At 36.0% G+C, this 72089-nt stretch overlaps 3 protein-coding genes and 1 long non-coding RNA gene across 5 annotated transcripts; all 4 read left to right on the forward strand.

Annotated features, from left to right (window-relative positions):
* The first annotated feature begins 3715 nt into the window (after nt 1-3715).
* LOC146164518 (serine protease 52-like) lies at nt 3716-11358 on the forward strand. Its single transcript, XM_083381022.1, has 5 exons — nt 3716-3831; nt 4113-4320; nt 5269-5404; nt 10679-10823; nt 11019-11358. Exons 2-5 carry the CDS (start codon nt 4221-4223, stop codon nt 11196-11198), a joined length of 561 nt encoding a protein of 186 aa, XP_083237148.1. The 5' UTR covers nt 3716-3831; nt 4113-4220; the 3' UTR covers nt 11199-11358.
* Nucleotides 11359-15929: 4571 nt separating this feature from the next.
* Nucleotides 15930-18165, forward strand: LOC146164519 (uncharacterized). The gene is made up of 4 exons (XR_014494495.1): nt 15930-16086; nt 16358-16420; nt 16981-17091; nt 17308-18165. It is a non-coding gene; the product is annotated as an uncharacterized LOC146164519 (long non-coding RNA).
* A 4022-nt stretch (nt 18166-22187) lies between these two features.
* On the forward strand, nt 22188-35945 carry LOC146164520 (sushi, von Willebrand factor type A, EGF and pentraxin domain-containing protein 1-like). The gene is made up of 19 exons (XM_083380746.1): nt 22188-22283; nt 22343-22489; nt 22664-22885; nt 23007-23147; nt 23344-23520; nt 24839-25036; nt 25422-25622; nt 26956-27170; nt 29100-29256; nt 31373-31497; nt 31576-31756; nt 32294-32423; nt 32905-33040; nt 33703-33880; nt 34257-34394; nt 34532-34702; nt 35060-35230; nt 35415-35588; nt 35761-35945. The coding sequence occupies exons 1-19, from the start codon at nt 22208-22210 to the stop codon at nt 35943-35945; spliced, it is 3123 nt and encodes a 1040-aa protein (XP_083236872.1). The 5' UTR covers nt 22188-22207.
* A 4285-nt stretch (nt 35946-40230) lies between these two features.
* Nucleotides 40231-47275, forward strand: LOC146164521 (serine protease 52-like). Of its 2 annotated transcripts, none has more exons than XM_083381023.1 (4): nt 40231-40427; nt 41376-41511; nt 46596-46740; nt 46936-47275. In XM_083381023.1, the coding sequence occupies exons 1-4, from the start codon at nt 40328-40330 to the stop codon at nt 47113-47115; spliced, it is 561 nt and encodes a 186-aa protein (XP_083237149.1). In that variant the 5' UTR covers nt 40231-40327; the 3' UTR covers nt 47116-47275. The 2 variants fall into 2 exon arrangements, with proteins under 2 accessions (XP_083237149.1, XP_083237151.1); XM_083381025.1 differs by having other exon boundaries at nt 40231-40375.
* Nucleotides 47276-72089: the final 24814 nt, after the last annotated feature.

Here is a 72089-nt window from a genome sequence, read left to right on the forward strand (position 1 = left end):
AAAATTATTCTTAGTAGCCTTAAAATATCGTTCTTGGGCTGTGCTCCGCAATCTTTGTTACTTGAGGCACCCCAACAAAACTGAAACAATCCGGCGCAAACCTACGAAATATATTTCGATTGGCTTTGGACACCACATCAGCAAATGGAGCGATTTATGACTAAATATGCCGCAGGCGCTAAAAAGTTTTCTTGTTACATTCCTTTTTCTTCTGATTTTGCGGTTTTACGGTTATTCTAAAGCCTTTTAAGTGCTGAAAATTCGACCCCTTGCAATAGCGGATCAAAGAACATTGAAGACTGGTATTAACATATTCAAACAATTAAACCTGACACATGTGCTTTTTACATTTTTGCCTAATTTATTTTTCTCGGAACTGCAGCCAAGATTAATTTATACAACCACAAAATTCCACTTCCTTTGAAAATGATATTTCATTGGTTTGATTTTTTTATCGGATAGATACTATTTTCCTTTCAATAAGGTATAAAGTTTGAAAACCATTGTTGAATATTTTTACTCCTGATATAGTTGAGTTAGTTCAAAAATTATTTTGAAATTCACATCCTGGCGATTAAACGTGACATGGGTTTCAAAAAAAGTTATAAATAAGATGGAAAAGTTTATATAACAGGAAAAGTTCATACACCTATACTGGATTATTTCACAAAAAAACATATTCTATAGTAGTTTGGTGTTTTTGTCAACTTTACGCGTTGTTTGGTGTCGGTTCAAATATGCAGTAATGCCTAATATTATATGACTAAGGATTTGTCTTCATAAACGAACTCCAAAATATAAATTAAAAGTAACGGTGCTTCAATATATGTTTTTAATCATGCATGTTTATAGCAATCACATGTGTGATTCCTTCGATTCGAAATGGAAAATTTACCGGGAAGCGAACCTATGGTCAAACTATTAAATATACTTGCAATGTTGGGTACACCCTTCAAGGTCGTAAAACAAGAACATGTAGATCAGATCGACGTTGGAGCGGGGTTTCTCCGATTTGCCAAGGCTAGTAAATGTATCTTTTGTATTTTTCATATAACTGAAATACTTCAACCGTTTAATCGATGTAAACTTGGATTTGTAGTTGTGACATGTCAGTTTCCTTCTCCCATATTAAACGGGCAAGTATATGGAGCGACAAACTACCGCGATACAGTACGCTATGTGTGCAATCCGGACTTTACTTTAAACGGAACAAGTAGTAGAACTTGCAGATCGGATGGAACCTGGAGTGGAGAGCAACCTTTTTGTCAAGGTACGGGTTTTTATTACAGATGGCCAATGTTACAATTAAATTATGCTGAGGTGTTCCACTTTGTCGACTCTTCAGAACCGTCAAGCAAAGCAAGCTTTGTTCTTTCCGGTTTTATGGAAAACACTATTTATGTATAAGTTGCTAGACGAAATATTCGCATATATAAGTGCAAAATATTATTTGACCAATAAAATTGTTACTAATTTTATTCAGGTTAGTACTTACCGACGTTGTACATAAGCTTTTGCACCGAACGTTTAGAAACTATAGGGGGTAAATTTACCATAAAACTTTTCATCTTTAGCCTATCATTGAAATAATTTAAAACGGAAAACTTTTCATATTTTAGAATCTATAACTTTCTAAACGAGTGGTTCCTAATAGTTGTATATTGCGGTACATTAGGAAATATAAATCGCGGCACATTTTCTAAAACAACTAAACCGTGATCCTAACCCTTACAAGACGGATAGGCGTTAGGTAAATACTTTAATATTATAATTTTTTAATAGATAGTGGGCATTCATGTCTCGCATACGTCGATATGTTTATTTCTGATACGAATAGTTTATTTTTCCGACTTACAAAACGTTTCTCTACATTACATTTGCCTGGCATAATAGAGAAAAATATTTAAAGAAAGCGATCACATACAGATACTGTTATAAAAATAAATAGAGATGATTCAACGCATAACTTAAATATTAGCCATCCTCCTAACGACGCACCTGAAGTAGGCCTACTCTGAAAACTAAAATAAAAGTTAAAAAAAAGGATAAAAATGTCGCTTATAAAGGGTTAATAAATTCTATGAATTTATTTGGCTATGCCTTAGGGTGGATTGACTTTGAGATATTAGTCCTGTAATTAGGAATGATTTCGGCTTTTTAGTGCTGACAACGATGGTTATAACTAGGGCCATTTTTATTTGAACCTAAAAAAACAATTTTTTAACTTTATTTTTATCAAATTTTAACTTTATTTTAACCTAACGGAATTGCTCGTTTGTAGAGGCCACAGTTCTTCCTTGAATTGATGCCAGTTACCCAAACATAATATTTTGTCGATTTCAGATCCAAACGTGATATTTTGTCGCAAAGTCAAGGTGTTTTATGGATTATAAAAAGTGCATCGGGTTTTTTTGGCGATAGTTTTAGCTTGCTTAGGAATTTTTGTATTACAGAAGTAGGCTATTTCTAAAATCCAAATTGTTGATCTTCGAAAAGACCACGTTTATGAAGATAAAGTATTTTATAAAAAAATTTTAAATACGTAACAATAAAGAAAAAAATGGACAATTTGCGATAAAAGTTACTGCTAATCCAAGTGGGCATTGTGCCATATTTCCTGCTTTTATGGGTTAATATGGTTTAATTGTGTCGCAGTTCCTGATTTACAATGCTTCCACGACGATTTTTACAAAAACTACTCTCAAGAAACACAAAAACTTAGTCAAAGGCTATAATTTGACAAATTTTGACTTTATTAATAAATTTTAACTTTATTGTAAATTTTAACTTTATTTTAACCTATAAATTCTTAAAAACGACTTTATTATTTGATTCCTGGACAGATGAGCTCCTTCAAAAATTTTAACTTTATTGACTTTTGCGGGACCTAGTTATAACTTAGAAATGCAAGATTTTTAATATAGCTTAATGTGCTTAGGCTTTAGGCTAAAATCTATAATACAGTTAATGCATTGTGCAAGGTTTGACATTGCACACATCAAAAATCTCAAAACATCTCGTGACCACTGATTTAGTGTCATATTTTAATTGAAAATGCACAACACAGAAACGGACTACAGTTTGTGCGGGCAATCCGTTTCCGATGAAAAGAAATATTTGGGTAGAATAATTAGCGGAAAACCATCAAAAGAACGCTCCTGGCCGTGGCATACTCTAATCTCTCTTGAGCGCGGCAACCAATATAGAGTGAGTAATGCCTTACAGCTCTAATTCAGTTTTGTTTATAAATATAACATATAGTAAACGAACGATTCTTCAGCAGATAAAATACAACGCTAAGAACAAAACTTGGAATATACAGTAGAAACAGTTTGTTGTTTCCTATATTTTGCAGACATATAACGGTTGGCTATTGGGTGCTGGATCTCTTATAAACAACAACTTTGTACTTACGACAGCTCATTTGTTTGGATTCAGCAAAAACGTAGTGGATCTACTTCTAACCTTTGGTAAGTAGTGTTATATTATACAATGCAAAATAGAAATATGTGCTGTGACAAACAGTCTATATTTGTAATGTGCCGATTTGTATTGTACGTCTATTTAGACCTAATTGTATGCGATAGGTTTAATTTAAACAACACGTGAATATGACTGTCAAACAATTTTTTAATCGACTATTACCAGCGATATTAACATATATTTTGTTACACCATTATTTCACCAAACTATTTGTGAACATTAGGAATGTTACGCCGCCCATTAAACAATTCGGACACTTTAGCCTCTTCGGTCAGGTTATTCGGAGGATCTAGAATATTTATTCACCCATCATATGTTAGAAACGAATATGACAACGATGTAGCTCTGGTAAGTTAATTTGTGTAGTTTGCTTAACTATAGCAATCTTGGTGTTGTCGATAGTTGAATCAGTGCGAAATCTTTGTTAATATGTCATACTAATCAAGTTATTGTACTTAAAAAATACAGTATTTTAGGCCTACATGTCTAAGTTATCTAATACCCTGTAGTCCATCGCTCAAATTTTGCTGGCTACATGCCCTCTTTTTTTCTGTTGAAAAGACGTAATAAAAATCACGACTATTTTTCTCATTTCTTTTTAAGGACAATGACTCAAGTGTGTTCTATAGGTAAGAATTGGTGAGGAATTTAGTTTCGTCAACGGAAGTTGGAAAGTTGTTTCTCCAGGGGGTCGGGTAGAGTATACAGCTTACATACGACCAGTATGTCTGCCTTGCATGGAAAACACTTGTGTTGGGAAACATCTGCGCAAGATATCAACTGGTGTAAGTTTGTTGAATGGTAGCGAATCAAATGAAGAAAAATGTAAGATTGAAGGTAAATATTAGTGTTATAAACAGTTACAATCTACTAAGACGAACAAATAAACAGCCCGTAACTACTTAATGCAGCATTTTATGTCAGGCTTCTAGGGACATTCTGGGCTTGGAAGCAAAATTTTATTAAAAACCTTTTAATAGACCCAGTTAGGCTTAGTTCAAGATATTCAGTTGCTCTGAAGAAATGCTATGTTTACCTATTAACATAGCATTTCGATGCTATGTTTACCTATTATAAAAACACACAATGAATTCATGCAAAGTGCCCCCAAAATGGAAAAAGATTCTCTCAAATCGCAAACATGCTATACCAAATGTATAAATGAGATTCGGATTTGCGTTTTGTATCCAGTTTGTAAAAGAGGTGGTTGACCGGATGATTTACATTGGAATGTCAGATCCGTGCCGCGGGCCGAAGGTTTTGATTTTCAGTTTAAAACAATCCACACTGTTACGTGAGAATACATTATTTTCATAACCTGGTCAACAAATTCAGTACGAAGTTTTTAGCCTAATAGTCAAAATGTACAAAATGTTTAAAAAACATTTTTAGATCACTAAAAAATGAACACGTTTCTCAGAAAGAAGCATATTAAAATATTCTAAGACATTACTCATGATAACCACAAATCTTAGGAATATGGACATTTCCAGGTTTTAAACATGAGTGAAGTCATGACCTACTGTAGTTTTAGCCCAAGACACTATAGTCTCCAATGACTTACATCCAAGTCAATGCATTTATCCGAAAGACAGAATTCCCTACAACACTGCAAATACAAGTATGGTTGTTCTGGAAAACCAACATAATAACAGGAAATGCAACGATAAAATAGTTCTTAGATTTTTGCTTCCATTTGTTTTATTTTGGAATAGTTGCATGACGTAGTCAATTAACTTGTTTAGAAGTTCATATTTTTTTAACGCCTAAATTGTAATGTTTCAGGGGATTGGTTATTAAAAGACGAACAATCTAACAGCAGTTCACCACTTTTTACAATCATTGGCTTTGGCTATACCAGCATTAAGAAAAGACCCAACCGGTTGCAAGAAGGATTGGTGGAGATTAGGAAAGAAAAATAGTAAATTGTTATAAGACAATAATTCTGTGTAGGCCTATTGGTTTCTAGACAAAAACAAGAATATAGAATATATAAGAAGAAATTCCCAAATGATAGGATGAAATATTTTTTTTACTTACTATTTTAAACATGTTTATGCCCACTTGAGCTTCCCTCTTAATATTGTAGATTCGTTAGGTCTTCACTGACAAAGTACACACAGGCCGCAAGAAGATAATAATTATCGTTTTGGGTATAACTAGTACCAGTTGAATATAATACGGTGTCTTATAGGCTACCTCAGTGGTCGGCAACCGCAGGGTATGCAGATTAAAATTTTGATTTAAACCCAAACCGTAGGCTTCGTATAAGCCGTAAAAAGTCAAAAACAATTAAATGTATATTTACCTTCAAAACACATTGTCTTTCGTTTAAATATAATCCATGGTTAATTGCTATAATAAAAAATCACTATTAACCAGGCACTCGTGAAGTTCAAAACAAACCAATGTGATGTGGCTATATTAGGCTACATAGCACGTTCACAACATCCTAAAATGCATTTTTTTGTAAAATCTAACTACACGTATTTACAATATATCAAAAACGCCCATAATAATGTTTTTTCTGGGAAAGTTTTCGACAACGTGTGCATTTTATTAGTTCATTGAAAAAGTTGCATTAAATTTCCTTTATTGAGCATTTGTTAAATTTCAGTTTTAAACCGGTCCGCAGTGCAAAAAAGGTTGCCGACCCCTGTTATACCCCACGGACCACGGCACATCTGGCATAGTCTCACGGTACACCAGTGTGCAGCGGCCCACTGGTTGTGCGGCATTGGTTTTAAGAGAGTCGAGTAAGAGATATTTCCGAGTTAGTAAAAACGAAATAATTACCTACCGATACATGATCAAGTCAGCGTTTTTATAAAACCAAGGTGATAACCGTTTGTTGTTGTACTGTGTAGCGTGTAGCCCTGTTGTATTGTAGTGGCAAGCTTGTATTCGGTCAGCGTGTTCTGATGAATGTAAGTAGTTGCCACGTGCGCGACACGCAAACACAAAACACACGAAAAAGGCAAATGCGAACACGTACATAAAAAGGCATAAGACACGCTTCGCTTAACATGCTGCAGGGGCTACATTACTCCCCCCCAGAAGCGGGTTAAAATTTTTACGTGGCCGACCTCGTCTTCTGGGAACGTGCAGTTGCACTGGTTGCGTTGGGTCTACATAAGCAGGTTTAAGGCGATCAACAGAGATAGTTTGTCGCTGTCCCGCAATGTCTACAACAAAATACTTAGCGTGGCGTTCGAAAACTTTATAAGGGCCCTCATAAGGAGGATTTAAAGGGGGGCGGTAACCATCTTTGCGAACAAAAACATATGCACAACTTAACAAGACACGCGGAACATCAATGATAACATTACGATGCTTTGACATTGGCGTGGGGAGAAAGTTACCAATTGAGTTTCGAAGCGTTTGAAGAAACTCTGTCGGCTCACCCAAGTTAGTTGCGTGAGGGATAAAATCCCCAGGCAGGGAAATAGTTGTTCCATAGACTAACTCCGCGCTTGATGCTTTTAAATCTTTTTTTGGCGTAGCCCGAATTCCTAATAGAACCCAGGGCAATTCGTCTATCCAGTTTGCTGCCTGCATTCGTGCCATTAAAACGCTTTTCAAATGCCGATGAAAGCGTTCCACGAGACCATTGGCTTGGGGATGGTAAGCTGTAGTGCATCTATGCTTAATTCCAATAAGCTGAGTGACTTTAGCCCACAGCTGCGACGTAAATTGTGGCCCTCTATCGGAGGACATTTCCGAAGGAACGCCAAAGCGGGCAATCCAATGAAATGCAAATGCACGTGCACACGTTTCTGTTGTAGCGTCAGGCATTGGGACTGCTTCCGGCCACCTGGAAAATCGATCTACAATTGTTAGCAAATACCTGTTGCCTTTCGATGTGGGTAGAGGTCCAACGATATCCACGTTGATATGTTGAAATCGAGCTGTTGGAATGGGATAGGTCTCCAATGGTGAATGAACATGGCGTTGCACTTTTGCTGTTTGACACTTGATGCATTGTCGGCTCCATTCCTGTATTTCTTTGTTTAAGCCATGCCAAACAAACTTAGATGCTATGAGCTTTTGAGTTGCACGAATAGACGGATGGGCTAGACCGTGAACTGCGTCAAAAACTTTTTTCCGCCAAGTTTTTGGTATAATAGGCCGTGGACTACCTGTTGAAATGTCACACAAAATAGTTACACTGGACGATCCAATACAAATATCTTCGAGTTTTAATTTTGAAATAGCGGTACGGTAGGCTTGCACTTCCGGATCCTGCTGTGCTGCTGCTAACTGAAAGTAATCAATGTCAATTAGGTCCTGCTGAACCGAATTAAGAAATACACGAGAAAGTGCATCTGCGACCACATTTTGCTTACCTTCTACATGTCTGACGTCTGTAGTATATTCGGAGATCGCAGTAAGGTGGCGTTGTTGTCTCGCAGACCAAGGATCAGCAACTTTTTTGAAAGCAAAGGTGAGAGGCTTATGATCGGTGTACGCTGTAAATGCTCTTCCTTCGAGAAAGTAGCGAAAATGTCTGACGGACAGGTGCAACGCAAGGAGTTCGCGATCGAACGCACTGAATCGAGTTTCGGCTGGTCGTAAATGCCTGCTAAAAAATGCAAGTGGCATCCACGTATTGTGAATGTATTGTTCGAGAACTGCCCCGACAGCTGTTTCGGATGCGTCGACTGTCAAGGCGGTTGGAGCCTGGTGCTGCGGATGAACCAGCGTAGTGGCATGCTCCAGTGCTGCTTTTGCTTTGTTGAAAGCACTCTGTAGTTCATCAGTCCAAACTAGTGTCTTGCTTTTTGTAGACAATGCTTTGTATATCGGGGACATTATTCGTGCGGCAGCTGGAATAAATCTGTGGTAAAAATTGACCATACCTGCAAATTCTTGTAGTGCTCTAAGTGTTGTTGGTTTTGGAAAGCGACGGATTGTTAAAACTTTGTCTGGAAGTGGTCTTGCTCCATTGCAGTCGACGCGATGACCAAGGAAATCAATTGTAGACTTTCCAAACGAGCACTTGTTTAGGTTAATAACAAGTCCGTTATCTGCAAGTCTTTGAAAAATTTGTTTGAGGTGTACGAGGTGCTGCTTTATTGACTTACTGGCAACTAGAATGTCGTCTAGATAAACGAATGCAAAATCAAGCGTTTGACAAACTGTATCCATAAGGCGTTGGAACGCTTGTGCGGCGTTTTTTAACCCAAACGGCATACGTAGAAATTCAAACAAACCAAAAGGTGTGATCACCGCAGTTTTTGCTATATCTGCTTTGGCAACCGGTACTTGATGATAACCTCTTACCAAATCAATTTTAGAAAATACTTTTGCTCCCGCTAAACGTGCGGAGAAATCCTGAATATGCGGTATAGCATACCTGTCAGGTTGAGTAGCTGCATTCAATCGCCTGTAATCGCCGCAAGGTCTCCAGTCGCCAGATGACTTTGGAACCATATGAAGTGGTGACGACCATGGACTAGATGATCTCCTGATTATTCCTAATTCCATCATTTTCCGAAATTCGTCCTTTGCTATTTGCAACTTTTCCGGAGATAACCGTCTTGCTCTTGCGTGCACTGGCGGGCCTGTTGTTGGAATGAAGTGTTCCACTTGGTGCTTTGGAGCCACGCTGAATAGTGTTGGCGTTGTGATGTTTGGAAACTTTTCCAAAAGCTTTCTGTACACGTTGTTGCCCGAAACCAGCGTGTTTAACTGCGGCGCGCTTTGCTTTGCGTTGCTGATTGGAATGCTGGAAAATGATTTAGCATTCAGCAGGCAATTGTGCCGGAGGTCTACTAAGAGAGAATGCGCTCTAAAGAAATCTGCGCCTAAAAGAGGCTTTGCTACAGCGGCTACAGTAAAGCGCCAGCAAAATTTACCAGATGCCAGATCTAAACATATGTTTCTCGTGCCATATGTATTTATGTTACTTCCGTTGGCTGCGATAAGTTTGGGGCCGCTGGATTGCTTCCGTTTTTGAAGAGATGAGGCAGGGTAAACGCTGATTTCCGCTCCTGTGTCGATCAAAAAGTTTCTTGCGGATATTTTGTCCCATACGTAAAACAAATTCCCTCTTTTGCCGACCGCTGAAGCATTTAGTAGCGGCCGGCTGTGTCGTTTCCCTGAAACGAACAAGGTTGCTGACATTTCCTCGCTTTGTCTTTAAACCTTTCGTGGAAGAAACACAAACCACCGGATTCGTTCCTTTGTATTTTTGTCGTTGAAAACGTTGGCTTCTTCTTGATTTTTGCGATAGTAAACTGCTGATCATCATTTCGCGCTTGCCACAACATGTCAGCACGTTGAGCCAGAAAGCGAGGATCTTCGAAACTTTCTTTTATCAAAACAACAGGAATGTCTTCTGGCATAGTTTGCAGAAAGAGGTATCCGAAAAGAAAGCATGGCACATGGCCAGCCATAAGCGAGAGCATTTCGTCCATAAGCTGCGACGGCTTGCGATCTCCAAGCTCAGTTATGTGCAAAAGCTTTGCTGCTCGTTCATACTCGGAGAGGCTGAATGTGCTCAGTAATCGCTCCTTTATTGCGTTGTACTTGTTCCTTTCTGGTGGATCTTCCAATAAATCGATCAGTCTACTTGCGGTATGCTGGTCCAAGGCAAATATGACGTGGAAGTACTTAGTTTCATCGCACGTAATTTTTCTTAAGTGAAATTGCGCTTCAGACTGTTGAAACCATACTCGAGGTTGCTCGACCCAAAACGTCGGAAGCTTCAGAGAAACGGCGCTTTGCATGCTTGAATCTTGAATTTTCAACCATTAAACTCGTCTATAGCCAAGAAATTTCGTTTCTTGGACCGGGGTCACCAAATGTAGTGGCAAGCTTGTATTCGGTCAGCGTGTTCTGATGAATGTAAGTAGTTGCCACGTGCGCGACACGCAAACACAAAACACACGAAAAAGGCAAATGCGAACACGTACATAAAAAGGCATAAGACACGCTTCGCTTAACATGCTGCAGGGGCTACAGTATAGATGATAAACTGAACCAGTTTAGTATCAATAACAAGATTATTACGAAAACATACAATCAGTTTTCTAAAATTCCAAAAAAACACAAATATTTACTTTGGTCCATTAGTCGGACTCTTGTGGGTTGCGAAAATAATGAGAATATTCGAACTCATCTTGATCGTGTCTACTAATATCATAACAGGAACCTGAACAGTACACACATACTATTTTTTTATTTAATCCAGTTGCCGTGATGCTGCCAAACATGCAAGCTGGGTACTGCGTACTACTCTCTATTATTCAAAATCGATGTTGTGTGCCATTGGTAGGAATGTCAAACATCGTGTGAATGCCTGTAAAGGCGATAGCGGAGGAATGATGGCACGACAGGTAGCATTACAGCAGTCTCCAATACACAGTTTGCCAACTTTAAGAACAAATATAACTTTTTTGTTTTAAATATAGTTCAACCATTTTATCATTATTGAATTTGCTTAATTTGTAGTGGCTATTGCCTACGTATATATTTTGAAAATTGGTTCAAATTCATCATCGTAATTTTACAATCAACTTAATTTCTTCCAGATCGTCGACACCGAAACAAAACAGTCTTGTTGGGTTCAAGTGGGCATTGTAAGCTGGGGCATGCAGTGTAACAGCACCATGGAAGTAAACGGTATAAAACTTCCCATGCCAGGATTCTACACAAAAGTGTCCGTCGTCATGAGTTGGATAAAAAGCACGTTGAAGTCGAATGTCCCTTAAATCAGGGCTCGGCAAACTTTTTTGCACTGCGGGTCGGTTTTAAAACGGAAATTTTGTCGCGGGCCGGTTTTAAAAATCAACAAATGTTCGGTAAAGGAAGTTATTACTACTTTTTTCAATCACTTATTAAAATGCATACGTTATTTTCGAAAACTTTCATGCCTGAACACCAAAATAATAAATCATTTTATACGCTTGAACATCAAAGAAACATGATATTTTAGCCCATTTTTCGATATATTGTACATACGAGGTGTTATATTTTACAATAAGAACTGCATTTTTGGATGTTGCAAACGTGCTATGTAACTTATGTGGTCACAGCACACTATTGTTTTGAACCTCACGATAGCTTTATACTAATTGTGATGTTTTATCATACAAAATCAACCATGAAATATATCTTTAAATCAGTGATTCCCAAACTGTGTGCCTCGAGAGATTGCCAAGCGTGCCGCAAAACTTTTTGTAATTTCAGAAAAAAAGTATTTGTATTAACAATAGGCGTACACGCAAGCATTTTAGACTTAAATACGCACTATTCATTACATATTATTAATTTTGAGACATTTGCATACCTATAGTTTGTCGTGTGTTAACGGAGATTGTAAAATGACTCTATTGTTATTCTGTTAAAAGTTGCCGCGAAATAGTTAAGATTTTTTTCGCGTGCAGTGAGCCAAAAAAGTTTGGGAACCACTTAACTGCTTTAAACCAAAGTCAATATGTTTCCAATAAAAAATACATTGAATTTTTTTCGACTTTTACCCCCTTTCACGTACCGTACAGTTTGGGTTTACATACAAAATACCTAATCTAGAAACCCTGCTACGGACCGGTAACGAACTCCTCGCACCGGTCCGCGGACCGGCGGTTGCCGACCACTGCCTTAGATCACGACACCGAACATTTCCTTGTTGAACAAAATATTTTAATTGATCTGTCTGTTGGGTTAGTTGAAGCAAAACCAATCAATACCAACCATTCAGGAACGTGTTTTATTTTTTTTATTTTTAGTTTGAGTTAATTTACTTATCTACAAATCTAGCTAACAAAATAAATCATTTTTTGTTGTTGTTTTAACGACAATCAGGTGGTAGTCTTACGACGGAAGAAAACCTTTTACAGTGACACCAATTATAACACGTTACAAACGGTTTTAAGGAAGAACACGTAACAAACGGTTTTAAGGAAGAACACGTAACAAACGGTTTTAAGGAAGAACACGTAATAACTCAATATTGGACACTGGGAAGAATTTACAGCAAAATATACGAGAAGCTAACATAAAGTCATGCACAGCGTTAAAGTGAGAGATTCAGCCAAAATTAAATCAGGATTTCCGAACAAAATGTAATTCAACAAAGCAGCACGAGACAAAGAAAACAGCTTCAATTGTGACATTACAGAATTTCGACAAACAGAGAAACAAATTGCGCTAATAAAAACGGACCTTTAGGTGGTTAAAAGTGGACACTCAAAAACAAATGTATTGGAGTTTCAGAAGTTCCGCAAAAACAAGTACGGCACAAAATGTATTAGTTATATTCAGTTGACTGTGACCTAATCTCAACATACAAAGAACAGCAGTTATTTTAGGATTTTTTCCGTATACGTATTGGCCAAATTATAGAAAAAATGACTTTAATATATATATATTTTTTAATATTGAAACCGGTGATGCAGCCCGTCATTTCACCGGGAGACTATTCCACAGTCGAATTGACTTGCAAACAAACGAGTCATTTGGATTTTCGAGCGGATAACGGGCATTGTTAATGGGTAGCGAAACTAGTGGCTATAGGAATGTCTTTAATAAATTTAGGTATGTATGATTGTAAGTAAGATGGTCCAATGTGATAAATTAACTTAAAGAATAGTGACAAAGCATGAACATTTCGTCTTAAATGAAGACGAGTTAGACCAAGGTCAAGTATAGGATCTTACTGTGTGATGTGGTTCTCTTACACCCTAGAATTAGCTTAGCTGAATCGTATTAAACACTTTCAAGTAAGTCACTGTCGGTATTACTACAATTGTTATCAATTATTTCGGCGTGTTCCAGTATTGGAAGAATATGGGCTTTGTAGAAAACAAGGAGTATGTGGCGCGAAACAGTTGTTAAAATTTTACGCAGAATTTTTAAGGCGGGTACGTGCTTTATGACAAGTATATAAGATATGTTTATGCCAGGATAACGAAGGAGTAAATATAATACCTCATAGGTATTTGTGACTGTCATCTTCAGGTTATATTGAACCTTTGAAAGTGATTTTTGGATGGCCAGGTCGGTTTTTAGATATTGTGAGCACAGATGTTTTTATTGAATTAAAATTTACTGCCCAGATGGATGCCAATTTTTTTTAAGAACTTTTAGAACGTTTGTTAAAGTTTTGTGTGGTACACGGACATTTAAAAGAATAGTATAAAGCTGTGTCATCTGCAAAAAGTGATACATCTGAAGTTAGATTAGCCGTAATATCATAAACTAGAAATAACAAAGGACCGAATCTGTAGTAATCCTAATCGGAATAAGGAAATCCGTAGCATATCTTTATACAAATAATATTTTCATCAGTCATTTAATGCAAGTGTTGCTGATGTTGAATTTGTTAAGTCAGTTGTGCGAACCGAGGCAGTAGTTTTGTTTCGAGTGCTCCTATCATAAGCAGATAAACATCCTTGATAAAAACTTTTTTGGTTTCAATTTCAACAAGAGCAAAAAATCTTTGCTCGCAAAGGTATGTCGTGGGCATGTGATAAGGATGGAACTCCCGGCATAGATAAATTGAAAAAAATGAAAGTGTTTACAAAAGATAAGAAAATATGAGATAGAATTAATAATACTTGACCTACCTTAACTTAAACGCTATAACATTTAATAATTATAATTATTAGAACGCTGGGGGAAAAGCCCAAACTCTGGGGCAGAAGATGTCACACATTAATGTATTGGGACCTAAAGCGTTTATGTAACTATTAAATCAACGCACAATATTTGAGTTAGGGGGCTGGTTATCGTTTGGGTTCGGGTGGGTCAAGTATTATTAAATTTCATCTTTTTATTCAGATTTTGTTAAGTTAAATTAGTGAATTTTTTTAAGACAAAGTCTAAAAGTCAGACTTTTTTGATCCTTTGGACAGACCTTTGGCTTAGCACTAATGTCACTGATCGAGTGAAAATTAAGTATAGTTTTTAAATGTTTTGAACTCTGCATTTCCAAATATGATGATAGTTTAATAAGTTTACTGGTTAAGTATCTCAAGATACTCTTCGAAATGTGGCTCGCGGAACCAAAATACACTGTTAAAAATATTGGGTACTTCATTGAAAAAGTTTTGGGTAGTGCAACAGTTTACCCCGAAACAGGGCCAAAATATTTGGGTACCCTTAAAACCTACCCAAGTAGAATTGGGTAGCGTGTTTTTCATAAGAAATTTCCCTTTTTTGTTGGGTAAAAAAACGTGCTACCCAATTGGAAGAAAATGTTTTTTTGGGTAGTAAGATTTCATACCCAATTATTCATGGAACGTTTCTACCCAAAACAGGAAAATTGGGTATTAATCACAAGTACCCAATTCCAATTTCTCGAATTGGGTAATCATAACACCCTAAAAGAATTAGGTATGAGCTTTTATACCCAAAACGCATGTACCCAAAATCGGTGAATTGGGTAAGGTTAACAAATACCTAATTAACAAAATGGGTACTCTTAACTTTCTAAAAACAGTGGTTTCAGCTTAGCATTAAACAAGACTCCAAAGCAAATTTTAAAACGTACAGTTTGGTTTATTTACAAAATCAAGTCAACTTAAATACACAAAAATCGGTGAATTGGGTAAAGTTAACAAATACCTAATTAACAAATTGGGTACTTATGACTTCCTAAAAATTAAATACACCCAAGCAGACTGTTTCAAGGATTCTAACCTAAATTTTGGACAAACAAATTCCTCAAATGAATCAAATGGGGATACTATACATAAAGGGCGAGGAAAAAAATAATGGTTACTTCATTCAGTTTGGGTAGTGCATGAGTTTACCCCGAAAAACGGCAAAATAATTTGGGTACCCTAAAAAACAACCCAAGTAGAATTACTCAATATAATTTTGATTTTTTCTTGTGTAAAAAAACATAATATATTATTGGGTAGTAGGATTTTATACCCAAATTCAGAGCCGAGATTTGTACCCAAAATAAATAGATTGGGTATAGTCAACATGTACCCAAATAATATCGGTAGAATGTTGGGTAAGGAATGTTCACATAATTGGGTTTGGGAACTTTGGGTATTCATAGATTTAACCCAAAACAAACTTGGGTAAAGTTTAGCACCGGGTATAAAAAACAAATTAATGGATCATACATTTTATTGTTCATCGTAATGATCAACACAAAACTTGTTCGATAGTGGTTATGTTAGAAATATAACTAGTTATGACAGTGATTAATGCGACTGTTTTAAGATGAAAAATCGGCGGACCATAACGTCCTATTTCACTTATTAATCTATTAGGCATACCGTTATGAGTTAGTTCAGTAGCTTAGAGCCTAACATACATTAAATCCTCCAGTTTGTTATAACGCTTATTAGGTGTACAAATATTTAAATAACGGCAAATTGGTGCGTCGATTTTAATTTTGAAATTCGGCGCGAGACGTCACACTCCGTTAAGCGAGAGGGATTCTTTCGCCAAGCGCGCGTCTAAAAACGCATTTGTCTCGCCAAGCGCGCGTCTAAAAGTTAGTTTGTGAACCACATAAGTTATGTGTATGTAAGAAGTGTGATAAACATCAGCCAGTTGCAGTTATCGTGTTCTCAACTTTAAAAAGATTGGGATAAAAAAGAAAAGGAAGGTGGATATGTCTAGGTCAAGCCTTTTATGGTAAGTTAAAACATTACTGTTTTTTATTTAATTTATATGTCAACACTTTTTTTGAAAAAGAAACAAGAAAATATACCCCACTGATATTTACTACTTTACCGTTTTTGGTGATCTTATTGTTGGACCCAGTCAAGTTCACACCAAAAACTTGTAGGTTAAGCAATGTTAATAAATAATTAATATAATACTATTTGACCCACCCTTATCCGAATAAAAAGACAATTTCTCTTTTGTTAAATCATTTATTTTAGTTTTTATTTTCATCTTTCAGCAATCCCAAACTGCAAAAAATGAAGTTGTCTCAGTGGATAAGAGTTACAAAAAGCCATTAGAGGTACAAAATTAATATTTGCAATATTTTGCTATTTTATATGGTAATAATTGTCAATGTTGTTTTTAGATATTACCTTTATTTGTACAAGTGTGCTTTATATAGTAAAATGCTTTACATGAGGCAATTTTGTTTACCTAAATAGTTTTGTAACATTAATTATTGCACTTATTGGAACTATAGGTTACTGATAAACCAAATTCCATTAGTTTCGGTACTTCTCATCATGTTAATTTATGCACTTTGCCATGTTTTTCGATCCACTGTAGTGTTTTCTAATTTGAAGTTAAATTTCTGAGAAAATTTTACATTAAAAATCACTAAAGAGTCTTTCCTGTAAATGCACTTATAAATTTGTTTTGCTCATTTTAATATAGTAATGACGTAATTTGGTATTGGATCAGATCCCGGTACATTTTGCCTAAATTTTCTTGTATTAGACATTCCTAATTTTAAGTATAAAAACACAAATATGCATGTAGTAAGTGATATTATTTTAAACTATAGGCACATACAGACTACGGCACTATAATTTCTTTTTAACTTCATGTGTTTTTTTACAGACAAGCAAGGATTATTATCAGCAGTGTCCACTATGCTTAACAATGGACCTTATCTGGTCAGGTGAAGCAAATTAACCAAACGCCATTGAAAAACAAAGAACTATTCTCCTGGTAAGAAATATGTTTATAGCTCCTGTTAAGTGATAATATACAATAAAATAACTCCAAACAATAAAGACTAATGTTGCCTAAAATTGATACTGTTAACATTACTTATTTTATAATTCATATATGTTTAGATTAGTAGAATATATTTGTCTAATGGCTTTTGAGAAGGATCACAAAACTTAATTTGCATTAAGTGAAGGACATATTTTGTTTTTGTAGAAAAAGACAACCACATATCATGTTACGAGGGCTGTCCAGGACTCCCAAATAACCATTTATAGCAGTGTTTGTCAGTGCAGAAAAAAACTACTGTTGTAAAAATCTAACCCCACTTATGCATATACCATTGTGTGTTTAATATGAGTGATGTCCCCACATGTACGTTTAGCCCTTCATTTTTTATAGTCTTTTTGGTGAAACGTTCTTAAATGTTATTAGTGATACGTTGATTATAATTATTGTTTGCAAAATTATGCTATTTTCATTGTAATTTTAAAGTATTTTTCCTTATGTTGTTTTTTCTTTTGTATTTTTATTTGTCAAGTTCCATTTGTTACAACAGTGTTCTTTCTAATACACTTTCTTATTTGCTTCTTAGAAATTGTGGTGAACGCAAAATTATTTGGGTGAATTCTTTTTCTACCCAACAATGTTGAATTTCTCGACAAATGTACCTTGAATATTTTGTATGGCACGAACTAAAATTACCCAATATAGCAATTGGGTGCAACAAAGCGATACCAAAAAATATTTATTGGGAATCCCCACGAGCGTACCCAGAAAAGTGAAGTGGGTACAACCTAATATTACCTAAGAATACCATTTGGGTGGAACAATGCGATACCCAAAAATATTTATTGGGAATCCCCACGAGCGTACCCAGGAAATTAAATTAGGTACAGGCTTATGTTACCCATGTAATTTAGGTAAAATAATGTGATACCCAATAATTTAGATTAGGTAGATATCAGTGGTACCCAAGGTATTTTGGGTATTAATTACCCAAAAATATTTATTGGGAATCCCCACGAGCGTACCCTGTTTGACAAAAAAGTACCCAATGATTTTGGGTATTGAATACCCAATTTTGCTAACAGTGTATGTGGCCCACGGTGTGCTTTGGTTTTTGACCCGCAGCACAAATATTCAGTTGCAGGCTTTTGAAATTGCATCAGGGCATCATGACAACCATATTTTGCTCTAATCCTGGGGTGGACAATTATTTGTAGCCGCGGGCCGCATGAGAAACTTGAAATGTTATGGCGGACTTGGTCAAAATTGGATCTAATATACACGCAATATGACGTCAGAAAGCTAACGAATTTGTTATATCACGTTTGGAGTAATGCGAAGATCTGCAATTTAAGTCGAATTTAAAGAAGGGAACATCGCATTAACTAAATTAGGTTAGAGTTTAGAAAACGTTTGGTATCTCGCTCATCTTTTAAAGACGGAATACTTTCAATGCGCTAAAAATATTTAGTTTAAGTTTGTTCAAATTTTGTTGGGAGAGTGTCACAGCAGAGGACGCAATTTGTCTGTAAGTTGCCAAAGATAGAAGAGATTCGCGCAAAACTGCTTGGCGGGACGGGATCAGGCCCGTGGGCCGTATGTTGCCCAAGTCTGCTCTGGTGTGTCACAAACTTTTAATTGAGATATCCTTAAGTTACTATTTTGTGCTGACAAACACTAATCGTGTACAGCGAAAACTGCAGATGCTTACTTTAACATCGTTTACGTCGTTTATATCGAATGCCACAAAGTCACGTCGAAAACAACAGGTTACTACAGGTCAACTGGTTGCACGATAATATAATATAATAGGAATATTACCTCACAATGGTCAAGGGAAGGCGGCAAAGTAACGCAACTGCTATCAGACAGCTAGTCATCGGCCTATTGTCACGCGTTTTCTGGTACACCCTGTAAACATTCTGGTGCACACTGGGGTGCACGAAACACCCGGTTGACAAGCACGGGTCTAGATGACGCAACACATTAAAACGTCGAAAGGGGTAATCTCTTGTCAGTGTTTTACTTGTATGACAAACAAAACTATAGGAGGTGAAAGTGATAACACATTTTTTGAGAGCGTAGAAATAGAGGAGAAATGCTTATTAAATAGATTTGCTCTCTCGTAATCATCGGCTATATGTTCGCCAATATAAAAAAGTTTGATGACAAATTATTGCTGCTGTAATTATCACAATAAATCAAACGTTGCGTGGCGGACCAAAAAGCTTCACTCGAGATTTGTTCATTACATACTTGGTTAGCAAGATGTGATTAATAATAGCAGTGCTGTTTGAAATTATCTTTATGTAAACTGTTTACAAAATTCCGCGCCAAGCTATTTTACGCACCCCTTAAGTGCGTTCAGCGCCCCCCTAATTATGAAAAGAAAATATACCCTTGAACCTCGCCAACTCCCACAAGGGGGCGGTATCGCCCACGTTGGAAACCTCTGGTCAAAAATGAATGTATTAGTGGTTCAATCTCCGAACTTGAAGAAAATACGTGGTTATTATGTAAAAACATTGTCAAGGGATTTCTTGGAAATACACGTGCAGAGAATTATATCGAAATTGTTCAGAAGCTATTGTAAAGCTACAAATAACTTGGCTGCAACATGAGAATCAAGGCGCGTTTTTGCATAGCCATCTTTCCAGGTCCTAGAAAACGCAATATCTGTTTTAAGGATCAGATAGAGCTGTACAAATGTTTATTTAAAAAACATTGAGTTACTTTCGGTTGCTCCCATTCTTAAAACTTTTTATACAATAAACGCATATGTCTTGAATGTTGAACTATTTTGTTGATTCTGAAACAATGTAGTAGGTGCCTACAGTTCAAACAACGTAACGTGATAGAGAAAACTAATGTCATTTTTAGATTCGGCTCCAAAAGTTAGTCAAACACAATTGCTAGATCAAAAACTGTGTCCCCCTGTGTAATTGTTTAATAAACTTGTTCTTTTACAATTTTCATAATTTCAACAATTTTTCAAATAACATAGGTAAAACTATACGACTAAGGTAGACTATACTTAAATTGTTACGATATGTCTTTATTGGTCTTTAGTTATTTACCTTGCTTTGTTATATATTTAATCACCCATAATATACTTAATAATCCATAATCATCATCAACACTAAAATACAGGACATTATGCACCTTTAAAAAAATATTTTTGCCAATTTAGGCCTAATCCGCATAACCTTTTGCTTCGTGCTAGTCTTGTTATAGTAGCATTGTTTTGGTTCCCTTTAATTTTTAAATTTGTTTTATCGTGTTTTTTATTTTAAATGTTGGATGAATTAAGAAGATAAAATGTTTGGTTAGTTAAACTAGCTTTTATTTTCTTTCTTTAGGCCAGTAGTTCTTAAACTGGGGGGCGTATGAGGTTCACAAGGGGCGCGAGAAATTGACAAACTCTGTACGAATTATGACTAAACATTAAAGCGAAATGATATTTCCCTCCTACTACTACTCAAATTAAACATTTGGTAAACCAAAAAACAGTTACATCCTTCGCATTTATGCAACTTACCTGGAAATAAATTGCTGTTTTGCTTTATGTATTTGATTTTATAACAAGGTGGGGCGCGAGTTTTGTTAAAACTGTAAAAGGGGTGCGTGTCTCAAAAAGTTTAAGAACCACTGGTTTTGGCCTTTCCGACATCAATAGAATTTATTTGAAGTCGATTTAAGTTACCTGTTTTATGGCGTGATTTTCAAACTTTATATTTTAAAGTTGTTATTCCGCGTCCCACTCAAATATTTGAAATTCATCCCCGGGTTTGTTGTAACATGGGGTCGTTTAAAGAATCTGTCGAGTTTGTCTTAACCATAACCAAACCGAAACCATGTTTTGTAAGATTGTAAGGAGTCGAACCGTAACTTAATCTAATATGTTGAAAAAACCCAAACCTTAACCCAGCCTAAAATTGTCAGAAAAACGGGTTACTCAAGCATGGCGTCACAAATTGTATTTTACAGGGTAAAGCTATGCCATGTTCGAAACTTTTTTAAATAAATGAATATTCATTAAAACTAAACAAATCGTTCATTTTTTATCAGAAATAATTAAATTAGCTGATTATTCTATAATACGTCACGAAACTTAGATTAAATACGAGTTATGATTCATTAATTATTCTCTTACGTTTGTTGACTCTTATTTTTAGGTTTAACGCAACTTACATGGTACCCGAACCGAAACTTTATAAATCGGTTTGAAAATAAATTTAGTCTGACCAAGATGAATCGGATTCCAAAAGAATCTTGAACCCGAACCGAACCTGAATTGAAAAGGAAAACGGGTTGACTCTCTTTTTTTGTGTGTTTTTACCTTTTGCTTTGTCATGTTTATTGTTAAACTTCTATTGTTACAGTAGCTGAATTAGCAAGCTAAATTTGCCATACGCTTATTCTGGTGGTACTTCGTATTTTCGTGTAGTTGACACCTTAAACGGAGTACTGTATATTAAGATGATAAAGCTTAAAACTTTTGCGCAGCTTAGCACCCTAAAATGCTTTGTATAGCAGTATAACAAAACCTTTCCAAGTGATTCGAAAAGGGCAAAATGCCTGTCCGTTTATATTAGAGATCAATGTGTATGAGTTACCAACAAAAGTTCCAGCGATTACTCCACATATTCTTTAAAAAATTATTGAAAACATTAAACAGAGTATTCCAGTTAAATTCATCAGAAAGATTTTGCTATGAAAAATGATCTACCCATGGGTGATTTTTGTAGCCTATCTGAAGTAAGTATAGTTATACAAATGCCGAATATAACATTACATTTTCAGGGCCGCCTCTATAGAAGCGTAATTCTGCACGAAATAAAAATCCCAGAAACACGCTAATTTATACTTTTTCTGTTAGTGTAAAGTTAAATAATTTATTGTTAAAAATGCAGTAATGTTTTACTTTAACAAAACATGACAAAACAAGGCCGCTGATATTTGCTTGCCTATTTTAACCAGCAACTAATTCCGAAACAATAATCAAATGCGCCGCGGGGCTATTTGTTCAGTAAGGTTAAGTGTACTTAAGGACCATAGTCGCATAATCAAAATTTTTGTCTAGTAGCGCGTTGGTGAGGAACTCGTAATGCATCTTCAAGTAATTTCTCTTGTGTTTGTGTTGTTGTTTGACGCTAGTCACTCTACAAGTCAAAGTAATTCTGGTAAGTAGTTAAATAGCTAATACAAAACAATTGTGTTGACGTTGGTTTGATATTTAAAGGTAAGTGTCTGCCACGAAGCAAAAGTAAAGCTGACGCTGTGGGAAGACCTTGTCGCAAGTTGTGCTACGGACAAGGAGACAAAAGGTGTAAAGGGTCAAAGATTTGCATTTGTGATCATGAATGTGGGCTTTCGTGCATTAATGAAGGTAATGCTTGTTTTGTAAAGATAAATAGCGAATACATCAAGCTTTCGGATGTTGCCATAGAGTTCTTAATTTTGAGTATGCGTCTACAGTAAATAGGTTACATAGCCTATAATTCTCAGCAAAGTACAACTTTTCTTTAGACGAGGGTCAAATTACCTTTATATTCTTACATAGAAAATTTTTGTTCGTTGCCCCCGGCAATTCCGCATATGAGTCAAATTCGAATTCACCGCGAAACAAATCAAGGTCTGTTATCTATTATCAAAAATCCCCCGTATCGCTACAACGATTTAGCAGTCTACGAATGTCTACCGGGTTTCCATCTTCACAACCCCGTGAAGCATATGTGTCATGGAAAGAGAAACTGGACTAACCTTCGACAATCCCGATGCGTCCGTGAGTATAAATATCGTAGTTTTGAACCGTGTAGTTAGGTTTGAAACAAAACACGAAATACAAGACCAATTCCTGCTATACAGAGTTGTTATAGTGGTAGTACATGTACTTGACATTACAGGTTCTTGCAAGTCTCGTAACATTTGGAAAGTAATTTCACTCGGCATAGCTTGTGGTGTGGAGTGTTTGGTAGATCAAGACTGCTCACAAAGCGAGCAATGCTTGTGCGATGGGCACTGTGGGAGATCCTGCACTAATCCAAGTAAATATATTTTTAGAACCTATACAATAGGTTAAAACAATTCGAAATTGAGAAATAAAATATGTTTTTGGTGCCATTTAATTGTTACTAATCATTATGACTGTACTAAACTGAAAAAAAATCTTGAAAAAGTAATAATATTTCGACTGATCATTTTCACTATCTTTCCTGTTTTTGTTTACTTTTATTTTTGTAGACGTGGATTGCGGATCGGCGGGCATCGTTGCAAATGCCACCATCCGATACACAGGTTCGGGATTGAAAAAAATGGCCCACTACTTCTGTGACAGAGGATTCTACTTGTACTATGGTTCGCCCTCGCGAAAGTGCACCGGGTCAGGTATCTACGACGGAAATCTGCCGGTTTGTCGAGGTTAGTGTAATTCGCTAATACGGATGCAAGGGCAAAAGAGCGGCTTTCGTGCACATGTAGTTTCGCTAGATCTATGACTTTCAAGTCAAAAATCGTTTACAAAATGCATAAAATTTGTTAAAATTACTCAAACTGTAATGAGCGTTGCTAAGTTGTCATTCATTTAAAAAGATTATTAAAATTTAGTTTTGAATTGCATCGAACAACATTTTAACTGTATTATGTCTTCAATAGAGCAACGTGAGTTATACGCGTGTCGGCAGATATTGAAATTATTCTATTTGCTATTTTGATAATATACTGCTTGTTATTTTTTTGCAATTATTTTCTTGATACTACAGTGCTGTTTAAATTACTGTATTCCTTGTAATACGTCAAAATAACTCATATTTTAAGTCAAACAATATTCGCCGTTGACTAATGTGTATAGAATTCTTGATCATTTCGTCCCAATGTGCTTTTAGGATAAACAATATTCGCCGTAGGCCACTTAGTTATGACTAATGTGTAGAATTCCTTTGTCTTGTTTATCATTTCGTTCCAATGCGCTATGTGTGATCTCTGTTATTAACTTCCACGGTATAATACGTCAAAATTACTCACATTTTAGGAGAAACAATATTCGCCGTAGGCTACTTAGTTATGACTAATGTGTAGAATTCCTTTGTCTTGTTTATCATTTCGTCCCAATGCGCTATATATGCTCTCTGTTATTTACTTCCGCAACACATAAAGGTTGTATTGAAACATTAACCGGCAAAGTAATAATAATCAAAAACAGGTTATTTGGTAAGTGTTACCACAGGAGCCGGTAGAGTAATTACAAGAGGTGCTGCTTTTCATTATTATTCAGCAAAGTTGATTCCATAACTTTGGTCTCATGACCAGCTTAAAAGCTTGCCCTTTTAATGAGGTTATTATCAAAACAATTTGTTTTCCGTTTATTGTACAAGCGTTCAGTGTCATTCACCTTGACGAAGGCGGCTTGAATAGCTTGCCGAAACGTTGGTCGAAAATTCAAATTACCAGAGGAGCTGTTTTTTCATTTGTATTACTATGCCTGGTAGCAACAGTTTATATGTTGGGAGCCACTAGTTTAAATCCCAAAAAAAACGATAAGTGCTGCAACAAAAAATATTACAGAAACGTTTCAACTTCTTGGCCTTGGTTTAAACTTGAATTATTTGCTATACACTAAATTTGAAAACTAAATTTTTTTTCGTTCTACCTTAAAAAAGTGGATTTAAGCAGAACTCTTTAGTAAAAAAGCGTTGGTAAACATCTCGTTTAATTGCATTTTCTATAATATTCCTTGCAGAAATTGAATGCAGTGACCCTCTGCCATCTATGGTAAGCATGGGTGGAGGAATCAAAGACTATTTTCCCGGTCCTTTTTACGTCGGACAAACCTTTACCTTCACCTGTCCTCCAACCCACAACCTGTTGGGTGATCCGAATAGAACTTGCGAAGAGGATGGAACCTGGAGCGGAAAACCCACTGTTTGCTCGTTAAAAGGTGTCGTTTAACAGCTAAACAAAAATAAAATATTAAATTACAATTCCTTAAAATAATAAAGATGTAACTTGAACAAAGCTAAATCTCAAACGTTTACCAAAAGCTATAGCTACTTTTATGGGCTTTGTAATTTGTTCTACGTTTGATTACAAACTTCAGAGTTTCTTCGCCAATGTGAAATCAATCAAATTAATTAAAGAGAAAATTTAGGTTTAACTAACTTTTTCTCCTATATAAATACTCTCTCTTAAATTTAAACACAATTTTTAAAAATATTGTACTTTTGTTTTTAAGTGTGTCTTTTAGCACAGGGCTTCGCAATATCGCCAAAACTTCTCTTCTAGCGTCATTTTTTGGCTTGTCTTATACTTATTTTGATACTTAGATTCTGGCAACATGAACAACGCGGCAAATTGTCCACATCCGGGAGTCCCTATAAACGGCCGTATAAAGTCGCAGGCCAACTTCAGTGTAAAAAGCCTTGTTCAGTTTGAGTGCGATGACAGTTACTTGATGGTGGGAGATCAAACGCAGGAGTGCTTGTATTTTCTTCAGTGGAGTGGAGGCGCCGCTCCCAAGTGCATTAGTGAGTTCAGTTTGATGGACGAGAAGCTTTTTCTTTTAAAGTTACGCAAAACGTCCGATAGCGCTTGCTGTTAAATAATTTTGTTATTTCTACTTCTGGGTAGCAAAAAATTTCGACAAAAAAATTTTCGTAAATTTTTTAGTTGGTAGGCTATATTCCTTAGTTGTTTTGCAACGTGAATGGAAAATATATAGGATAATAAATTACAGTAACTATACTAAAAGACCATATGTAAATTATATAGCGGTGATATTTAGACGGTTTATAAAAACAGGTATTAAACAAAACAAATGCTTTATGTTTATAAAAATATATATTCAAAGTTTACATAAATCAATATTTCCGTATGAATACAGGTATTATCAGTTGTACCAAATGTGGGAAATGCAATCTTAGTGGCATTTTTTACAAACACCAAACGATGGTGCCACACGCTTTACTCTTTTAACAACACCTATAGGTAGTGTGCAGCTAGGCTAAAATTAAAAATGCAGCAATTATGGCATTTATGTTGCCACCTGCAAAAAGTGGAACAAGCGGTATGTCGGTCAAACAAAAAACAAGGTTTTCTCACGTTGAAAGGTCCATCGCTCAACTCGGTTTAATTGTTAATAGCCAACAACGACAGAGCTACGCCTTTGTGGCGCTGTGAGATCAACGTATTGCCGTACCGCATTTAGACTATTGCTTTAATGTTGTTTTCGTACAAATTACACCAGCCAAGCTTCTGGATATCTTTAAAGATAAAATGCCCAACCGCGAGGAGTTCGTTACCGGTCCGCTTACTACGTAAAATACCATTTTTAAGGACAGTCCGTGATATAATGTCAGTTTTAATCCGGTCCGCAATGCAAAAAGCATAGCTGATTCCAGCGCAACCACACTGGATGATAAAATTCTAATCAGTTGCGTGCTTATCTCTTTTTTTTGAGTTGATGGACTTCTTTTTTTTGAGTTGATGGACTCTACACTCTACAGGTGTTTGAGAATTTCACAGGCGGTTTTACATAATATTTACATTTTAGCCACCTTTTTGTCGTTTTATACATGTTTGTTTGTTTTGTTTTTTCTGTACAGTAACTGATGTGTACGGCAAATAAAAAGTAAAAATTTACGAAATTATTTAATGCCTTATACCTGTTTATTTAAACATTCTAAATATCATCAGATCCGTAAGAAAGAATATTTCTTCTACATTTTCTTGACTGCGTGAGATTCCATAGGTTCGAAAGTCTTTCAGCGTATACCTACAGCAGATTCTATATCTCGTAATCGATTAAAATACCACAACCACAACATTTACTAGTTTTTTTTATTGTTCTTCTTGCCCCAGATCCAGATTACAGATCACAGTCACGCAACGGAATTGAAAGGATCCAATCCGACGTGGAAACATTTTTTCGAAAATCTTACGACCAAAGTCCTGATCGTTCATCGGGAGGCTCAGGCTCAACAGAGCTGTACTTTGTTATTGACGCTTCGTCGGGAGATGAAAACGATTACCTGATGGACAACCTTCCAATTATTGTAAAAAGCTTTCTACAAAAGGTGATATCAAACCGCGTTGAAATAGATTTAAATATATTTGTCTTTTGGAGACTTTTCAGTTCCGCAGGACTAGACATTATTATATCCTTACAGTTTGTTTATCATAAGGTGGTCCTTACGGTCAACCTGGTGCCCTCACCTGCTGGAACTCTATTGGGGAACCCTGCTCTTAAAAACTAAAAATGAAAAATACAAATGTCTATTACAATTACCAAACCAGATAAACACACTCGATATGGAAAATAGAGCAAACCTCCTGTTGAATAACTGTATATATGTCCTTCATTACATTTACTGTATCATCGGAATATCATGCATGGTTTGTTTAACAGGTATTAAACGAGTCGATCAGTGAGCACCGTGTAGGAATTATTATGTTTGCTGCAAAAAGCGTAGTGCTGCAAGAAATCAAAGAGAAAGTCTATTCAACAACACAAATTGTCAATACGATGTCTCGAATTTCTAAAGATAAAGGTACCAAAAAATGAATATAAGAGTTTCCCTTCCGTATCTAAGCTTATACCTATAAGGATCTAGTAAAAGCCAACCAACCGATATTTATTAACGACTCGAAGTTGTATCGTGCTTTATCAAAGGCCTAAAGCAGGGGTTCTCAAACGTGGCCCTCGGCGCCCCCCGAAGGTCACGGAGCGGTCATTGGGTGGCCACGGGCATAACACTCATGGATGTTAACCTTTTTTGTAACGCTTTCTAACACATTTTTCTGACACACTTTTAGACTCGTCAGTAGGGATGTTTAAAGTAGAGTATTCGATCCATTTATTTGTGCTGTTAGCCGAGCAACTAACGTGTAATGCAAGGTACAGAGGTTTTGAAATTTCTCTAAAGGGCGGTAAGTTGAAAATGATATATTCAATCGTATAACGCATTACGTACGCTACAGCTGCAGGGTCAATTTTTCTCAAGGTCAATTTTAGGTTAATTTTAGGCCAATTTTCAGCGAGGTTAAGTACACTACAGGTCATTCGTCAAGTAATAGAAATACATTAATAAAACGAAAATCGAGAAATCATTGACGAATGTTGTGAATATAAAAATACTTTGGCGGAGTCCAAGAACAAGCTTTGTAATGACTAACTAAGTTAATTTAAGTTCAATTTACTAATTGACTGATTTATTAATTTTTTAGAAAGTAAGCGCATTTATTTGTTAGTTAATGGCTATATTTTTTACATACATGAAGAAGTCAAACAAGTGAAAACACGTTAAATAGTATGCTAGGTTTTTTTTACAAGCAGGTGGGCATGGGGGTTGAGAGCCTTTCAAAGGGAGCCACGAGGGTTGAGAGCCTTTAAAAGGGGGCCACGAAGCATAAAAGGTTGAGAACCACTGGCCTAAAGAATACAATAGCGCCAAAAGACACAAAACAATGTAAAATAATAAACAAACATCCCAGAAAGGTAATAGACGCCTTTCGTTGAGTGTTAGTTGTTAAAACAAAAATAAACGCTTATTGTTGTAATTTCCTGGTCATCCTTGCCACACGTAATGCAACAAAATTTGTTTAATATTGTAACTATGGTTTCTGCAGAGAATATTCGTGATCGATTGGGAAGAGTAAGTTTAATTCGTCAAGGAGTAGCAAAATTGTCAGAAACTATTGAAAAGTCGTTCAACCAGATCGATAGTCGGATGAAACCAAGGCTTGTTTTTTTTCTATTAAACGGTTTGTTATGATCTTTATATGGACTGTGGTTGTACATTGTTTGTTATATATTACTATCGTAGATTTTACCAGTCTTGTATATGTTTTATATTATACCAGAGCAAACCAGAGTTGACGAAACAACATTGGGCTATATGACAAAAATGCATTCTATTTTCCGTGCAAACATTCCTACGGTAAATATTACATCTTCGTCAAGTATTTTAAGAAAACTTGTAAGACAATAATTCTGTTCCTCTTAGTTTTTTGTTCACTTTACATGCGACGGATGCAAGCTCCTTTTGAGAAGGCTTAAACGTGGCTTCCTTAAACTACTTTCCTCTGTAAGCCACTTGAGTATCTCTCAACCTCCGTTTGGATTGGATGATGAAGAGTCTTCGCTAATTCCAAAACGCAAAGGTAATAAACCTTCAATGCGCACCGTGCATTTCTATCACAGTGTACAAAATACTTAAATGCAAGTCGCGAAATACGTACAACTATTAACATTTTACAACACAATATATAATGTATTTGCTTCAATGCGCACCGTGCATTTCCATCACAGTGTACAAAATACTTAAATGCAAGTCGCGAAATACGTACAACTATTAACATTTTACAACACAATATATAATGTATTTGACCTAGCTAATCTAATACAATTAAGCGCAGTGTATGATATTCTTCATTAGGCCTATGACATCATGTATAGATGTAACGTTACGTCTCCCCTAAATACCCCCAAAAATAAACTCGCCCCTGGTCATCATATTATGTTTGGCTGATATGAAACTAATTGTTTTGCAGAACCTTCGCTAAACATATCTAGTTGTGGAAAGGCTGGCAACCTGCAAAAACTTAAAAAAAGTTTGTCATCAGTTGCAAAAATTTATTCGGGTTCGGAAGCTAAAAAAGGAGCTTGGCCCTGGCACGTTTTGATTTCCAAAAACAACTCTTCTCCGAATGTAAGTTTTGTTTTTGTTTAATTTGTTTAAAATCTGCAACGGCGTGATTTTACAGCAGACGCCACGGTGCAAGAATTATTGCGCAGAAGAGAAAGTTTGATATAGCTACTCTAATCATTTAAAATTGTGCATTGAGAATATAGCTAATGCGACGAAAATATAATGTGCACAAATGTGTAACAAAATTAACTCACTTGTCTATCTCAAATCAACGAAGTGTAGTAATTAAGAAAACTGCTGTTTAATCTGTCCTGCAAATGTTTATGGTTTTTAAAATTTGTTTAAATTCTATTGGTCGCGACTGAATTTTACACAATCATTAACACCAAATTGCACGAACAACCCATTTAATTGATTTTGAAACCAAGGTTTATTATAATTCGAGATGCAGAAGTTTTACAATATTATTACCACGTTCGCCACCTGAACTATAAGGATTGTGGAGAACAAAGTTACCAATCTTTTCGTCATTTTCGGAGAGGTGGTATCATCACCACTTAGTGTAAGAAGCATATGGTTTAAGTCAGTCCATGAGCAATTTGATAACATCTTCCGTTATGGACTGTTTATCACGATTTAGGATCCATACTAAAAATGTATCTTCCCATTCAAGAAGTTTATGCGTAAATTTATTCTACAAAATCCAAAAAATAAAAAAATACATTGAATGAGCTATTCTAGGATTCTGCTGCCTTGTTCTATGTAGTGGACATAAATTTCTTCTTTCGCTATTGTTTTGCTTGTGCTAATCATGTAATTATCTTGCTGTGTGTGGTGTCATATTCTTACGTGGTGAAACATTTACACACTAAAAGTTAAATTAAAAAATGTTTTTTTTAATATGGAGATTCTAAACGGATATATCGGAGGAGGTTCGCTAGTCAATCATCAGTGGGTTATCACAGCAGCGCACATCTTTAACGACTTCGTCGGTAGAAATAAAATTCCCAGTCACTGGTTGGTAATGGGTGAGTAAGAAGAAAACATAATAAAACTAAATTCCAGGGTTGATTAGGTGTGTGATCAACTTAACGTACACTATATATATTTTGTCCAAACTATTTTCTAATAGTTTGTTGGACAAAAGAAAAGTAGCCTTGAACAATATTATTAAAAAAATCGCAAGATAAAATTAAGTTTACTAAAGTTTTTTTTCTAAAATTCATTTTACAAATGTTCGCAAAAGAAATCGATACAATCAAATATTTCGTGAAAAACAATGCAAGATCTAATTCATTTTTCTTGGATTTATTAGGTTTTATTAACTAAATTACTTTCATTTGTTTAAATTTCAAACAGCAAGCGCACAGCTCTTTATCGTTAGTTTTACAGTAGAGCGACAAAAAACTAACAAATTCCACACCAGGGCGCTTTTTTGCAGAAAATTGTCTCAAGTGCACTGCCGAAATAAATATATAACGAAAATTTAGTTTAAAACTACAAACAATATCATTCACTTTTGAAATATTAACCAATGTTTTTTTCAAACTGCGAAAAAAGCTTTTACCTACGTAGCGTGAAACTCCATTTATAATCCCTATTTACCATAAAGTGATTTTGTTTTTCAGGGACCAATAAAAGAAACTTGGAGAATGAAAAGCCAAAGGCGTTTTTAGCCGAAAGGATTGTTCTTCATCCTGAATACAAGCAATTTAACAGTTCTTACATAATCTTAGACTTCGATGTTGCTCTGGTAAGTTAGCTGACTTCCAAGCTATTATTAAACGTTTCATGTTTTTACTACGATTACATCGTTTTTACGCACATGCAGATAAGAATTGGAAGGGAATATATCAGGCACGGAGAGGTGTTTCAACCACTGCAAAATGTAGGTTGGGTGGATTACGGAGAGTTCGTTAAACCAGTTTGTCTTCCATGTTCGCCTAATAACTGCTTAAGCAAGCTTGTGTTATCACCTAACACCCGGGAGCACGATAGATGCCGGATGGAAGGTAAACTTTGTTTAGTGGCTCTTACAGAAACAATATCAGTGTAAATGGAATAAAAAAACAATAAATACTGTAGATGAAAATGAAGTTGTTTGTACTAACGGATTGAGCAAGCATTGGCGTATGGTTGTTTCTCGACTCGTTCCTTTCTGAGCCCGTATATTTCAATTGGTAGAGCGAGGGTCCCGGCTTGACCGGAGGTCGTGAGTTCGAACCTCACTGCAGGCTAGTTATTTTCTAGCTTGTCCTGCTTGCATCATAGATCAACAGATTCGGTGAGTCTGTAATGACTTTCGCTGTATAAATTATACGTAAGCCGTAATCGTTGGTCAAAAAGCAGCTTCAGAAGGGCTAGATCTCAGTTATTAACACATTGTGTCTGAATGTTTCATACTTTAGATAAATGAAAAGTCTCCTTATTTCCCGGCAACCTTCACCAGCTCATTGCTCAAACAAAATAGATTTTATCCCGAATCGTAGTTTTAATACTAATGATTGGGATTCCTAAATTTCGAGCTACTAAACCTGTGTTTGTTTGAGGTGCCTACATGTCCAGCATTCGAAATCGCAGTTTGGACATCGTCACTGGGTTCGGAGTGACGAGCGATGATAATTGGTTTAATTCTGACGTTCTTCGTCAAGGAGCAATCCGGGTGAAATCAAAGGAGAAGTAAGCAATTTAAGGGATGCGTTTATTGTAACTAATTTCAAACAATTGGAAAATCAATCAAAACCATTGGACGATAATAATTAATCAACTTCCTGAAGTTCGCTTAACGCAAAATTTTATTTGAGTTATATATTATTTTATATATAACTACACCATGGATAATTATTTGAAGTGTGATTCCATTTAATATAGCCTACTTCTTAACATTGCTCTACAATTTTAACTTTGTAACGATAATACGATAGACTTAACACTATTAAACAACAATTCAAACTGTATTAAGAAAGAAAATATTGTAAGTGTTTGTCATCATTGTAATACAATTTAGTATATAACGGTAGCACCTGATTTCCATATTTTGAGTTCGACTATTAAAACGATACTTTATAACTATTCAGTTATATTTTCCGTCGTTTACACCAAAACTAAATTATTGTTTTCCTCTTCGTTTATACCGCAATTACGTAACGTTTGGTCGCAGGTGTAAACTGGCAGTCTCGTCAATGAGCAATGAGCGCAAACAAACTTTTAAGTTCACAGAACGTATGTTGTGTGCACTTGGAGGGTCAAGGCACAACCCTGTCGACGCTTGCAAAGGGGATAGTGGAGGTCCATTAGTAAGAGAGGTGAAGATTTTTATTTCTTCTTAAAATCCGGACAACCTATCTCCATAAGGTTACGAACTTATAAATCGAAGTTGAGTATTTTTAACGCACCTGGTGAAATGATTTATGATACTGCTTTCCTAACTTTTACGACGTACTTTTAATGTAATTTTTGACACACAATCAGATACTATTATATTATAAAAGAACAAAATAGTGTATATACATGTAATTTACTATCAATGTAAATATTAGCTTGTATATAAGAAAATATCACTCATGTCTCACATAATTATGTTTTTTTGAATATTAAAAAAGCATTTCTGACGGTTCACCATTCACCAGATTAAGAAACACTGCCCTATACCCCTGCTGGTTTGAAAGCATCGATTAACGCATTCGTTAAAAGAAGAAGCATGCATTATTTTAATATATTTTTTGTTACAAACGTCTCTTTTTTAATAACTATAAGGGCCAGTAGTGAATATTTAATCCTGGTCATGCAGTTCGCCACTTGATCCACTCTTGCAGGCTGCTTTTCATTGTTGGTTTTATGTAGTATATATTTTGTAAATGAAAGGTACTACAAACAACAAAAAGGGTTTAAGTGCAATATGGCGGTGGGATCTGCTATTTGTTCGTAATAACATAGCCGTCATTTTAAAATATTGCAGATTGTTAATCGATTCACACATGAAAGCTGCTGGGTACAATACGGCATCGTCAGTTGGGGAGCACCTTGTGGAACTACAGATTATCCTGGTTTTTACACCAATATATTTACTGTTTTACCTTGGATTAAGAAAACCATGTTCAAGTCGACCGGAAATACTGTTGCAAGTACTAACGACGGTAATGTTCGTTAAAAAAATAAAATAAAGCTTGAATTTATTTTGAAAGTTCGATAGGTGGTTTACTTTATTGGTATAAAACAATGAGAAAATATATCTTCTATCTCAGAAGCGTATTCTGTGAGGTATTCACATACCTTTGTCGTATGCTCAAAACAACTGTTGCGTAGAAAACAGTTTTTTAACTCATATCAGTTGGTTAAGCATCACAAAAACATAAAGCCAAGCTAGGTGACACAGCGGGTTAGAAATGATTGTTAGGTTTAATTTACAACAAGAGTTTCCAATCATCTGTTAAGTCTGATGGAGAATTAATGACTTTCATTGTAGGATCGTTGACTTCTACTTAATTTCTTATGCAGTGAATCTTTTTCCAGAAATTTGTTTTTCAAATCCAGAAGCAATAGAACCGGGCCGCAAATGCCGCAAGCCTTGTCAAACTAATGCTGATTGCAAAGGTCAGCTGAAACGGTGTTTGTGCGATGGCTTATGCGGAAAATCCTGCTACAATCCAGGTAGGAAACGACACCGTTTCGTTCCTTACTAGTTTATTCATATTTAATTTATACATCCATAAAGAAGTGAACTATTTCACAGCATTGGAATATTATTTAATTGTAATTAAATATTTGTTATCGGTTTTGCACTGTAGTTGCGATCTGTTCTGACTTACCTCCGTTTCCAAACGGCCATATTAAGGGCGATCGCACTTACAACAAATCGGTAACGTACACTTGTTCTAATGGATACTTCCTCGTTGGAAATAGCACCAGACAATGCAGATCAGATAAGCAATGGAGTGGAAAGCCACCTAAGTGTGAAAGTAAATTTGGTTTGTACTTATCACCAATGCTTGTAATTCTACTGTTCATAATCACGCATTCTGTATTGTATTATCTACGTTTCGTAACCCCAACGTATCTTGATTTCTTTTTAGCACTTAAATTGTTCAAACTTGACGTAGGCGAACAGAATAAAAAGGTATAGATTACTTTCCAATAGAAAACATTTACTGAAAAAATAACTTCAAGTATGTTTTAATTTTCTGATAGAAAAATAACCAGCCAATGTGTGGCTCTGAATTTACAAAAAGAAGTAAATATTACACAAATTTTACCATAATTTTAGACTTGATACCCATAGTGTGTTTATTATATCCAACGTTAGGATTTTTTTGCAGAGTCTCGATGCAATAACATTCAAAGTTTACCGAACGGATTAGTTGAAACAGATAGAGATGTTGGCGGTATTACAATCTTCTTATGCAATTCAGGATACCAATTGGTTGGTTTACGGTATATTACCTGCCAAACAAACGCCAGTTGGAGCAATCAACCACCCACATGCCACCGTAAGCCTATAGATTTTGCGTAAATGTAATAGTGGAAAAATTACATATAGACTGATCTTTTTGATTTAAAGCAATTGTTATTTCATCAAAAGGGCACAATAACGAAGCTTATCACAGCAACTCTATAAATGTTTTTTTTTAATTTAGATTAAAATGCAATAAAATGCTCAACTTGTGATTTTAGCGATTTCATGTTTTAACCTGCCACCAATCAAGCACGGTTACATAAAGGGAAACAATACTTTTAACGAAACGGTTACTTATCATTGCAACGATGGATATGAAATTATGGGACGCTTTCACAATAGAACTTGCAACTCGGACGGTACATGGAGCGACGAGGCTCCGCGTTGTCAAAGTAAGAGAAAACGGTGTTACTTTCATTTACTAAAAGATACTAAAGTAAAGACCGACGTTTTTTGCCAAAATTAAAACCGATTTTTTGTCAATCGTTTTTCGATCATTGTTTTCATACAATAGTGAGTTTTTCCGACTTGAAAACAAGTCTGACTTACAACCAATGTGTGCAGAACGTCTTTGCAGTGAGCTGCAATCAATTCAAAACGGCAAAATAGAGTACTCGACTAGTATTGGCAGCATAGCAATCTACGTTTGTAACATTGGTTATACACTCAACGGAGCACGATATCAAACCTGCGGCCTGAATGCATTGTGGAGTGGTTCTGTTCCGACTTGCAATCGTGAGTATGGTTAAAAAATTATTCTTAGTAGCCTTAAAATATCGTTCTTGGGCTGTGCTCCGCAATCTTTGTTACTTGAGGCACCCCAACAAAACTGAAACAATCCGGCGCAAACCTACGAAATATATTTCGATTGGCTTTGGACACCACATCAGCAAATGGAGCGATTTATGACTAAATATGCCGCAGGCGCTAAAAAGTTTTCTTGTTACATTCCTTTTTCTTCTGATTTTGCGGTTTTACGGTTATTCTAAAGCCTTTTAAGTGCTGAAAATTCGACCCCTTGCAATAGCGGATCAAAGAACATTGAAGACTGGTATTAACATATTCAAACAATTAAACCTGACACATGTGCTTTTTACATTTTTGCCTAATTTATTTTTCTCGGAACTGCAGCCAAGATTAATTTATACAATCACAAAATTCCACTTCCTTTGAAAATGATATTTCATTGGTTTGATTTTTTTATCGGATAGATACTATTTTCCTTTCAATAAGGTATAAAGTTTGAAAACCATTGTTGAATATTTTTACTCCTGATATAGTTGAGTTAGTTCAAAAATTATTTTGAAATTCACATCCTGGCGATTAAACGTGACATGGGTTTCAAAAAAAGTTATAAATAAGATGGAAAAGTTTATATAACAGGAAAAGTTCATACACCTATACTGGATTATTTCACAAAAAATGCAAATTTTTCGTGTTAATTCTACTGATTTTACCCTGAAAAACTTAAGTAAAAACCCTCAGGAACTGCGCGGTACACCTGCTGACATGGTGTCGACATACCGGTTGCGCAGCGCTGTTCGATACCCGATATCATATCACTAAAACGTTATATCTAAAGTGAAACATATTCTATAGTTGTTTGGTGTTTTTGTCAACTTTACGCGTTGTTTGGTGTCGGTTCAAATATGCAGTAATGCCTAATATTATATGACTAAGGATTTGTCTTCATAAACGAACTCCAAAATATAAATTAAAAGTAACGGTGCTTCAATATATGTTTTTAATCATGCATGTTTATAGCAATCACATGTGTGATTCCTTCGATTCGAAATGGAAAATTTACCGGGAAGCGAACCTATGGTCAAACTATTAAATATACTTGCAATGTTGGGTACACCCTTCAAGGTCGTAAAACAAGAACATGTAGATCAGATCGACGTTGGAGCGGGGTTTCTCCGATTTGCCAAGGCTAGTAAATGTATCTTTTGTATTTTTCATACAACTGTAATACTTCAACCGTTTAATCGATGTAAACTTGGATTTGTAGTTGTGACATGTCAGTTTCCTTCTCCCATATTAAACGGGCAAGTATATGGAGCGACAAACTACCGCGATACAGTACGCTATGTGTGCAATCCGGACTTTACTTTAAACGGAACAAGTAGTAGAACTTGCAGATCGGATGGAACCTGGAGTGGAGAGCAACCTTTTTGTCAAGGTACGGGTTTTTATTACAGATGGCCAATGTTACAATTAAATTATGCTGAGGTGTTCCACTTTGTCGACTCTTCAGAACCGTCAAGCAAAGCAAGCTTTGTTCTTTCCGGTTTTATGGAAAACACTATTTATGTATAAGTTGCTAGACGAAATATTCGCATATATAAGTGCAAAATATTATTTGACCAATAAAATTGTTACTAATTTTATTCAGGTTAGTACTTACCGACGTTGTACATAAGCTTTTGCACCGAACGTTTAGAAACTATAGGGGGTAAATTTACCATAAAACTTTTCATCTTTAGCCTATCATTGAAATAATTTAAAACGGAAAACTTTTCATATTTTAGAATCTATAACTTTCTAAACGAGTGGTTCCTAATAGTTGTATATTGCGGTACATTAGGAAATATAAATCGCGGCACATTTTCTAAAACAACTAAACCGTGATCCTAACCCTTACAAGACGGATAGGCGTTAGGTAAATACTTTAATATTATAATTTTTTAATAGATAGTGGGCATTCATGTCTCGCATACGTCGATATGTTTATTTCTGATACGAATAGTTTATTTTTCCGACTTACAAAACGTTTCTCTACATTACATTTGCCTGGCATAATAGAGAAAAATATTTAAAGAAAGCGATCACATACAGATACTGTTATAAAAATAAATAGAGATGATTCAACGCATAACTTAAATATTAGCCATCCTCCTAACGACGCACCTGAAGTAGGCCTACTCTGAAAACTAAAATAAAAGTTAAAAAAAAGGATAAAAATGTCGCTTATAAAGGGTTAATAAATTCTATGAATTTATTTGGCTATGCCTTAGGGTGGATTGACTTTGAGATATTAGTCCTGTAATTAGGAATGATTTCGGCTTTTTAGTGCTGACAACGATGGTTATAACTAGGGCCATTTTTATTTGAACCTAAAAAAACAATTTTTTAACTTTATTTTTATCAAATTTTAACTTTATTTTAACCTAACGGAATTGCTCGTTTGTAGAGGCCACAGTTCTTCCTTGAATTGATGCCAGTTACCCAAACATAATATTTTGTCGATTTCAGATCCAAACGTGATATTTTGTCGCAAAGTCAAGGTGTTTTATGGATTATAAAAAGTGCATCGGGTTTTTTTGGCGATAGTTTTAGCTTGCTTAGGAATTTTTGTATTACAGAAGTAGGCTATTTCTAAAATCCAAATTGTTGATCTTCGAAAAGACCACGTTTATGAAGATAAAGTATTTTATAAAAAAATTTTAAATACGTAACAATAAAGAAAAAAATGGACAATTTGCGATAAAAGTTACTGCTAATCCAAGTGGGCATTGTGCCATATTTCCTGCTTTTATGGGTTAATATGGTTTAATTGTGTCGCAGTTCCTGATTTACAATGCTTCCACGACGATTTTTACAAAAACTACTCTCAAGAAACACAAAAACTTTGTCAAAGGCTATAATTTGACAAATTTTGACTTTATTAATAAATTTTAACTTTATTGTAAATTTTAACTTTATTTTAACCTATAAATCCTAAAAACGACTTTATTATTTGATTCCTGGACAGATGAGCTCCTTAAAAAATTTTAACTTTATTGACTTTTGCGGGCCCTAGTTATAACTTAGAAATGCAAGATTTTTAATATAGCTTAATGTGCTTAGGCTTTAGGCTAAAATCTATAATACAGTTAATGCATTGTGCAAGGTTTGACATTGCACACATCAAAAATCTCAAAACATCTCGTGACCACTGATTTAGTGTCATATTTTAATTGAAAATGCACAACACAGAAACGGACTACAGTTTGTGCGGGCAATCCGTTTCCGATGAAAAGAAATATTTGGGTAGAATAATTAGCGGAAAACCATCAAAAGAACGCTCCTGGCCGTGGCATACTCTAATCTCTCTTGAGCGCGGCAACCAATATAGAGTGTGTAATGCCTTACAGCTCTAATTCAGTTTTGTTTATAAATATAACATATAGTAAACGAACGATTCTTCAGCAGATAAAATACAACGCTAAGAACAAAACTTGGAATATACAGTAGAAACAGTTTGTCCTTTCCTATATTTTGCAGACATATAACGGTTGGCTATTGGGTGCTGGATCTCTTATAAACAACAACTTTGTACTTACGACAGCTCATTTGGTTGAATTCAGCAAAAACGTAGTGGATCTACTTCTAACCTTTGGTAAGTAGTGTTATATTATACAATGCAAAATAGAAATATGTGCTGTGACAAACAGTCTATATTTGTAATGTGCCGATTTGTATTGTACGTCTATTTAGACCTAATTGTATGCGATAGGTTTAATTTAAACAACACGTGAATATGACTGTCACACAATTTTTTAATCGACTATTACCAGCGATATTAACATATATTTTGTTACACCATTATTTTACCAAACTATTTGTGAACATTAGGAATGTTACGCCGCCCATTAAACAATTCGGACACTTTAGCCTCTTCGGTCAGGTTATTCGGAGGATCTAGAATATTTATTCACCCATCATATGTTAGAAACGAATATGACAACGATGTAGCTCTGGTAAGTTAATTTGTGTAGTTTGCTTAACTATAGCAATCTTGGTGTTGTCGATAGTTGAATCAGTGCGAAATCTTTGTTAATATGTCATACTAATCAAGTTATTGTACTTAAAAAATACAGTATTTTAGGCCTACATGTCTAAGTTATCTAATACCCGTTAGTCCATCGCTCAAATTTTGCTGGCTACATGCCCTCTTTTTTTCTGTTGAAAAGACGTAATAAAAATCACGACTATTTTTCTCATTTCTTTTTAAGGACAATGACTCAAGTGTGTTCTATAGGTAAGAATTGGTGAGGAATTTAGTTTCGTCAACGGAAGTTGGAAAGTTGTTTCTCCAGGGGGTCGGGTAGAGTATACAGCTTACATACGACCAGTATGTCTGCCTTGCATGGAAAACACTTGTGTTGGGAAACATCTGCGCAAGATATCAACTGGTGTAAGTTTGTTGAATGGTAGCGAATCAAATGAAGAAAAATGTAAGATTGAAGGTAAATATTAGTGTTATAAACAGTTACAATCTACTAAGACGAACAAATAAACAGCCCGTAACTACTTAATGCAGCATTTTATGTCAGGCTTCTAGGGACATTCTGGGCTTGGAAGCAAAATTTTATTAAAAATCTTTTAATAGACCCAGTTAGGCTTAGTTCAAGATATTCAGTTGCTCTGAAGAAATGCTATGTTTACCTATTAACATAGCATTTCGATGCTATGTTTACCTATTATAAAAACACACAATGAATTCATGCAAAGTGCCCCCAAAATGGAAAAAGATTCTCTCAAATCGCAAACATGCTATACCAAATGTATAAATGAGATTCGGATTTGCGTTTTGTATCCAGTTTGTAAAAGAGGTGGTTGACCGGATGATTTACATTGGAATGTCAGATCCGTGCCGCGGGCCGAAGGTTTTGATTTTCAGTTTAAAACAATCCACACTGTTACGTGAGAATACATTATTTTCATAACCTGGTCAACAAATTCAGTACGAAGTTTTTAGCCTAATAGTCAAAATGTACAAAATGTTTAAAAAACATTTTTAGATCACTAAAAAACGAACACATTTCTCAGAAAGAAGCATATTAAAATATTCTAAGACATTACTCATGATAACCACAAATCTTAGGAATATGGACATTTCCAGGTTTTAAACATGAGTGAAGTCATGACCTACTGTAGTTTTAGCCCAAGACACTATAGTCTCCAATGACTTACATCCAAGTCAATGCATTTATCCGAAAGACAGAATTCCCTACAACACTGCAAATACAAGTATGGTTGTTCTGGAAAACCAACATAATAACAGGAAATGCAACGATAAAATAGTTCTTAGATTTTTGCTTCCATTTGTTTTATTTTGGAATAGTTGCATGACGTAGTCAATTAACTTGTTTAGAAGTTCATATTTTTTTAACGCCTAAATTGTAATGTTTCAGGGGATTGGTTATTAAAAGACGAACAATCTAACAGCAGTTCACCACTTTTTACAATCATTGGCTTTGGCTATACCAGCATTAAGAAAAGACCCAACCGGTTGCAAGAAGGATTGGTGGAGATTAGGAAAGAAAAATAGTAAATTGTTATAAGACAATAATTCTGTGTAGGCCTATTGGTTTCTAGACAAAAACAAGAATATAGAATATATAAGAAGAAATTCCCAAATGATAGGATGAAATATTTTTTTTACTTACTATTTTAAACATGTTTATGCCCACTTGAGCTTCCCTCTTAATATTGTAGATTCGTTAGGTCTTCACTGACAAAGTACACACAGGCCGCAAGAAGATAATAATTATCGTTTTGGGTATAACTAGTACCAGTTGAATATAATACGGTGTCTTATAGGCTACCTCAGTGGTCGGCAACCGCCGGTCCGCAGCAGGGTATGCAGATTAAATTTTGATTTAAACCCAAACCGTAGGCTTCGTATAAGCCGTAAAAAGTCAAAAACAATTAAATGTATATTTACCTTCAAAACACATTGTCTTTCGTTTAAATATAATCCATGGTTAATTGCTATAATAAAAAATCACTATTAACCAGGCACTCGTGAAGTTCAAAACAAACCAATGTGATGTGGCTATATTAGGCTACATAGCACGTTCACAACATCCTAAAATGCATTTTTTTGTAAAATCTAACTACACGTATTTACAATATATCAAAAACGCCCATAATAATGTTTTTTCTGGGAAAGTTTTCGACAACGTGTGCATTTTATTAGTTCATTGAAAAAGTTGCATTAAATTTCCTTTATTGAGCATTTGTTAAATTTCAGTTTTAAACCGGTCCGCAGTGCAAAAAAGGTTGCCGACCCCTGTTATACCCCACGGACCACGGCACATCTGGCATAGTCTCACGGTACACCAGTGTGCAGCGGCCCACTGGTTGTGCGGCATTGGTTTTAAGAGAGTCGAGTAAGAGATATTTCCGAGTTAGTAAAAACGAAATAATTACCTACCGATACATGATCAAGTCAGCGTTTTTATAAAACCAAGGTGATAACCGTTTGTTGTTGTACTGTGTAGCGTGTAGCCCTGTTGTATTGTAGTGGCAAGCTTGTATTCGGTCAGCGTGTTCTGATGAATGTAAGTAGTTGCCACGTGCGCGACACGCAAACACAAAACACACGAAAAAGGCAAATGCGAACACGTACATAAAAAGGCATAAGACACGCTTCGCTTAACATGCTGCAGGGGCTACATTACTCCCCCCCAGAAGCGGGTTAAAATTTTTACGTGGCCGACCTCGTCTTCTGGGAACGTGCAGTTGCACTGGTTGCGTTGGGTCTACATAAGCAGGTTTAAGGCGATCAACAGAGATAGTTTGTCGCTGTCCCGCAATGTCTACAACAAAATACTTAGCGTGGCGTTCGAAAACTTTATAAGGGCCCTCATAAGGAGGATTTAAAGGGGGGCGGTAACCATCTTTGCGAACAAAAACATATGCACAACTTAACAAGACACGCGGAACATCAATGATAACATTACGATGCTTTGACATTGGCGTGGGGAGAAAGTTACCAATTGAGTTTCGAAGCGTTTGAAGAAACTCTGTCGGCTCACCCAAGTTAGTTGCGTGCGGGATAAAATCCCCAGGCAGGGAAATAGTTGTTCCATAGACTAACTCCGCGCTTGATGCTTTTAAATCTTTTTTTGGCGTAGCCCGAATTCCTAATAGAACCCAGGGCAATTCGTCTATCCAGTTTGCTGCCTGCATTCGTGCCATTAAAACGCTTTTCAAATGCCGATGAAAGCGTTCCACGAGACCATTGGCTTGGGGATGGTAAGCTGTAGTGCATCTATGCTTAATTCCAATAAGCTGAGTGACTTTAGCCCACAGCTGCGACGTAAATTGTGGCCCTCTATCGGAGGACATTTCCGAAGGAACGCCAAAGCGGGCAATCCAATGAAATGCAAATGCACGTGCACACGTTTCTGTTGTAGCGTCAGGCATTGGGACTGCTTCCGGCCACCTGGAAAATCGATCTACAATTGTTAGCAAATACCTGTTGCCTTTCGATGTGGGTAGAGGTCCAACGATATCCACGTTGATATGTTGAAATCGAGCTGTTGGAATGGGATAGGTCTTCAATGGTGAATGAACATGGCGTTGCACTTTTGCTGTTTGACACTTGATGCATTGTCGGCTCCATTCCTGTATTTCTTTGTTTAAGCCATGCCAAACAAACTTAGATGCTATGAGCTTTTGAGTTGCACGAATAGACGGATGGGCTAGACCGTGAACTGCGTCAAAAACTTTTTTCCGCCAAGTTTTTGGTATAATAGGCCGTGGACTATCTGTTGAAATGTCACACAAAATAGTTACACTGGACGATCCAATACAAATATCTTCGAGTTTTAATTTTGAAATAGCGGTACGGTAGGCTTGCACTTCCGGATCCTGCTGTGCTGCTGCTAACTGAAAGTAATCAATGTCAATTAGGTCCTGCTGAACCGAATTAAGAAATACACGAGAAAGTGCATCTGCGACCACATTTTGCTTACCTTCTACATGTCTGACGTCTGTAGTATATTCGGAGATCGCAGTAAGGTGGCGTTGTTGTCTCGCAGACCAAGGATCAGCAACTTTTTTGAAAGCAAAGGTGAGAGGCTTATGATCGGTGTACGCTGTAAATGCTCTTCCTTCGAGAAAGTAGCGAAAATGTCTGACGGACAGGTGCAACGCAAGGAGTTCGCGATCGAACGCACTGAATCGAGTTTCGGCTGGTCGTAAATGCCTGCTAAAAAATGCAAGTGGCATCCACGTATTGTGAATGTATTGTTCGAGAACTGCCCCGACAGCTGTTTCGGATGCGTCGACTGTCAAGGCGGTTGGAGCCTGGTGCTGCGGATGAACCAGCGTAGTGGCATGCTCCAGTGCTGCTTTTGCTTTGTTGAAAGCACTCTGTAGTTCATCAGTCCAAACTATTGTCTTGCTTTTTGTAGACAATGCTTTGTATATCGGGGACATTATTCGTGCGGCAGCTGGAATAAATCTGTGGTAAAAATTGACCATACCTGCAAATTCTTGTAGTGCTCTAAGTGTTGTTGGTTTTGGAAAGCGACGGATTGTTAAAACTTTGTCTGGAAGTGGTCTTGCTCCATTGCAGTCGACGCGATGACCAAGGAAATCAATTGTAGACTTTCCAAACGAGCACTTGTTTAGGTTAATAACAAGTCCGTTATCTGCAAGTCTTTGAAAAATTTGTTTGAGGTGTACGAGGTGCTGCTTTATTGACTTACTGGCAACTAGAATGTCGTCTAGATAAACGAATGCAAAATCAAGCGTTTGACAAACTGTATCCATAAGGCGTTGGAACGCTTGTGCGGCGTTTTTTAACCCAAACGGCATACGTAGAAATTCAAACAAACCAAAAGGTGTGATCACCGCAGTTTTTGCTATATCTGCTTTGGCAACCGGTACTTGATGATAACCTCTTACCAAATCAATTTTAGAAAATACTTTTGCTCCCGCTAAACGTGCGGAGAAATCCTGAATATGCGGTATAGCATACCTGTCAGGTTGAGTAGCTGCATTCAATCGCCTGTAATCGCCGCAAGGTCTCCAGTCGCCAGATGACTTTGGAACCATATGAAGTGGTGACGACCATGGACTAGATGATCTCCTGATTATTCCTAATTCCATCATTTTGCGGCGCGCTTTGCTTTGCGTTGCTGATTGGAATGCTGGCAAATGATTTAGCATTCAGCAGGCAATTGTGCCGGAGGTCTACTAAGAGAGAATGCGCTCTAAAGAAATCTGCGCCTAAAAGAGGCTTTGCTACAGCGGCTACAGTAAAGCGCCAGCAAAATTTACCAGATGCCAGATCTAAACATATGTTTCTCGTTCCATATGTATTTATGTTACTTCCGTTGGCTGCGATAAGTTTGGGGCCGCTGGATTGCTTCCGTTTTTGAAGAGATGAGGCAGGGTAAACGCTGATTTCCGCTCCTGTGTCGATCAAAAAGTTTCTTGCGGATATTTTGTCCCATACGTAAAACAAATTCCCTCTTTTGCCGACCGCTGAAGTATTTAGTAGCGGCCGGCTGTGTCGTTTCCCTGAAACGAACAAGGTTGCTGACATTTCCTCGCTTTGTCTTTAAACCTTTCGTGGAAGAAACACAAACCACCGGATTCGTTCCTTTGTATTTTTGTCGTTGAAAACGTTGGCTTCTTCTTGATTTTTGCGATAGTAAACTGCTGATCATCATTTCGCGCTTGCCACAACATGTCAGCACGTTGAGCCAGAAAGCGAGGATCTTCGAAACTTTCTTTTACCAAAACAACAGGAATGTCTTCTGGCATAGTTTGCAGAAAGAGGTATCCGAAAAGAAAGCATGGCACATGGCCAGCCATAAGCGAGAGCATTTCGTCCATAAGCTGCGACGGCTTGCGATCTCCAAGCTCAGTTATGTGCAAAAGCTTTGCTGCTCGTTCATACTCGGAGAGGCTGAATGTGCTCAGTAATCGCTCCTTTATTGCGTTGTACTTGTTCCTTTCTGGTGGATCTTCCAATAAATCGATCAGTCTACTTGCGGTATGCTGGTCCAAGGCAAATATGACGTGGAAGTACTTAGTTTCATCGCACGTAATTTTTCTTAAGTGAAATTGCGCTTCAGACTGTTGAAACCATACTCGAGGTTGCTCGACCCAAAACGTCGGAAGCTTCAGAGAAACGGCGCTTTGCATGCTTGAATCTTGAATTTTCAACCATTAAACTCGTCTATAGCCAAGAAATTTCGTTTCTTGGACCGGGGTCACCAAATGTAGTGGCAAGCTTGTATTCGGTCAGCGTGTTCTGATGAATGTAAGTAGTTGCCACGTGCGCGACACGCAAACACAAAACACACGAAAAAGGCAAATGCGAACACGTACATAAAAAGGCATAAGACACGCTTCGCTTAACATGCTGCAGGGGCTACAGTATAGATGATAAACTGAACCAGTTTAGTATCAATAACAAGATTATTACGAAAACATACAATCAGTTTTCTAAAATTCCAAAAAAACACAAATATTTACTTTGGTCCATTAGTCGGACTCTTGTGGGTTGCGAAAATAATGAGAATATTCGAACTCATCTTGATCGTGTCTACTAATATCATAACAGGAACCTGAACAGTACACACATCTTATTTTTTTATTTAATCCAGTTGCCGTGATGCTGCCAAACATGCAAGCTGGGTACTGCGTACTACTCTCTATTATTCAAAATCGATGTTGTGTGCCATTGGTAGGAATGTCAAACATCGTGTGAATGCCTGTAAAGGCGATAGCGGAGGAATGATGGCACGACAGGTAGCATTACAGCAGTCTCCAATACACAGTTTGCCAACTTTAAGAACAAATATAACTTTTTTGTTTTAAATATAGTTCAACCATTTTATCATTATTGAATTTGCTTAATTTGTAGTGGCTATTGCCTACGTATATATTTTGAAAATTGGTTCAAATTCATCATCGTAATTTTACAATCAACTTAATTTCTTCCAGATCGTCGACACCGAAACAAAACAGTCTTGTTGGGTTCAAGTGGGCATTGTAAGCTGGGGCATGCAGTGTAACAGCACCATGGAAGTAAACGGTATAAAACTTCCCATGCCAGGATTCTACACAAAAGTGTCCGTCGTCATGAGTTGGATAAAAAGCACGTTGAAGTCGAATGTCCCTTAAATCAGGGCTCGGCAAACTTTTTTGCACTGCGGGTCGGTTTTAAAACGGAAATTTTGTCGCGGGCCGGTTTTAAAAATCAACAAATGTTCGGTAAAGGAAGTTATTACTACTTTTTTCAATCACTTATTAAAATGCATACGTTATTTTCGAAAACTTTCATGCCTGAACACCAAAATAATAAATCATTTTATACGCTTGAACATCAAAGAAACATGATATTTTAGCCCATTTTTCGATATATTGTACATACGAGGTGTTATATTTTACAATAAGAACTGCATTTTTGGATGTTGCAAACGTGCTATGTAACTTATGTGGTCACAGCACACTATTGTTTTGAACCTCACGATAGCTTTATACTAATTGTGATGTTTTATCATACAAAATCAACCATGAAATATATCTTTAAATCAGTGATTCCCAAACTGTGTGCCTCGAGAGATTGCCAAGCGTGCCGCAAAACTTTTTGTAATTTCAGAAAAAAAGTATTTGTATTAACAATAGGCGTACACGCAAGCATTTTAGACTTAAATACGCACTATTCATTACATATTATTAATTTTGAGACATTTGCATACCTATAGTTTGTCGTGTGTTAACGGAGATTGTAAAATGACTCTATTGTTATTCTGTTAAAAGTTGCCGCGAAATAGTTAAGATTTTTTTCGCGTGCAGTGAGCCAAAAAAGTTTGGGAACCACTTAACTGCTTTAAACCAAAGTCAATATGTTTCCAATAAAAAATACATTGAATTTTTTTCGACTTTTACCCCCTTTCACGTACCGTACAGTTTGGGTTTACATACAAAATACCTAATCTAGAAACCCTGCTACGGACCGGTAACGAACTCCTCGCACCGGTCCGCGGACCGGCGGTTGCCGACCACTGCCTTAGATCACGACACCGAACATTTCCTTGTTGAACAAAATATTTTAATTGATCTGTCTGTTGGGTTAGTTGAAGCAAAACCAATCAATACCAACCATTCAGGAACGTGTTTTATTTTTTTTATTTTTAGTTTGAGTTAATTTACTTATCTACAAATCTAGCTAACAAAATAAATCATTTTTTGTTGTTGTTTTAACGACAATCAGGTGGTAGTCTTACGACGGAAGAAAACCTTTTACAGTGACACCAATTATAACACGTTACAAACGGTTTTAAGGAAGAACACGTAACAAACGGTTTTAAGGAAGAACACGTAATAACTCAATATTGGACACTGGGAAGAATTTACAGCAAAATATACGAGAAGCTAACATAAAGTCATGCACAGCGTTAAAGTGAGAGATTCAGCCAAAATTAAATCAGGATTTCCGAACAAAATGTAATTCAACAAAGCAGCACGAGGCAAAGAAAACAGCTTCAATTGTGACATTACAGAATTTCGACAAACAGAGAAACAAATTGCGCTAATAAAAACGGACCTTTAGGTGGTTAAAAGTGGACACTCAAAAACAAATGTATTGGAGTTTCAGAAGTTCCGCAAAAACAAGTACGGCACAAAATGTATTAGTTATATTCAGTTGACTGTGACCTAATCTCAACATACAAAGAACAGCAGTTATTTTAGGATTTTTTCCGTATACGTATTGGCCAAATTATAGAAAAAATGACTTTAATATATATATATTTTTTAATATTGAAACCGGTGATGCAGCCCGTCATTTCACCGGGAGACTATTCCACAGTCGAATTGACTTGCAAACAAACGAGTCATTTGGATTTTCGAGCGGATAACGGGCATTGTTAATGGGTAGCGAAACTAGTGGCTATAGGAATGTCTTTAATAAATTTAGGTATGTATGATTGTAAGTAAGATGGTCCAATGTGATAAATTAACTTAAAGAATAGTGACAAAGCATGAACATTTCGTCTTAAATGAAGACGAGTTAGACCAAGGTCAAGTATAGGATCTTACTGTGTGATGTGGTTCTCTTACACCCTAGAATTAGCTTAGCTGAATCGTATTAAACACTTTCAAGTAAGTCACTGTCGGTATTACTACAATTGTTATCAATTATTTCGGCGTGTTCCAGTATTGGAAGAATATGGGCTTTGTAGAAAACAAGGAGTATGTGGCGCGAAACAGTTGTTAAAATTTTACGCAGAATTTTTAAGGCGGGTACGTGCTTTATGACAAGTATATAAGATATGTTTATGCCAGGATAACGAAGGAGTAAATATAATACCTCATAGGTATTTGTGACTGTCAGCTTCAGGTTATATTGAACCTTTGAAAGTGATTTTTGGATGGCCAGGACGGTTTTTAGATATTGTGAGCACAGATGTTTTTATTGAATTAAAATTTACTGCCCAGATGGATGCCAATTTTTTTTAAGAACTTTTAGAACGTTTGTTAAAGTTTTGTGTGGTACACGGACATTTAAAAGAATAGTATAAAGCTGTGTCATCTGCAAAAAGTGATACATCTGAAGTTAGATTAGCCGTAATATCATAAACTAGAAATAACAAAGGACCGAATCTGTAGTAATCCTAATCGGAATAAGGAAATCCGTAGCATATCTTTATACAAATAATATTTTCATCAGTCATTTAATGCAAGTGTTGCTGATGTTGAATTTGTTAAGTCAGTTGTGCGAACCGAGGCAGTAGTTTTGTTTCGAGTGCTCCTATCATAAGCAGATAAACATCCTTGATAAAAACTTTTTTGGTTTCAATTTCAACAAGAGCAAAAAATCTTTGCTCGCAAAGGTATGTCGTGGGCATGTGATAAGGATGGAAATCGCCTTTTCACTGAGATTTCGGTATTTAGGATTGTTCCAAAAAATAATTTCAGTCAATCTGTTAGAAATTAGTGCAGTTTCAAGCATAAAGGTCTACGACAATTAAAGTATCCAAGGGCAGAAAAGTCTGACTTTCAGACCTTGAGGTCGTGGCAATGCACTAATTAGACATTTAGGTAAACTCCCGGCATAGATAAATTGAAAAAAATGAAAGTGTTTACAAAAGATAAGAAAATATGAGATAGAATTAATAATACTTGACCTACCTTAACTTAAACGCTATAACATTTAATAATTATTAGAACGCTGGGGGAAAAGCCCAAACTCTGGGGCAGAAGATGTCACACATTAATGTATTGGGACCTAAAGCGTTTATGTAACTATTAAATCAACGCACAATATTTGAGTTAGGGGGCTGGTTATCGTTTGGGTTCGGGTGGGTCAAGTATTATTAAATTTCATCTTTTTATTCAGATTTTGTTAAGTTAAATTAGTGAATTTTTTTAAGACAAAGTCTAAAAGTCAGACTTTTTTGATCCTTTGGACAGACCTTTGGCTTAGCACTAATGTCACTGATCGAGTGAAAATTAAGTATAGTTTTTAAATGTTTTGAACTCTGCATTTCCAAATATGATGATAGTTTAATAAGTTTACTGGTTAAGTATCTCAAGATACTCTTCGAAATGTGGCTCGCGGAACCAAAATATGTGGCCCACGGTGTGCTTTGGTTTTTGACCCGCAGCACAAATATTCAGTTGCAGGCTTTTGAAATTGCATCAGGGCATCATGACAACCATATTTTGCTCTAATCCTGGGGTGGACAATTATTTGTAGCCGCGGGCCGCATGAGAAACTTGAAATGTTATGGCGGACTTGGTCAAAATTGGATCTAATATACACGCAATATGACGTCAGAAAGCTAACGAATTTGTTATATCACGTTTGGAGTAATGCGAAGATCTGCAATTTAAGTCGAATTTAAAGAAGGGAACATCGCATTAACTAAATTAGGTTAGAGTTTAGAAAACGTTTGGTATCTCGCTCATCTTTTAAAGACGGAATACTTTCAATGCGCTAAAAATATTTAGTTTAAGTTTGTTCAAATTTTGTTGGGAGAGTGTCACAGCAGAGGACGCAATTTGTCTGTAAGTTGCCAAAGATAGAAGAGATTCGCGCAAAACTGCTTGGCGGGACGGGATCAGGCCCGTGGGCCGTATGTTGCCCAAGTCTGCTCTGGTGTGTCACAAACTTTTAATTGAGATATCCTTAAGTTACTATTTTGTGCTGACAAACACTAATCGTGTACAGCGAAAACTGCAGATGCTTACTTTAACATCGTTTACGTCGTTTATATCGAATGCCACAAAGTCACGTCGAAAACAACAGGTTACTACAGGTCAACTGGTTGCACGATAATATAATATAATAGGAATATTACCTCACAATGGTCAAGGGAAGGCGGCAAAGTAACGCAACTGCTATCAGACAGCTAGTCATCGGCCTATTGTCACGCGTTTTCTGGTACACCCTGTAAACATTCTGGTGCACACTGGGGTGCACGAAACACCCGGTTGACAAGCACGGGTCTAGATGACGCAACACATTAAAACGTCGAAAGGGGTAATCTCTTGTCAGTGTTTTACTTGTATGACAAACAAAACTATAGGAGGTGAAAGTGATAACACATTTTTTGAGAGCGTAGAAATAGAGGAGAAATGCTTATTAAATAGATTTGCTCTCTCGTAATCATCGGCTATATGTTCGCCAATATAAAAAAGTTTGATGACAAATTATTGCTGCTGTAATTATCACAATAAATCAAACGTTGCGTGGCGGACCAAAAAGCTTCACTCGAGATTTGTTCATTACATACTTGGTTAGCAAGATGTGATTAATAATAGCAGTGCTGTTTGAAATTATCTTTATGTAAACTGTTTACAAAATTCCGCGCCAAGCTATTTTACGCACCCCTTAAGTGCGTTCAGCGCCCCCCTAATTATGAAAAGACCCAAAATATACCCTTGAACCTCGCCAACTCCCACAAGGGGGCGGTATCGCCCACGTTGGAAACCTCTGGTCAAAAATGAATTAATGTATTAGTGGTTCAATCTCCGAACTTGAAGAAAATACGTGGTTATTATGTAAAAACATTGTCAAGGGATTTCTTGGAAATACACGTGCAGAGAATTATATCGAAATTGTTCAGAAGCTATTGTAAAGCTACAAATAACTTGGCTGCAACATGAGAATCAAGGCGCGTTTTTGCATAGCCATCTTTCCAGGTCCTAGAAAACGCAATATCTGTTTTAAGGATCAGATAGAGCTGTACAAATGTTTATTTAAAAAACATTGAGTTACTTTCGGTTGCTCCCATTCTTAAAACTTTTTATACAATAAACGCATATGTCTTGAATGTTGAACTATTTTGTTGATTCTGAAACAATGTAGTAGGTGCCTACAGTTCAAACAACGTAACGTGATAGAGAAAACTAATGTCATTTTTAGATTCGGCTCCAAAAGTTAGTCAAACACAATTGCTAGATCAAAAACTGTGTCCCCCTGTGTAATTGTTTAATAAACTTGTTCTTTTACAATTTTCATAATTTCAACAATTTTTCAAATAACATAGGTAAAACTATACGACTAAGGTAGACTATACTTAAATTGTTACGATATGTCTTTATTGGTCTTTAGTTATTTACCTTGCTTTGTTATATATTTAATCACCCATAATATACTTAATAATCCATAATCATCATCAACACTAAAATACAGGACATTATGCACCTTTAAAAAAATATTTTTGCCAATTTAGGCCTAATCCGCATAACCTTTTGCTTCGTGCTAGTCTTGTTATAGTAGCATTGTTTTGGTTCCCTTTAATTTTTAAATTTGTTTTATCGTGTTTTTTATTTTAAATGTTGGATGAATTAAGAAGGTAAAATGTTTGGTTAATTAAACTAGCTTTTATTTTCTTTCTTTAGGCCAGTAGTTCTTAAACTGGGGGGCGTATGAGGTTCACAAGGGGCGCGAGAAATTGACAAACTCTGTACGAATTATGACTAAACATTAAAGCGAAGTGATATTTCCCTCCTACTACTACTCAAATTAAACATTTGGTAAACCAAAAAACAGTTACATCCTTCGCATTTATGCAACTTACCTGGAAATAAATTGCTGTTTTGCTTTATGTATTTGATTTTATAACAAGGTGGGGCGCGAGTTTTGTTAAAACTGTAAAAGGGGTGCGTGTCTCAAAAAGTTTAAGAACCACTGGTTTAGGCCTTTTCGACATCAATAGAATTTATTTGAAGTCGATTTAAGTTACCTGTTTTATGGCGTGATTTTCAAACTTTATATTTTAAAGTTGTTATTCCGCGTCCCACTCAAATATTTGAAATTCATCCCCGGGTTTGTTGTAACATGGGGTCGTTTAAAGAATCTGTCGAGTTTGTCTTAACCATAACCAAACCGAAACCATGTTTTGTAAGATTGTAAGGAGTCGAACCGTAACTTAATCTAATATGTTGAAAAAACCCAAACCTTAACCCAGCCTAAAATTGTCAGAAAAACGGGTTACTCAAGCATGGCGTCACAAATTGTATTTTACAGGGTAAAGCTATGCCATGTTCGAAACTTTTTTAAATAAATGAATATTCATTAAAACTAAACAAATCGTTCATTTTTTATCAGAAATAATTAAATTAGCTGATTATTCTATAATACGTCACGAAACTTAGATTAAATACGAGTTATGATTCATTAATTATTCTCTTACGTTTGTTGACTCTTATTTTTAGGTTTAACGCAACTTACATGGTACCCGAACCGAAACTTTATAAATCGGTTTGAAAATAAATTTAGTCTGACCAAGATGAATCGGATTCCAAAAGAATCTTGAACCCGAACCGAACCTGAATTGAAAAGGAAAACGGGTTGACTCTCTTTTTTTGTGTGTTTTTACCTTTTGCTTTGTCATGTTTATTGTTAAACTTCTATTGTTACAGTAGCTGAATTAGCAAGCTAAATTTGCCATACGCTTATTCTGGTGGTACTTCGTATTTTCGTGTAGTTGACACCTTAAACGGAGTACTGTATATTAAGATGATAAAGCTTAAACCTTTTGCGTAGCTTAGCACCCTAAAATGCTTTGTATAGCAGTATAACAAAACCTTTCCAAGTGATTCGAAAAGGGCAAAATGCCTGTCCGTTTATATTAGAGATCAATGTGTATGAGTTACCAACAAAAGTTTCCAGCGATTACTCCACATATTCTTTAAAAAATTATTGAAAACATTAAACAGAGTATTCCAGTTAAATTCATCAGAAAGATTTTGCTATGAAAAATGATCTACCCATGGGTGATTTTTGTAGCCTATCTGAAGTAAGTATAGTTATACAAATGCCGAATATAACATTACATTTTCAGGGCCGCCTCTATAGAAGCGTAATTCTGCACGAAATAAAAATCCCAGAAACACGCTAATTTATACTTTTTCTGTTAGTGTAAAGTTAAATAATTTATTGTTAAAAATGCAGTAATGTTTTACTTTAACAAAACATGACAAAACAAGGCCGCTGAAATTTGCTTGCCTATTTTAACCAGCAACTAATTCCGAAACAATAATCAAATGCGCCGCGGGGCTATTTGTTCAGTAAGGTTAAGTGTACTTAAGGACCATAGTCGCATAATCAAAATTTTTGTCTAGTAGCGCGTTGGTGAGGAACTCGTAATGCATCTTCAAGTAATTTCTCTTGTGTTTGTGTTGTTGTTTGACGCTAGTCACTCTACAAGTCAAAGTAATTCTGGTAAGTAGTTAAATAGCTAATACAAAACAATTGTGTTGACGTTGGTTTGATATTTAAAGGTAAGTGTCTGCCACGAAGCAAAAGTAAAGCTGACGCTGCGGGAAGACCTTGTCGCAAGTTGTGCTACGGACAAGGAGACAAAAGGTGTAAAGGGTCAAAGATTTGCATTTGTGATCATGAATGTGGGCTTTCGTGCATTAATGAAGGTAATGCTTGTTTTGTAAAGATAAATAGCGAATACATCAAGCTTTCGGATGTTGCCATAGAGTTCTTAATTTTGAGTATGCGTCTACAGTAAATAGGTTACATAGCCTATAATTCTCAGCAAAGTACAACTTTTCTTTAGACGAGGGTCAAATTACCTTTATATTCTTACATAGAAAATTTTTGTTCGTTGCCCCCGGCAATTCCGCATATGAGTCAAATTCGAATTCACCGCGAAACAAATCAAGGTCTGTTATCTATTATCAAAAATCCCCCGTATCGCTACAACGATTTAGCAGTCTACGAATGTCTACCGGGTTTCCATCTTCACAACCCCGTGAAGCATATGTGTCATGGAAAGAGAAACTGGACTAACCTTCGACAATCCCGATGCGTCCGTGAGTATAAATATCGTAGTTTTGAACCGTGTAGTTAGGTTTGAAACAAAACACGAAATACAAGACCAATTCCTGCTATACAGAGTTGTTATAGTGGTAGTACATGTACTTGACATTACAGGTTCTTGCAAGTCTCGTAACATTTGGAAAGTAATTTCACTCGGCATAGCTTGTGGTGTGGAGTGTTTGGTAGATCAAGACTGCTCACAAAGCGAGCAATGCTTGTGCGATGGGCACTGTGGGAGATCCTGCACTAATCCAAGTAAATATATTTTTAGAACCTATACAATAGGTTAAAACAATTCGAAATTGAGAAATAAAATATGTTTTTGGTGCCATTTAATTGTTACTAATCATTATGACTGTACTAAACTGAAAAAAAATCTTGAAAAAGTAATAATATTTCGACTGATCATTTTCACTATCTTTCCTGTTTTTGTTTACTTTTATTTTTGTAGACGTGGATTGCGGATCGGCGGGCATCGTTGCAAATGCCACCATCCGATACACAGGTTCGGGATTGAAAAAAATGGCCCACTACTTCTGTGACAGAGGATTCTACTTGTACTATGGTTCGCCCTCGCGAAAGTGCACCGGGTCAGGTATCTACGACGGAAATCTGCCGGTTTGTCGAGGTTAGTGTAATTCGCTAATACGGATGCAAGGGCAAAAGAGCGGCTTTCGTGCACATGTAGTTTCGCTAGATCTATGACTTTCAAGTCAAAAATCGTTTACAAAATGCATAAAAATTGTTAAAATTACTCAAACTGTAATGAGCGTTGCTAAGTTGTCATTCATTTAAAAAGATTATTAAAATTTAGTTTTGAATTGCATCGAACAACATTTTAACTGTATTATGTCTTCAATAGAGCAACGTGAGTTATACGCGTGTCGGCAGATATTGAAATTATTCTATTTGCTATTTTGATAATATACTGCTTGTTATTTTTTTGCAATTATTTTCTTGATACTACAGTGCTGTTTAAATTACTGTATTCCTTGTAATACGTCAAAATAACTCATATTTTAAGTCAAACAATATTCGCCGTTGACTAATGTGTATAGAATTCTTGATCATTTCGTCCCAATGTGCTTTTAGGATAAACAATATTCGCCGTAGGCCACTTAGTTATGACTAATGTGTAGAATTCCTTTGTCTTGTTTATCATTTCGTTCCAATGCGCTATGTGTGATCTCTGTTATTAACTTCCACGGTATAATACGTCAAAATTACTCACATTTTAGGAGAAACAATATTCGCCGTAGGCTACTTAGTTATGACTAATGTGTAGAATTCCTTTGTCTTGTTTATCATTTCGTCCCAATGCGCTATATATGCTCTCTGTTATTTACTTCCGCAACACATAAAGGTTGTATTGAAACATTAACCGGCAAAGTAATAATAATCAAAAACAGGTTATTTGGTAAGTGTTACCACAGGAGCCGGTAGAGTAATTACAAGAGGTGCTGCTTTTCATTATTATTCAGCAAAGTTGATTCCATAACTTTGGTCTCATGACCAGCTTAAAAGCTTGCCCTTTTAATGAGGTTATTATCAAAACAATTTGTTTTCCGTTTATTGTACAAGCGTTCAGTGTCATTCACCTTGACGAAGGCGGCTTGAATAGCTTGCCGAAACGTTGGTCGAAAATTCAAATTACCAGAGGAGCTGTTTTTTCATTTGTATTACTATGCCTGGTAGCAACAGTTTATATGTTGGGAGCCACTAGTTTAAATCCCAAAAAAAAACGATAAGTGCTGCAACAAAAAATATTACAGAAACGTTTCAACTTCTTGGCCTTGGTTTAAACTTGAATTATTTGCTATACACTAAATTTGAAAACTAAATTTTTTTTCGTTCTACCTTAAAAAAGTGGATTTAAGCAGAACTCTTTAGTAAAAAAGCGTTGGTAAACATCTCGTTTAATTGCATTTTCTATAATATTCCTTGCAGAAATTGAATGCAGTGACCCTCTGCCATCTATGGTAAGCATGGGTGGAGGAATCAAAGACTATTTTCCCGGTCCTTTTTACGTCGGACAAACCTTTACCTTCACCTGTCCTCCAACCCACAACCTGTTGGGTGATCCGAATAGAACTTGCGAAGAGGATGGAACCTGGAGCGGAAAACCCACTGTTTGCTCGTTAAAAGGTGTCGTTTAACAGCTAAACAAAAATAAAATATTAAATTACAATTCCTTAAAATAATAAAGATGTAACTTGAACAAAGCTAAATCTCAAACGTTTACCAAAAGCTATAGCTACTTTTATGGGCTTTGTAATTTGTTCTACGTTTGATTACAAACTTCAGAGTTTCTTCGCCAATGTGAAATCAATCAAATTAATTAAAGAGAAAATTTAGGTTTAACTAACTTTTTCTCCTATATAAATACTCTCTCTTAAATTTAAACACAATTTTTAAAAATATTGTACTTTTGTTTTTAAGTGTGTCTTTTAGCACAGGGCTTCGCAATATCGCCAAAACTTCTCTTCTAGCGTCATTTTTTGGCTTGTCTTATACTTATTTTGATACTTAGATTCTGGCAACATGAACAACGCGGCAAATTGTCCACATCCGGGAGTCCCTATAAACGGCCGTATAAAGTCGCAGGGCAACTTCAGTGTAAAAAGCCTTGTTCAGTTTGAGTGCGATGACAGTTACTTGATGGTGGGAGATCAAACGCAGGAGTGCTTGTATTTTCTTCAGTGGAGTGGAGGCGCCGCTCCCAAGTGCATTAGTGAGTTCAGTTTGATGGACGAGAAGCTTTTTCTTTTAAAGTTACGCAAAACGTCCGATAGCGCTTGCTGTTAAATAATTTTGTTATTTCTACTTCTGGGTAGCAAAAAATTTCGACAAAAAAATTTTCGTAAATTTTTTAGTTGGTAGGCTATATTCCTTAGTTGTTTTGCAACGTGAATGGAAAATATATAGGATAATAAATTACAGTAACTATACTAAAAGACCATATGTAAATTATATAGCGGTGATATTTAGACGGTTTATAAAAACAGGTATTAAACAAAACAAATGCTTTATGTTTATAAAAATATATATTCAAAGTTTACATAAATCAATATTTCCGTATGAATACAGGTATTATCAGTTGTACCAAATGTGGGAAATGCAATCTTAGTGGCATTTTTTACAAACACCAAACGATGGTGCCACACGCTTTACTCTTTTAACAACACCTATAGGTAGTGTGCAGCTAGGCTAAAATTAAAAATGCAGCAATTATGGCATTTATGTTGCCACCTGCAAAAAGTGGAACAAGCGGTATGTCGGTCAAACAAAAAACAAGGTTTTCTCACGTTGAAAGGTCCATCGCTCAACTCGGTTTAATTGTTAATAGCCAACAACGACAGAGCTACGCCTTTGTGGCGCTGTGAGATCAACGTATTGCCGTACCGCATTTAGACTATTGCTTTAATGTTGTTTTCGTACAAATTACACCAGCCAAGCTTCTGGATATCTTTAAAGATAAAATGCCCAACCGCGAGGAGTTCGTTACCGGTCCGCTTACTACGTAAAATACCATTTTTAAGGACAGTCCGTGATATAATGTCAGTTTTAATCCGGTCCGCAATGCAAAAAGCATAGCTGATTCCAGCGCAACCACACTGGATGATAAAATTCTAATCAGTTGCGTGCTTATCTCTTTTTTTTGAGTTGATGGACTTCTTTTTTTTGAGTTGATGGACTCTACACTCTACAGGTGTTTGAGAATTTCACAGGCGGTTTTACATAATATTTACATTTTAGCCACCTTTTTGTCGTTTTATACATGTTTGTTTGTTTTGTTTTTTCTGTACAGTAACTGATGTGTACGGCAAATAAAAAGTAAAAATTTACGAAATTATTTAATGCCTTATACCTGTTTATATAAACATTCTAAATATCATCAGATCCGTAAGAAAGAATATTTCTTCTACATTTTCTTGACTGCGTGAGATTCCATAGGTTCGAAAGTCTTTCAGCGTATACCTACAGCAGATTCTATATCTCGTAATCGATTAAAATACCACAACCACAACATTTACTAGTTTTTTTTATTGTTCTTCTTGCCCCAGATCCAGATTACAGATCACAGTCACGCAACGCAATTGAAAGGATCCAATCCGACGTGGAAACATTTTTTCGAAAATCTTACGGCCAAAGTCCTCATCGTTCATCGGGAGGCTCAGGCTCAACAGAGCTGTACTTTGTTATTGACGCTTCGTCGGGAGATGAAAACGATTATCTGATGGACAACCTTCCAATTATTGTAAAAAGCTTTCTACAAAAGGTGATATCAAACCGCGTTGAAATAGATTTAAATATATTTGTCTTTTGGAGACTTTCCAGTTCCGCAGGACTAGATATTATTATATCCTTACAGTTTGTTTATCATAAGGTGGTCCTTACGGTCAACCTGGTGCCCTCACCTGCTGGAACTCTATTGGGGAACCCTGCTCTTAAAAACTAAAAATGAAAAATACAAATGTCTATTACAATTACCAAACCAGATAAACACACTCGATATGGAAAATAGAGCAAACCTCCTGTTGAATAACTGTATATATGCCCTTCATTACATTTACTGTATCATCGAAATATCATGCATGGTTTGTTTAACAGGTATTAAACGAGTCGATCAGTGAGCACCGTGTAGGAATTATTATGTTTGCTGCAAAAAGCGTAGTGCTGCAACAAGTCAAAGAGAAAGTCTATTCAACAACACAAATTGTCAATACGATGTCTCGAATTTCTAAAGATAAAGGTACCAAAAAATGAATATAAGAGTTTCCCTTCCGTATCTAAGCCTATACCTATACGGATCTAGTAAAAGCCAACAAACCGATATTTACTAACGACTCGAAGTTGTTTCGCGCTTTATCAAACGCCTAAAGCAGGGGTTCTCAAACGTGGCCCTCGGACCCCCTCGGGGGGCACGGAGCGGTCATTGGGAGGCCACGGGCTTAACTCTCATGGATGTTAACCTTTTTTGTAACGCTTTCAAACACATTTTTCTGACACATTTTTGGACTCGTCAGTAGGGCTGTTTAAAGTAGAATATTCGATCCGTTTATTTGTGCTGTTAGCCGAGCAACCAACGTGTAATGCAAGGTACAGAGGTTTTGAAATTTCTCTAAAGGGCGGAAAGTTGAAAATGAAATATTCAATCGTATAACGCATTAAGTACGCTACAGCTGCAGGGTCAATTTTACTCAAGGTTAATTTTAGGTCAATTTTAGGCCAATTTTCAGCGAGGTTATGTACACTACAGGTCATTCGTCAATTTATGTACACTACAGGTCATTCGTCAAGTAATAGTAATGCATTAATAAAACGACAATCGAGAAATCATCGACGAATGTTGTGAATATAAAAATACTTTGGCGGAGTCCAAGAACAAGCTTTGTAATGACTAACTAAGTTAATTTAAGTTCAATTTACTAATTGACTGATTTATTAATTTTTTAGAAAGTAAGCGCATTTATTTGTTAGTTAATGGCTATATTTTTTACATACATGAAGAAGTCAAACAAGTGAAAACACGTTAAATAGTATGCTAGGTTTTTTTTACAAGCAGGTGGGCATGGGGGTTGAGAGCCTTTCAAAGGGAGCCACGAGGGTTGAGAGCCTTTAAAAGGGGGCCACGAAGCATAAAAGGTTGAGAACCACTGGCCTAAAGAATACAATAGCGCCAAAAGACACAAAACAATGTAAAATAGTAAACAAACATCCCAGAAAGGTAATAGACGCCTTTCGTTGAGTGTTAGTTGTTAAAACAAAAATAAACGCTTATTGTTGTAATTTCCTGGTCATCCTTGCCACACGTAATGCAACAAAATTTGTTTAATATTGTAACTATGGTTTCTGCAGAGAATATTCGTGATCGATTGGGAAGAGTAAGTTTAATTCGTCAAGGAGTAGCAAAATTGTCAGAAACTATTGAAAAGTCGTTCAACGAGGTCGATAGTCGGATGAAACCAAGGCTTGTTTTTTTTCTATTAAACGGTTTGTTATGATCTTTATATGGACTGTGGTTGTACATTGTTTGTTATATATTACTATCGTAGATTTTACCAGTCTTGTATATGTTTTATATTATACCAGAGCAAACCAGAGTTGACGAAACAACATTGGGCTATATGACAAAAATGCATTCTATTTTCCGTGCAAACATTCCTACGGTAAATATTACATCTTCGTCAAGTATTTTAAGAAAACTTGTAAGACAATAATTCTGTTCCTCTTAGTTTTTTGTCCACTTTACATGCGAGGGGTGCAAGCTCCTTTTGAGAAGGCTTAAACGTGGCTTCCTTAAACTACTTTCCTCTGAAAGCCACTTGAGTATCTCTCAACCTCCGTTTGGATTGGATGATGAAGAGTCTTCGCTAATTCCAAAACGCAAAGGTAATAAACCTTCAATGCGCACCGTGCATTTCCATCACAGTGTACAAAATACTTAAATGCAAGTCGCGAAATACGTACAACTATTAACATTTTACAACACAATATATAATGTATTTGTAACTTTCGTATTGTAACACCTAGCTAATCTAATACAATTAAGCGCAGTGTATGATATTCTTCATTAGGCCTATGACATCATGTATAGATGTAACGTTACGTCAGCGCTTCCCTAAATACCCCCAAAAATAAACTCGCCCCTGGTCATCATATTATGTTTGGCTGATATGAAACTAATTGTTTTGCAGAGCCTTCGTTAAACATATCTAGTTGTGGAAAGGCTGGCAACCTGCAAAAACTTAAAAAAAGTTTGTCATCAGTTGCAAAAATTTATTCGGGTTCGGAAGCAAAAAAAGGAGCTTGGCCCTGGCACGTTTTGATTTCCAAAAACAACTCTTCTCCGAATGTAAGTTTTGTTTTTGTTTAATTTGTTTAAAATCTGCAACGGCGTGATTCTACAGCAGACGCCACGGTGCAAGAATTATTGCGCAGACGAGAAAGTTTGATATAGCTACTCTAATCATTTAAAATTGTGCATTGAGAATATAGCTAATGCGACGAAAATATAATGTGCACAAATGAGTAACAAAATTGACTCACTTGTCTATCTCAAATCAACGAAGTGGAGTAATTAAGAAAACTGCTGTTTAATCTGTCCTGCAAATGTTTATGGTTTTTAAAATTTGTTTAAATTCTATTTGTCGCGACTGAATTTTACACAATCATTAACACCAAATTGCACGAACAACCCATTTAATTGATTTTGAAACCAAGGTTTATTATAATTCGAGATGCAGAAGTTTTACAATATTATTACCACGTTCGCCACCTGAACTATAAGGATTGTGGAGAACAAAGTTACCAATCTTTTCGTCATTTTCGGAGAGGTGGTAACATCACCACTTAGTGTAAGAAGCATAAGGTTTAAGTCAGTCCATGAGCAATTTGATAACATCTTCCGTTATGGACTGTTTATCACGACAGTCGTTCGTGAAGTCAGTAGGTCCCCTATTACCTAAGAGTATTTGCAATAAAAGTCCTAATATATATTACCATAACAATAAATTTGTTTTCGTAACTTATTATATTAATATATAACGGAACATTTTCAGGTGTTTGGCAAGTCTCTGTATTTAGGATCCATACTAAAAATGTATCTTCCCATTCAAGAAGTTTATGCGTAAATTTATTCTACAAAATCCAAAAAATAAAAAAATACATTGAATGAGCTATTCTAGGATTCTGCTGCCTTGTTCTATGTAGTGGACATAAATTTCTTCTTTCGCTATTGATTTGCTTGTGCTAATCGTGTAATTATCTTGCTGTGTGTGGTGTCATACTCTTATACGTGGTGAAAAATTTACACACTAAAAGTTAAATTAAAAAATGTTTTTTTTTTAATATGGAGATTCTAAACGGATATATCGGAGGAGGTTCGCTAGTCAATCATCAGTGGGTTATCACAGCAGCGCACATCTTTAACGACTTCGTCGGTAGAAATAAAATTCCCAGTCACTGGTTGGTAATGGGTGAGTAAGAAGAAAACATAATAAAACTAAATTCCAGGGTTGATTAGGTGTGTGATCAACTTAACGTACACTATATATATTTTGTCCAAACTATTTTCTAATAGTTTGTTGGACAAAAGTAAAAAGATAAAATTAAGTTTACTAAATTTTTTTTTCTAAAATTCATTTTACAAATGTTCGCAAAAGAAATCGATACAATCAAATGTTTCGTGAAAAACAATGCAAGATCTAATTCATTTTTGTTGGATTTATTAGGTTTTATTAACTAAATTACTTACATTTGTTTAAATTTCAAACAGCAAGCGCACAGCTCTTTCTCGTTAGTTTTACAGTAGAGCGACAAAAAACTAACAAATTCCACACCAGGGCGCTTTTTTGCAGAAAATTGTCTCAAGTGCACTGCCGAAATAAATATATAACGAAAATTTAGTTTAAAACTACAAACAATATCACTCACTTTTGAAATATTAACCAATGTTTTTTTCAAACTGCGAAAAAAGCTTTTACCTACGTAGCGTGAAACTCCATTTATAATCCCTATTTACCATAAAGTGATTTTTTTTTCAGGGACCAATAAAAGAAACTTGGAGAATGAAAAGCCAAAGGCGTTTTTAGCCGAAAGGATTGTTCTTCATCCTGAATACAAGCAATTTAACAGTTCTTACATAATCTTAGACTTCGATGTTGCTCTGGTAAGTTAGCTGACTTCCAAGCTATTATTAAACGTTTCATGTTTTTACTACGATTACATCTTTTTTACGCACATGTAGATAAGAATTGGAAGGGAATATATCAGGCACGGAGAGGTGTTTCAACCACTGCAAAATGTCGGTTGGGTGGATTACGGAGAGTTCGTTAAACCAGTTTGTCTTCCATGTTCGCCTAATAACTGCTTAAGCAAGCTTGAGTTATCACCTAACACCCGGGAGCACGATAGATGCCGGATGGAAGGTAAACTTTGTTTAGTGACTCTTACAGAAACAATAGCAGTGTAAATGGAATAGAAAAAAAACAATAAATACTTTATATGAAAATGAAGTTGTTTGTACTAACGGATTGAGCAAGCATTGGAGAATGGTTGTTTCTCGACTCGTTCCTTTCTGAGCCCGTATATTTCAATTGGTAGAGCGAGGGTCCCGGCTTGACCGGAGGTCGTGAGTTCGAACCTCACTGGAGGCTAGTTATTTTCTAGCTTGTCCTGCTTGCATCATAGATCAACAGATTCGGTGAGTCTGTAATGGCTTTCGCTGTACTAATTATACGTAAGCCGTAATCGTTGGTCAAAAAGCAGCTTCAGAAGGGCTAGATCTCAGTTATTAACACATTGTGTCTGAATGTTTCATACTTTAGATAAATGAAAAGTCTCCTTATTTCCCGGCAACCTTCGCCAGCTCATTGCTCAAACAAAATAGATTTTATCCCGAATCGTAGTTTTAATACTAATGATTTGGATTCTTAAATTTCGAGCTACTAAACCTGTGTTTGTTTGAGGTGCCTACATGTCCAGCATTCGAAATCGCAGTTTGGACATTGTCACGGGGTTCGGAGTGACGAGCGCTGATAGTTGGTTTAATTCTGACGTTCTTCGTCAAGGAGCAATCCGGGTGAAATCAAAGGAGAAGTAAGCAATTTAAGGGATGCGTTTATTGTAACTAATTTCAAACAATTGGAAAATCAATCAAAACCATTGGACGATAATAATTAATCAACTTCCTGAAGTTCGCTTAACTCAAAAGTTTATTTGAGTTTTATGTTATTTTATATATAACTACACCATGCATAATTATTTGAAGTGTGATTCCATTTATAGCCTACTTCTTAACATATTTCTCAGCAATTTGAACTTTGTAACGATAATTCGGTAGGCTTAACACTATTAAACAACAATTCAAACTGTATTAAGACAAAAAAATATTTTAAGTGTTTGTCATCATTGTAATACAATTTAGTATATAACGGTAGCACCTGATTTCCATATTTTGAGTTCGACCTTTAAAACGATACTTTATAACTATTCAGTTACATTTTCCTTCGTTTACACCATAACTAAATTATTGTTTTCCTCTTCGTTTATACCGCAATTACGTAACGTTTGGTCGCAGGTGTACAATGGCAGTCTCGTCAATGAGCAATGAGCGCAAACAAACTTTTAAGTTCACAGAACGTATGTTGTGTGCACTTGGAGGGTCAAGGCACAACCCTGTCGACGCTTGCAAAGGGGATAGTGGAGGTCCATTAGTAAGAGAGGTGAAGTTCAACAAATAAAATGCTATTTGTTTTCTTCTTAAAATCAGGACAACCTTTTACGACGTACTTTTAATGTCATTTTTGACACACAATCAGATACTATTATATTATAAAAGAACAAAATAATGTATATACATGAAATTTACTGTCAATGTAAATATTAGCTTGTATATAAGATAATATCACTCATGTCTCACATAATTATATTTTTTTTTACTATTTATTAAGTCACCGAATTGTTACTACGTCCCGATCATACAGAAAACAGGAGGTGGAGGTCTATCATTTTAAAACTCGCAGATCACTTGAGTTACACCCTATACAAGTGCTTCTTAAACTTTCTTAGTTTTGTTCACCCCTAGCATATATATATCTCCAGATTTCATTCACCCTTGTTCATGATATGATTAAACTATCTCATCTATATATAACAGTACAAAATGACTTAGGTTGTTTTGATTTTTGTGAAGTTCAATTCAAGCTAAGTTTTACCATTGAAAATCTACAATTCCTCGAGTCCAGAGATATAAAGCTACAAAAGCACAAAACACAGTCACCAATTTTTTTGTAATATACACTCAGTGCAAACCAACTTCACTATTACAAAAAGCCAAAAAAAAGCATTTCTGACGGTTCACCATTCACCAGATTAAGAAACACTGCCCTATACCCCTGCTGGTTTGAAAGCATCGATTAACGCATTCGTTAAAAGAAGAAGCATGCATTATTTTAATATATTTTTTGTTACAAACGTATGTTTTTTAATAACTATAAGGGCCAGTACTGAATATTTAATCCTGGTCATGCAGTTCGCCACTTGATCCACTCGTGCAGGCTGCTTTTCATTGTTGGTTTTATGTAGTATATATTTTGTAAATGAAAGGTACTACAAACAACAAAAAGGGTTTAAGTGCAATATGTTGGTTGGATCTGCTATTTGTTCTTAATAACATAGCCGTCATTTTAAAATATTGCAGATTGTTAATCGATTCACACATGAAAGCTGCTGGGTACAATATGGCATCGTCAGTTGGGGAGCACCTTGTGGAAATACAGATTATCCTGGTTTTTACACCAATATATTTACTGTTTTACCTTGGATTAAGAAAACCATGTTCAAGTCGACTGGAAATACTGTTGCAAGTACTAACGACGGTAATGTTCGTTAAAAAAATAAAATCAAGCTTGAATTTATTTTGAAAGTTCGATAGGTGGTTTACTTTATTGGTATAAAACAATGAGAAAATATATCTTCTATCTCAGAAGCGTATTCTGTGAGGTATTCACATACCTTTGTCGTATGCTCAAAACAACTGTTGCGTAGAAAACAGTTTTTTAACTCATATCAGTTGGTTAAGCATCACAAAAACATAAAACCAAGCTAGGTGACACAGCGGGTTAGAAATGATTGTTAGGTTTAATTTACAACAAGAATTTCCAATCATCTGTTAAGTCTGATGGAGAATTAATGACTTTCATTCTAGGATCGTTGACTTCTACTTAATTGCTTATGCAGTAAATCTTTTTCCAGAAATTTGTTTTTCAAATCCAGAAGCTATAGAACCGGGCCGCAAATGCCGCAAGCCTTGTCAAACTAATGCTGATTGCAAAGGTCAGCTGAAACGGTGTTTGTGCGATGGCTTATGCGGAAAATCCTGCTACAATCCAGGTAGGAAACGACACCTTTTCGTTCCTTACTAGTTTATTCATATTTAATTTATACATCCATAACGAAGTAAACTATTTCACAGCATTGGAATATTATTTAATTGTAATTAAATATTTGTTATCGGTTTTGCACTGTAGTTGCGATCTGTTCTGACCTACCTCCGTTTCCAAACGGCCATATTAAGGGCGATCGCACTTACAACAAATCGGTAACGTACACTTGTTCTAATGGATACTTCCTCGTTGGAAATAGCACCAGACAATGCAGATCAGATAAGCGATGGAGCGGAAAGCCACCTAAGTGTGAAAGTAAATTTGGTTTGTACTTATCACCAATGCTTGTAATTGTACTGTTCGTAATCACGCATTCTGTATTGTATTATCTACGTTTCGTAACCCCAACGTATCTTGATTTTTTTTTAGCACTTAAATTGTTCAAACTTGACGTTGGCGAACAGAATAAAAAGGTATAGATTACTATCCAATAGAAAACATTTACTGAAAAAATAACTTCAAGTGTGTTTTAATTTTTTGATAGAAAAATAACCAGCCAATGTGTGGCTCTGAATTAAAAAAAGAAGAAAATATTACACAAATTTTACCATAATTTTAGACTTGATACCCATAGTGTGTTTATTATATCCAACGTTATAATTTTTTGCAGAGTCTCGATGCAATAACATTCAAAGTTTACCGAACGGATTAGTTGAAACAGATCGAGATGTTGGCGGTATTACAATCTTCTTGTGCAATCCAGGATACCAATTGGTTGGTTTACGGTATATTACCTGCCAAACAAACGCCACCTGGAGCAATCAACCACCCACATGCCACCGTAGGCTTATAGATTTTGCGTAAATTTAATAGTAGAAAAACTACATATAGACTGATCTTTTTGATTTAAAACAAGTTATTTCATCAAAAGGGCGCAATAACGAAGCTTATCACAGAAACTCTATAAATGTTTTTTTTTAATTTAGATTAAAATGCCATCAAATGCTCAACTTGTAATTTTAGCGATTTCATGTTTTAACCTGCCACCAATCAAGCACGGTTACATAAAGGGAAACAATACTTTCGAAGGAACGGTTACTTATCATTGCAACGATGGATATGAAATTATGGGACGCTTTCACAATAGAACTTGCAACTCGGACGGTACATGGAGCGACGAGGCTCCGCGTTGTCAAAGTAAGAGAAAACGGTGTTACTTTGATTCAATAAATGAAACTTAAAGTAAAGACCGACGTTTTTTGCCAAAATTAAAACCATTTTTTTGTCAATTGTTTTCATACAATAGTGAGTTTTTCCGGCTTGAAAACAAGTCTGACTTACAACCAATGTGTGCAGAACGTCTTTGCAGTGAGCTGGAATCAATTCAAAACGGCAAAATAGAGTACTCGACTAGTATTGGCAGCATAGCAATCTACGTTTGTAACATTGGTTATACACTCAACGGAGCACGATATCAAATCTGCGGTCCGAATGCATTATGGAGTGGTTCTGTTCCGACTTGCAATCGTGAGTATGGTTAAAATATGATCCGCAGTATCCATCAAATGTCGTTCTAAGGCTGTGCTCCGCAACCTTTTTTACGAGGCACCCCAACAAAGGTGAAACGATGCAGCGCAAACCTACGAAATATATTTCGATTGGCCCTGGACCACATCAGTAAATATTCTAGGAGCTATTTATGATTAAACCTGCCGAAGGCACCAAAAGTTAACGTGTAACATTTTTTATCGTCTGATTTTGTGGTTTTACGGTTATTCTAAAGCCTTTTAAGTGCTGAAAATTGCAGCCCTTGCAATAGCGGATCAAAAAACATTGAAGGCTGGTATCAACATATCCAAACAATTATACCTGACGCATGTGCCTTTTACATTTTTGCTTAATTTTTTACACCTATACCCTGAAAAACGTAAGTAAAAACCCTCAGGAACTGCGCGATACACCTGCTGGCATGGTGTCGACATACCGGTTGCGCAGCGCTGTTCGATACCCGATATCACTAAAACGTTATATCTAAAGTGAAACATATTCTATAGTTGTTTGGTGTTTTTGTCAACTTTACGCGTTGTTTGGTGTCGGTTCAAATATGCAGTAATGCCTAATATTATATGACTAAGGATTTGCCTTCATAAACGAACTTCAAAATATAAATTAAAAGTAACGGTGCCTATATATGTTTTTAATCATGCAATATATGTTTTCAATCATGCATGTTTATAGCAATCACATGTGTGATTCCTTCGATTCGAAATGGAAAATTTACCGGGAAGCGAACCTATGGTCAAACTATTAAATATACTTGCAATGTTGGGTACACCCTTCAAGGTCGTAAAACAAGAACATGTAGATCAGATCGACGTTGGAGCGGGGTTTCTCCGATTTGCCAAGGCTAGTAAATGTATCTTTTGTATTTTTCACAACTGAAGTACTTCAACCGTTTAACCGATGTAAACTTGAATTTGTAGTTGTGACATGTCAGTCTCCTTCTCCCATATTAAACGGGCAAGTATATGGAGCAACAAACTACCGCGATACAGTACGCTATGTGTGCAATCCGGACTTTACTTTAAACGGAACAAGTAGTAGAACTTGCAGATCGGATGGAACCTGGAGTGGAGAGCAACCTTTTTGTCAAGGTACGGGTTTTTATTACAGATGGCCAATGTTACAATTAAATTATGCTGAGGTGTTCCACTTTGTCGACTCTTCAGAACCGTCAAGCAAAGTAAGCTTTATTCTTTCCGCTTTTATGGAAAACACTATTTATGTATAAGTTGCTAGACAATAGCGGGTAAATTTGCCATAAATTTTCTCCTCTTTAGCCTATCATTCAAACAATTTAAGACGGAAAACTTTTTATATTTTAGAATATATAGCTTGTGGTTCCTAAAAGTTGTATATTGCGGTACATTAGGAAGCACAAATCGCGGCACACTTTCTAAAACAACTAAACCGTGATCCTAACCCTTACAAGACGGATAGGCGTTAGGTAAATAACTTTAATATTATAATTTTTAATAGATAGTGGGCATTCATGTCTCGCATACGAAGAAAGCGATCACATACAGATACTGTTATAAAAAAAATAGAGATGATTCAACGCATAACTTAAATATTAGCCATCGTACTAACGACGCACCTGAAGTAGGCCTACTCTGAAAACTAAAATAAAAGTTGAAAAAAAGGATAAAAATATCGCTTATAAACGGTTAATAAATTCTATGAATTTATTTGGCTAAGCCTTAGGGTGGATTGACTTTGAGATATTAGTCCTGTAATTAGGAATGATTTCGGCTTTTTGGTGCTGACAACGATGGTTATAACTAGGGCCATTTTTATTTTAACCTAAACAAACAATTTTTTAACATTATTTTTATCAAATTTTAACTTTATTTTAACCTAACGGAATTGCTCGTTTGTACAGGCCACAGTTCTTCCTTGAATTGATGCCAGTTACCCAAACATAATATTTTGTCGATTTCAGACCCAAACGTGATATTTTGTCGCAAAGTCAAGGTGTTTTATGGATTATAAAAAGTGCATCGGTTTTTTTGGCGATAGTTTTAGCTTGCTTAGGAATTTTTGTATTACAGAAGTAGGCATTTTCTAAAATCCAAATTGTTGATCTTCGCAAAGACCACGTTTATGAAGATAAAGTGTTTTATAAAAAAATTTTAAATACGTACCAATAAAGAAAAAAATGGACAATTTGCGATAAAAGTTACTGCTGATCCAAGTGGGCATTATGCCATATTTTCTACTTTTATGGGTTATTATGGTTTAATTGTGTCGCAGTTCCTGATTTACAATGCTTCCACGACGATTTTTACAAAAACTATACTCTCAAGAAACACAAAAACTTTGTCAAAGGCTATAATTTGACAAATTTTGACTTTACTAATAAATTTTAACTTTATTGTAAATTTTAACTTTATTTTAACCTATAAACTTCTTAGAAACAGCCCCCTAGGTGCTAAAACCGACTTTATTATTTGATTCCTGGACAGACGAGCTCCTTAAAAAAATTTAACTTTATTGACTTTTGCGGGCCCTAGTTATAACTTAGAAATGCAAGATTTTTAATAAAGCTTAATGTGCTTAGGCTTCAGGCTAAAATTTATAATACAGTTAATGCATTGTGCAAGGTTTGACATTGCACACATCAAAAATCTTAAAACATCTCGTGACCACTGATTTAGTGTCATATTTTAATTGAAAATGCACAACACAGAAACGGACTACAGTTTGTGCGGGCAATCCGTTTCCGATGAAAAGAAATATTTGGGTAGAATAATTAGCGGAAAACCATCAAAAGAACGCTCCTGGCCGTGGCATACTATACTCTCTCGTCGGCGCGGCAACCAATATAGAGTGAGTAATGCCTTACAACTCTAATTCAGTTTTGTTTATAAATATAACATAGTTAACGAACGATTCTTCAGCAGATAAAATACAACGCTAAGAACAAAACTTGGAATATACAGAAATAGTTTGTCCTTTCCTATATTTTGCAGACATATAACGGTTGGCTATTGGGTGCTGGATCTCTTATAAACAACAACTTTGTACTTACGACAGCTCATTTGGTTGGATACAGCAAAAACGTAGAGGATCTACTTCTAACCTTTGGTAAGTAGTGTTATATTATATAATGCAAAATAGAAATGTGTGCTGTGACATACAGTCTATATTTGTAATGTGCCGATTTGTATTGTACGTATATTTAGACCTAATTGTATGCGATAGGTTTAATTTAAACAACACGTGAATATGAGTGTCAAACAATTTTTTAATCGACTATTACCAGCGATATTAACATATATTTTGTTACACCATTATTTTACCAAACTATTTGTGAACATTAGGAATGTTACACCGCCCATTAAACAATTCGGACACTTTAG

Source organism: Ascidiella aspersa, chromosome 2 (genome assembly GCF_963924565.1).
Source record: "Ascidiella aspersa chromosome 2, kaAscAspe10.2, whole genome shotgun sequence".
NCBI classification, from domain to species: domain Eukaryota; kingdom Metazoa; phylum Chordata; class Ascidiacea; order Phlebobranchia; family Ascidiidae; genus Ascidiella; species Ascidiella aspersa.

Bases quoted from the DNA above. Each gene is read 5' to 3' on its own strand.
- LOC146164520 (XM_083380746.1), top strand. From the start codon at position 22,208: ATGCATCTTCAAGTAATTTCTCTTGTGTTTGTGTTGTTGTTTGACGCT. The intron at 31,757-32,293 runs GTAAACTTTGTT...TGTTTGTTTGAG, and splicing joins CGATAGATGCCGGATGGAAG to GTGCCTACATGTCCAGCATT. The intron at 35,589-35,760 runs GTAAGAGAAAAC...CAATGTGTGCAG, and splicing joins CGAGGCTCCGCGTTGTCAAA to AACGTCTTTGCAGTGAGCTG.
- LOC146164521 (XM_083381023.1), top strand. From the start codon at position 40,328: ATGGAAAACACTTGTGTTGGGAAACATCTGCGCAAGATATCAACTGGT. The intron at 40,428-41,375 runs GTAAATATTAGT...GTAATGTTTCAG, and splicing joins AGAAAAATGTAAGATTGAAG to GGGATTGGTTATTAAAAGAC. The intron at 46,741-46,935 runs GTAGCATTACAG...AATTTCTTCCAG, and splicing joins GAGGAATGATGGCACGACAG to ATCGTCGACACCGAAACAAA.
- LOC146164518 (XM_083381022.1), top strand. From the start codon at position 4,221: ATGGAAAACACTTGTGTTGGGAAACATCTGCGCAAGATATCAACTGGT. The intron at 4,321-5,268 runs GTAAATATTAGT...GTAATGTTTCAG, and splicing joins AGAAAAATGTAAGATTGAAG to GGGATTGGTTATTAAAAGAC. The intron at 10,824-11,018 runs GTAGCATTACAG...AATTTCTTCCAG, and splicing joins GAGGAATGATGGCACGACAG to ATCGTCGACACCGAAACAAA.